At 40.4% G+C, this 72089-nt stretch overlaps 2 protein-coding genes across 2 annotated transcripts; one reads left to right on the forward strand and one right to left on the reverse strand.

Annotated features, from left to right (window-relative positions):
* Nucleotides 1-1777: 1777 nt before the first annotated feature.
* On the reverse strand, nt 1778-30775 carry ubald1a (UBA-like domain containing 1a). Its single transcript, XM_054764083.1, has 3 exons — nt 30502-30775; nt 30079-30138; nt 1778-3343 (listed from the first exon to the last, which is right to left on the reverse strand). The coding sequence occupies exons 1-3, from the start codon at nt 30607-30609 to the stop codon at nt 3029-3031; spliced, it is 483 nt and encodes a 160-aa protein (XP_054620058.1). The 5' UTR covers nt 30610-30775; the 3' UTR covers nt 1778-3028.
* Nucleotides 30776-34584: 3809 nt separating this feature from the next.
* Nucleotides 34585-40261, forward strand: foxj1b (forkhead box J1b). The gene is made up of 3 exons (XM_054767907.1): nt 34585-34836; nt 34977-35635; nt 38242-40261. Exons 2-3 carry the CDS (start codon nt 35042-35044, stop codon nt 39115-39117), a joined length of 1470 nt encoding a protein of 489 aa, XP_054623882.1. The 5' UTR covers nt 34585-34836; nt 34977-35041; the 3' UTR covers nt 39118-40261.
* Nucleotides 40262-72089: the final 31828 nt, after the last annotated feature.

The following is a 72089-nucleotide window of genomic DNA, read 5'->3' on the forward strand; positions in this document are numbered from 1 at the left end:
GTATAGTCGTTCCTCGTTTATAGAGGTTAATTGGTTCCAGACTTGACGGCGATAGGATTCAATGTTAATAAATGGAATATTTTCGTAGCTGGAGCATAGAAAACCTGTTTAGGACTGTCTAATAACTGTTTTTAAACAATATTAGAGCCCTGCAGACCTGAAATAACACGCCTATAGTCACCTTTATACTTTTGATATTCATCGTTAACCACACATTGCTCAACTCTTATCCTCTGTCGAGACTGCCGCTAGCTCGTGAGCTAAACCAGTTAACCAGTTAGCCTCAAATTTACTTCTTCCAAACCTAAGAAGCCGAAAACTTACCACTTTCATATGAAATGGAAGAACATTTTTTCCACTCTTTATCGTGTCGGACATGTCATGGCTGACCTCAGGCAGTTTTAAAGGGACGTGAAGCTGAATGACATCCCCATCAGCAGTGCACCGCCTCATCATAAGGGATTAATAGTGCTGGCTAGTTCATTAGTCATCATCATTTAGTGCAGCCAACATTTTAAAGCGCATTCAGAGGTAGCTAAAGCAGCTGGATGCTGGCCACTCACTGGTACTATAATATATGATGTGATGTGAAAAAACTGCTAATAAACACTCTACGCAGTTAAGTAAACACCCCGGACCACTGCATGAGTAAATATGAATATAAACACATTGAAATGCACTTATTAGGTTGACAAACAATATTTATTTAGGTTCACAAAAATGATAAGTTAATTATCAGGTAGTCCACAAATATTGTGGGAATGGTCTTATACAGTCATACAAAGTGGGGGTGGGGGTGGGGGAGGTGGGGGTGTGGACATACATGAACAAACCATTTATGAACAAGCCAACCCAGAAACACTCCGATTGAAACCAAATAAAGTATGAAGCATGGGGAAAATGAACTGAAGCTCAAGTTAAATCTAAATCATAAAGGAACATGATTATTTAGTCATGATTATATCCATAATTCCCCTAAATCTTTGTTTAATCTTAGAAAAACACCTGCTAGTTAAAATATTGTGTCTCGACTTTTTATCAAATGAAAAAACAACAATAACAATAATAATAATAATAATAATAATAATACAAATTAAAAACCAGGGGCGGACCCTGTATGTAATATATTGCCGGAAATCAGGGGCACCCCCTGAGCTGCCCTCCACCTTCAGCATACCATAGGACCAGCGACTGGGCAACACTACACCTCTACATCTTGGAAAAGCCCTGATGTGTATACGAGCATACGGTCTGTAGGGAGTCCAAATTACAAAGGATTATTAGGGCCACACTGACAATAAAATAAATAGTAACATCACAGCAACAAAACTAATTTAAACGAGAATAAAGTCGTAATCTTTCTAAGGGAAAAAAGTCACGATGTTAGAATTTTTTGGGGGGGATAAAAGTAATGTAATGGTACGAGAATTAACTAACTTAATGTTTAAGAAAATAGTGCTATATTTCAAGAATAAAGTCATGATACGCAAGTTGTATTATAAAAAAAATATGGTATTATTTCTGTGAAATATTATGAGAATAAAGTCATTATTGCAATTGCTATAAAATATTACATAATATTAAATATTTAGCAAAAACATTCACACAGCTATGTTTCTCAATTTGTGTAAAAATCACCACTTTATTCTCTTAATATTTTCAATTTATTCTTGTATTGCAACGTTTACGACTGGGATTATATTATTTTATACATTTACTGTTTTTTTCTTTCAGTGTGGCCCTATTATCCTTGGTACCAAAAAGTCTATAGGAAGTGTTACCCTTTTTTTTTTTTTTTTTACCTGCGCTTACCAATCAACAAGACGCTCTGTCAAATTTGCCATCAGTCTGAGATGATCTGACTTCAAGTGAGTTGATTAGCTTTGGAAACATCATGTATGTTTGCTATAAAAGATGTTACAGACACATCATGCAAAATGGTGTATTTGTGTACAAAAATGGAGTAGTCATGTTTTTTTGTTGTTGTTTTTTTTTAGCAGAACCACCTCCCTTACGTCCTCCAACGTAATAAAACTATCAGCATTTACAAACATTATATTAAACCATGAGTGATGTTTTTTTTTTCTTCTTGTACAACCCATAATCTCATAAAAGTATACAGTTGTAGACTTGCTTTCAAAATAAGCCGCAAATAGCACGAACCAAAAGCCGCTAGCGCCTTTTAAGAGAAGCACAACATTTTTAAGAACATGTCCTGTGTTGTCAGAGGAAACAGTTGGTTTAAGAAGAATCCCTGATTGGCTAAAAAGAAGTCAGGTGACCACCAGGTGAGGTAAGAAGAAGCCCCCGCCTTAACGATGGGGATGACAATATGGAGGTGTTTCCTCTAAGTGATAATGTGTGTTTTTATGTGTGTTTTTACGTATACATTTATAGATTTAATATATTGGTGTGTAAGCATTTTGATAACATCCTGCTCTCTCCAGCTTACCCACACACACACACACACGCACACACACGCACACACACGCACACACACCACACACTCACACTCTAGTGCGCGATCATTCAGTCACTCTAAAAGACTGCATTGCAAGTTCCTCTCTTGTCATGCAGCACAGACAGAAACGCAAGAAGACCAGTGGGAAAAAAACACTGGCTAGTAAAAAGAAGTGTTGGAGGTGTGGGGGTGTGGGTGTTGGGGAGACAAAAAAACTACAAATTTGCTGCCTTGAATGTCGTTGAACATCACATAGAATCCTTGGGCAAGACGTTTGTTTTTTTTGTTGTCTTTTTCCAATTTCTTCAATATTTCTCATGGAAAAAAAACCTTCACATACTCTTATTACTTACTATGTGTGTGCGTATCTTTTATGTTTTTCTACTTTTCTATTTGCATTGGTTTACTCCTCAATTGTTCACCCAAAGTTTTTCTTGCTTTGCGCAGATTCCATCTCGTCCGTCCGTTCGTTTGGGGGAAAAAGACAAATTATCAAATGGTCACCCTCCCTCCATCCAGACCATCCGGAGAGGACGGAGGGGAGGGGTTCAGTCCCGTTGTGACTCTTCATCTCTCCGCCTCCATTGCTACGCTAGCCTTTTGCTCGGCGCCGGCGTGGGGGGTGACGCCCGTGGGCCAAGCGGGGCATGGTTGTGTGGGGGGTTGCCCCTGAGTCCAGAGTCCCTGTGGGGGCGGCGGCACATTGGGTACGTTCGGTGACACCCCCCAGCCGCCGACCTGGGGGGGTGGAGGTGAGGCGGCCATGGACGCCGCCATGGGGCTGCTGCTGTTGAAGCTTTCAGACGCCTTGAGCCGGGAAAACATGGTCAGGGCGTCCGGGAAATTTGGGGGTGTCGCTGGTGTGTTGGCTGGTGTGCACATCTGGAGGAAGGAAAATAGGATGACAACTTTTAATGTTGAAAGACAAACTGCAAAATAACCAAAAACAGAGTCATTCAAATGTTGCAAGTTTCAGCCTTTTGAGAAAGGAGATGAGAAACGCTGTTGAATTAAAAAATAAAAACTCATAGTAAAACAAGAAGGTGGTGTCAGAGTGGATGACGCTGCCACATCGCAGTCTTTGTCAACAATCATGTCATAAATGAAGATAAAAGTAACCTTCAATGTTAGTGTATACCTTTCATTTGTCATTTATACGCATTTAAAAATGTTTTCTGTATGCAAAATTGTAACTGTAAAACGAAAAAATGTGTTTTGTGGCCTTCTGGAACGAATTACTTGCATTTGCATTATTTCTTGCGGGAAAAATTGATTCAGTTAGAGTCAGACCTTCTGGAACGGACAAATGATGCTAACCGAGGTTATGTTTATTAAATATTAAGTTTTATTAAGTTTTATTAATATTAAATATTAAAAGTTGAATATTTGTCCCTTTCTTTCTTTCACTTCATTTTGGGACTGTTGAAATCCTCAATGAAACCTCCTCCAAAAAGAAATGGTATTCCAACTGGCATATTAACTGACTAATAACTGATTTGCTTCAAAGATGAGGGAAAAAAGCAGAACAGCGGAAGAGAAAGCAGGAACAGAGAGAGTTTAGGCTCACCACATTCAAAGGCAAAGCCAACTGTAAGAAAATATGACAAATATGAAACATAAAAGCAGTCACGTAGAAAGGGTGTGTTGATGCAGGTCAGTTTGTATGCTAACGTCTTCACCAACCTGGGGAACCTCATTCCATTCACTTTCCATCAGTCTGGCACTTTATGGGACATTACATAGAAACACACATGCTCCAAAGTTGGGCCCAGTAGTTGACAGTAACGTGCAAATGAGCTAGTTTGCCAACCCACACTACCAACTAAGGAAGAAGAAGAAAGGAGACAAACACCAACGCGGAAGGAATGAGGGCGGTATTGGAGTTGTAATGTATATGCCACCAATGAGGCCTTCCAGAAGCTATGGGTGGATAGAGAAGACAGCTGTTGTTTATTGTTTGAGTATTTCAGTAATACAGTGAAAATGAGAGGAAATGTGAATATTTACTCTGAAAGTCGGTTTTGGTGTGCGCCCCTAAATTTTCTGCTTGCGCTCCTAAAATTTTAAGTTAGAGGCCACTGAGCTCCTAGTTGAAAAAGTTAGTCTGGAGCCCTGGATGTGCAATACAACTCATTTCATTTCAGATTCGATTCTGAGTAAAATCCAGGCTGGTATCGGCGATACCGATCCAATACCCATACTTTGTGCAAATACACCCGTGTTGGCTACGTTTTAAAAAGTAAAGTATTTCAATTCATAGCGTAGCTTATAAAATAAACAATATAAGACATCAGAGGAATTTATTAATTTCTTTTAAACTGCATTTGGACAAGATTCAATAATTTACTTTCCGCTGTGTTCCTGTTAAAGGCATAGTTTGGATTTTTTGACATGAAGTTGTATGACATCCCCATCGGCTGATATGATGGTAGAGAAAGTAACGCCGAGCGATTGTGAGGTCTGATTTTTTTTTTCGAGGAGGCATTTTTGTGCGGCAAATGTATTACTCTTTATGTAAGCGAAACTCTTTGACGGAAGTAGCGTTTCGTTGCTATGGGCTCGGTGAAATCAATGTGCATGTTTAGATGTTATCATGAACGTACCAGCTACTACATGGTCACAACATCTACAGTATATAAAGCGATAAAACTGCCTCTATAGGCGGACTAGGTAAATCCCACTACACGCATTTTTAGCTGCACGTGCTTGCAGTTTGTGTCCATTCAGAACAGAAAATAGAAAGACGTTATGTTCATGTCTCACATAAAATGGTGGCTGATGCACAAAGTTCGAAAAAAGGTGCAGTGCTCCTTCAAGTTTCTCGTTACCTTGTTACTGGCTGTTTTTATTTCTATGGCAGCCCATTTAGGCAGCAAAATAGTAAAGCAGCTCGATTTGTTGCAGCAAGTAAAATCCATTATGCCTGTCAACCACACACCACAAACTCATTGATTTAATGCATTTCCACATGACAACATTTCGATTAAAAATGTTTTTAGATCTATAAATTCATGATGCACATCAGTAGTCAGGTTTCCACTTTTTTTTCTCACCGTAAATACATACCAATATAATCCTCTTTGTACCAGCAGTCTCCCTATTATGCTGCCAGGCAACACCGCCAAAAGCACACACACACACACACACACACACACACGCCCACACACACGACTGCACCAAAAACAACACTTCACCTATTGCCTTCCAGCTTCCAGGCCCCATTCTTTGTGGCTGCTACCAAACAGTGAGCTTTCACCCTCGTCTTCCACACAGACACATACACGCACACGCACACACGCACACACAGTTTCCTCCTTGAAGTCCCTTACATTGGTGACCAGGAAAACAACAACCTGCTGTAGTCCAGCGGGAGGCAAGGGTGGAGTCACATTTTGCCATGAGGCTTGCTGAATGCCCAAAGACAAACTAACATCAAGTCACTTGGTTGCAACCATGAAAAATAATTGAAGTCTAGTTAGATTAAAACCAAGAGCTGCTATGAGGGGTATTAAGTCAAATATTACTCCATGATTGTAGTCCACACATGTCATATACTAGTGCATTTAAATTGGTCAGTTTTCGGACTACTACTACTATTCTACTGGCAAAGCAAGAACCCTTTTGATTGGAATACTTCAGACACAAGATGGCAGTCAAGTGTCATCATTCAATTACTGGTTTTGAACATTTAACTATTTAAATGAGAAACTACATACTGTTTTAAAACTCCTTTCACGTTCCTATATACAGTCGTCCCTCGTTTATCGCGATTAATTGGTTACAGATCCAACAATGATAAGTACATTTCCGCAAAGTAGGATTCAATATTAATGTAGTATATTCGTAGTTAAGAGCATAGAAAACCTGTTTGTGACTTTTTAAATATGGCTTTTACCATTATTGGTAAAGACATGAAATAACATCCCTAAGTACTTCAGGACTGCTTTGGCTGCACAAACTGGGATGTGTTTAAAACTGCAGCGGGGAGGGAAGATTGTACTGTTGATTTGGATGAATACGCGTCTGCTGTTACTGGCTACATTAGCACATGCATAGAGACTGTTACCACCACCAAGTATTACAGAAAATACCCTAATCAAAAACAGTGGATGAACTGTGATGTAAGGGCTAAGCTACGTGCTCGTTCGACTGCATTTGTCATGGGCACCGCTGAGGACTACAAAAAGGCCAGATATGACATGAGGAGGTCCATACGAGAGGCCAAAAGACAGTACAGACAGAAGCTGGAGGGCTACTATTCCACCTCATACCCTCGGCGCATGTGAGCGGGGCTCCAGCACATCACAGACTATCGACAGAGGAATAGCGTAGCCACGTCCAGCCAAACCACACTTCCAGATGAGCTGAATGAGTTCTATGCCTGCTTTGACACCCAAACTCCTGATGAGCAGAGAGGGTGGCTGGACTTGGGGAGCACACAGGACTCACCTCTCATGGTGACATCAGCTGATCTGCGCAGGTTTCTGAACAAAACAAATCCACGAAAAGCAGCAGGCCCAGACAACATCTCAGGCCGTGCACTTCGGGTTTGCTCATCAGAGCTAGCTGATGTGCTTGCTGACATATTTAACCTGTCGCTTGCACAAGCATCTGTACCGACCTGCTTTAAGTCCACCACCATAGTGCCCGTACCCAAGAAGAGCAACGTGACCTGCTTGAATGACTATCGCTCTATAGCACTCACTCCTATTGTAATGAAGTGCTTTGAAAGAATAGTCATGACCCACATCAAAAAGAGCATCCCGGCAACTGTGGACCCTCTACAGTTTGCATACCGCCGGAACCGGTCCACGGATGATGTAGTCAACACTGCCATCCACACAGCCCTTTCTCACCTACAGGGCCAGGACACATATGTCAGAATGCTATAGCTCTGCTTTTAATACAGTCAGCCCCCACAAACTCACAAATAAGCTCCTCACACTTGGCCTGTCTCCCTCCCTCTGTAACTGGGTGTTTAACTTTCTCACAGGCAGGCCCCAATCAGTCAGAGTCCACAATCGCACATCCAGCTCAAGAACTGTGAGCACTGGGACCCCACAGGGGTGTGTGCTGAGTCCGCTCCTCTACACGCTCTTCACCTACGATTGCGTGTCCTCCCAGAACAACACCAGCATCATTAAATTTGCGGATGACACTACAGTCATCGGACTGATCACTGGTGGTGTTGAAACATCATACTGAAGAGAGGTGGCGGACCTCATAGCTTGGTGTCATGATAACAATCTCCTCAATACAGATGAGACTAAAGAGATGATCATTGACCCAAGAACAAGGGAAAAGGAGCCGCATAGACCCCTGTTTATTGATGAGACTGAGGTGGAGAGGGTGAAAACCTTCAAGTTCCTTGGCACGCACATCAGCGAGGACCTCACCTGGTTTCACAACACCCAACAAATTCTGAAGAAGTCCCAAAGGAGAGTGTACTTCCTGAGGAGACTGAGGAAATTTGGCATGTCCACCACAATCCTGAGTTGCTTCTACAGATGCACTATCGAAAGTGTCCTTACCGCCTCCATCACCGTTTGGTACGGTAACTGTACAACACGTGATAGGAAGGCACTCCAGCGCGTGATCAAGACCTCACAGAACATTGTTGGGGCAGCCCTCCCCTCACTGCAAGACATTTATAAAACTAGAGTCCTACGAAGAACACACAACCTCATCAAGGACAGCACACATCCACAACACTCATTATTCACACTCCTACCGTCAGGCAGACGCTACAGGAGTTTGAAGTCCAGGACCACAAGGCTGGCAAACAGCTTTTACCCACAGGCCATCAGGCTTCTCAACGAAGCACTCACACACGCCGCACGCAACACACGCACACACTCATAGCACTTTTATTTATTTATTTGTATTAATGTCTCTTCTGTTGTTGTTGCTTAATTTATTGGTACACATGTTTATGTTTCTTATGTTCTTATTCTTTCTTGTGTTTTCTTTCTTTTCTTGGGAGAATGAACAGAATAAGAATTTCATTGCATAGTATAACTGCCTGTTTTACTATGCATATGACAATAAAACTCTTGAATCTTGAATCACTGAAGGGACACAAGAGATGGTCGCTGCTTTGAGCATAGCATGCTAGTGAGCTAACTAGTTACTGTCCACTTTATTAATTGTAAACTTAAAAAAAGGTTAAGAAAGGACTTTAAATGGCGTGGGGAAGAGGGACCAAGTAAGAAGCTACCACTTACCACACGGAATGGGAGAAATTTTCACTGTCATGTCATACATGCCATGGCTGACTCCATGCAGTGTATGTAGTTTAAGGTAATGTCTCATTCCACCCTTGAACGCACCATACTTGTGAGGTGCATAATTGAAATTTATATAGATCAGGCTGGCCTCAAACCTGCCTGTGTTCACTTGCTTGTGAACACAAGTGAAATGATTGTAAGTCAGGCAGCAAAGCAAGCAAACAGTATGGATTATGTTGACGTGGGTTAAAAAAAAGTCTTCTGAACGTCTTAAAAACAGCTAGCCGGGACAACCCAAACCCTGCAACAAATGTAAGTTCAGTTGTCCCGCTAGCATGTGTTTGATCTGCTCCATCATTCCTCATTATCATCAGTCTGTGAAGCATATTTAGTGCTAAAACCTGCATTGTGCGTTTAGCTTGTTAACGTCTGTCACTAGTGAAAAACAACTGAAGACAAAGGGTTCTGGAGGTGAATCTAATCAAACAATTCCAACAGTCACTTTTTTTGCAAATGTTGATCCACAATGAGGAGAACGTCAACATCAAGCTAGCAGAAGGGCTTGGAGCCAGTCGTGTGTTAAAAATAGACAATTGTATGGGAGTATCAATTACTTTTGGATTGTCGTCATTTGCTGGTAGGTGTGGAACCCAACTCCCACGAAAAGCGGAGCTCTACGTATTGTATGGTGCAAGGTCGTCTGCAAGAGTCTGTCCCAGCTCACATCATACACTTAACCATTAGCACATGTCAATTTGTCATACTTGTCTTACTGTGTCCGGTGCTCCATTACACACACCAGTCTATCCCACCATAACCAACCTCAATTTATAGTGCAAGAAGCCCACTAACATGCCACTATATTTTTTAAATATCCATAACATTATACCAACATTTGGCTACAGAAGTTTTAACATCCTCTGAACTGGTGTCCTGCAGAATGCTTTGCAGCTGACTATGGTCACTGGCAGTTGTGTTAAGCTCGACGTTGAGTTGGTTTGTGTTGTCGTGGTTTGTTTTGTATTCAGGTTGGACATGGTACTTGATTATTGATCTGTAAGAATTCTATTAATTGTGTGGAATTGACTGTTAATTATTCATGTGAGGGAAAATGGAGTGCAGTCCTTGTCTACAACCAGTAAAGGTGCTGCTGAATCAACTAGTTTGTGGTCTAAAAGAAGATGCCCGCTACGGGAAGCGGTGCTGCATCCAACCTTGGCTATGACTTTGGGCCGCATATACCACACTGGCGTGGAGTTCAGAACAAATAGACGAAAGGATACCATTCCTTTAAAAAGTAATGCCATATTGACCCAAACATAAGATGGTGTCACCCGCAGACGCCACTCTTTAAATGTATATTTTAGAAGCTATTTATGTCATCTGAGCTGGTAGAAATAACAAAATCTAAAAATAACCAATGTATTTGGTAAGTGTGTCAATAACAGGGCAGCCAGAAGTCAATCAGACTGAAAAATGACATCGCTACTGTGAAAGGAAACAACAGTGCGAGGCAGGATTGGAACAGCACATTAAGTGCTTTACACACACTATTAAACCTTGCAATCTAACCAACCTCAGTGTTCCCAGCATCACTCGCTGGTGACGTATGGCTGTGGCGATCGCTGCATTAGAATTTCTATCAAAACACGTAATAGTAGTTTATTTTGGAAGTTCGCTATTTCCTGGTACCGTACTGTAAGCATCATGGTAACTGTTGTTCATTTAGTATAAACAAAAAAACTAAAACTAATTTACTGCAATCTGCAATCTTATTTTACATATGTGTTTACATAACTACACATAAACATAAATGATTAGTAGTACAACAACGGACAAAAGCAGCAGGGGATCAAGCAATTATTTCCCCCACTATAGCTGAGAATTGAGTAATTTTTGTCCATTTTCGCAATGTTAGCAGAAGCAGAAAATTTTATGTCCTTGGACCGTGCTACACCCCTCCACAAAGTTATGCAAACGCATTTTATGTTTAATCCCAATAGCTTTATAACATAAATGGCAATGAAAACAATCCTTGTTGCTGACAAATATGTGGAAACTGAAAAACAGGATAGGCTGGAAAGGCTGTAAAACACTATATCCCTCAATGTGACAGACCTCAACTGAGCAACGGTATCCTGTATGTCATGCAGATTACGACACACGGAACATCAGAAAAACAAGAGGATAACATTCTTCCCTTTGGGGGGTGGGGGTGAAACTGAACCAACTTCCCCTGTAAAAATGCTGCATCTTGCAGGTTAGCCCTTGCAGCGATACACCCAAGGGGTCTCACTTGGCTGGGTTAGACGGGACCAAAGGTTGTCTGGGTGGTGCACTGTTATGTAAAGTGAGCATGTCCACTGTGCACTCTTCACAGGAAACGTCGGCTCATGTCTTTGAGGCTGTTTCCTGCGGTAAAGCGACACCCGAGAACGTTTGTGTGACCTCTAGGTGTTAGAGGCTCATATGTGGATTAAACTTCCAGATTAAATGTGTGAATGGCTTTCTGTGTGTCACTCAGGACGAGACCATCTAAACGTCCTTGAATAGAAAACGAGGGAAAAAAACCTGACACCTGTCCTCTCAGGTTGTCTGCCGAGACCTCTGACTCATCCATAAACACATGCACAGTTGGCTAGTGCGGGGTAAAACATGCAGAGACCACACACTGCAGTTTACACATCTAAGACGATGCAATGGAAGCAACTTTATCAGTTTCATTCTAAAGTTGCCTACCACCAAATTTATCTGGCAATGAGACTAAATATTGTTTTTTGTCATGCATCTTTATTTCTTACAGCATGTTCACATTTGTGGATGCCAATCTGTATTGTCCTCTATGTACTAATCTTTTTACAATGATTGCTAAATATTGTTTTACATTGTTTAGTTACATTATCTCACAGTGATTCTAAGTTATAAGGAAAACGTATTTAGGATGAAATACTTGAAATATAAATAATTTATATGGCATCTAGTACAAATGGCAGTTTTATTTGTATTTAAACAGCATGAGGTCTATAAGGGGTTCTTGGAAAAGACACTAAGAGGTAAAGAAAACACTTGTACATTGCGACACACATTAAACTACTAATCCACAGGACTCTATGGACCTTAATTGTTGCTGCATTAAAGTGAGGACAGCAAATACTGCAGGTGCTGTGGTTGGCCGAGCCTATAGCCTCAGGTTTAAATTAGCCATTGGCCAACTTTGCACAGTCAGAGGGTTAGGCTGAATCCCAATTCTACTGCTTAGCCCATCCCCTACCCTCTAAAACCTAGGGCCAAGGGGAAGAAGCCACTGAGAACTGGGACACCACTTGATTCTCATTATGGCATCACCCTTTGCTGCTTTCTGGCTGTGACATAGGCAAATAAAATAACATGCAAATAAAATAAAATACAAAAACAATTGAATAAAAAGGCACACTTTTTTTTTTTTACAAACCGACATTTATTTATATGACATCTTACAACCAGCACTGTAACAACATTTATAAAAAATAATACTCAATTATACATATGAAATAAAAATACTATAACAAACTTTATGAACACCAACAAATGTATAAACCTTATCGAATATTATTTCAAGGTTTAAAAACATCCCTCTTGGCCTCGCTCTCCTCCAGTCGTTGATGTTTTCTCTGATATTCTGTTGTAAGAAAGTCCAGAAAGGCAGTTTGTTGCATTTGACTTTTCCATACTAGGATTGCAGCTTTTGAATGAGTTCTGTGTGTTGTAGCAGAGGGCTGACTTCTGCTGGCTCAGCATCTCCTGCAGAAAAGACACATATGCATGATTGATGGGGTACAACTATTAACTCACTGCAAATACAATAATAACAGTAACGGTAGAATAGTAATAGTGTGCTGAAAACAACTACAGAGTAAAGGGGAGAAAAAATTAGATTGGAGGACGTTAGATTCCAAAAGTTGAATAAACTTCGATAATCTGGTCTGGTGTCCAGATATGGCCATGTTGTTTACATAATACAATAAACATATCTCACCATGAGAATTGTTGGTGGACTAGGGTGGCTATAATTCACAGCAAACACTTTGCTACAATTTACTGCATTGCATGAGTGATTAAATAACTAATAAAAAAAGTGAATGTCACAGTAATGTAGATTCCCCTCGCTAGTGATTTAAAATACAACGTACAATTAACAAGCAAATGTGGTCATTGTCAATCATTGTCTAATCACTTATGAAATGCAGTAGATTGCAGTGAAGTTAGATATCGGTGTTAGCCGGCTATTTATAACTAGCAACAACCAACAATTCAACACATGGTTAATATTTACGTAATAAAACATGTGTGACGTTACTGTGAAAATCAACAATTACGCTTAATTACTTACATTTATATGCTTATTTCCGTCTCTGCTCGTGGTCCTTTCAGCTGGAGTGTGGCATCCGAGTAGACTCCGCCTACCCATACGTTTCAAGTCTGGTCCCCGGGTTTCTAGGGCTGTATACATCTTAAAACTTAAGCCTTACGCCTTGATGGAAAAAGAACTGGGACACCACTTGATTCTTGTGAACGCGCGAAACCTAGGGGTAAGGGGTAAGGGGTAAGGTAAGGCGTAAGGGGTAGAATTGGGATTCAGCCTTAATACTTCATTGTAGATGGCCTTGCCGCCTGTATGTACAGTATATGTTTGACAAAGAAAACAACACAATATACTACTTCCTTTTTGTAAAACAGTTGTATTGTGACCTGCGATTGACTGGCGACCAGTCCAGTGTGTACCTACCTCTTGTTCAGAGTTAGCTGGCATAGTCTCCAGCATACCCCAGCAACCCTTGTGAGGATAAGCAGCAGATGGATGGATGGATGGTGTTGTGACTTAAATATGTTTGTGTACTTACATACTTATGATGAATGAATGATTATTTGTTTGGTGACAGACTACTGCAACAAGCTGTGCAGATACTGTATAAACAGATTTTTTTTTAAACAAAAAAGTGAAAAAGCCAATGCGTAGCTATCTACATAATGAAACAAAAACAGACTGCCTGGCCTGAATCTGCCTTAGATCATTAATCTTACTTACTGAAAAATTGGAAAGCTTCAAAACAGTCTAATGATCTAAGAAGATTCAAATGACTTGTAAACGCTAACAACATCTGACCTTAGAAAAAAAAAAGGCCTGGGGGTTGAAGTTATGAATACTCACGGCAATGTTTTGCATGTGTCAAAACAATGCTGTATTTGTACCATAAAGGTCAGTAGCAGAATGTGTACTGTCAACAGAAAAAGGAATCATTACAAAGAACAAGTCATATTTACGGCTGTACCAGGGATTTGGTGTGAGGAATGAATTCTTGATAAATTGCATATTAAAAAAAAAAATGTTCAACTGTGTAGAATGTGAGCATTGTGATTGCATATTAAAGCAATGACACAAGATATTTAGCAATGTGGCAGCAACCAGCCAGGGCTGCAAATACTGTATTATATATTGGGGGGACATTCCACCCCCCAAGAAAGTCAATTCATTCAAGCCATATTAATTTAATTGTATTTTCTACATAGCACCAGAAGGGATTTGAGGACACCCTTCATAAAGAACAGGTCCTTGTCTTTTTATTAACCTAACTAAATAGCCTTTGTTTATCTTTTTTACCAAAGGAGCAGGTAATGTCTGTCTACATGGTCCCACGTCCATATTTTCTCATCTGAACTGTGTATCACCTGCAGAGAAACAGTAACGTCAATTACATGAAAACTTTGTATTGACTTTGTGGATTATTTTGCACTCTATTATTTTCTATCATGAACACTAATGGTTAGCAAAAATAGCCATTGAGGAGCAATCACAAAAACTTTTGTATCTGTGTTGGAAATATGATTAATAAATGTGATGAATTAAATATCATCTAACTGACACTGAAAACATAAAGCATAAGCTCGTCTTAAAAAACGTTTTTCCAACAACAGGTCTTTGAGGGTTTGTCTTATATTCAGGTCAATGCAGCACGTAACAAAATTATCATAATTATCATAATTATTTTGATTGTGACTGATTCCACCATGTGTCATGTAGTTCGTCTTATGGGGTCGTTGTACATTCAGGGCAGTCTTACAGTATGTTCATGCCAATACGGCAATATACAAATTAGGCTTTATTTTTCTAAATGACAGAAGATAGTGCTTTAGATGCCCATCATTACTTGCAATGGGAAGGTTAGTGAATATGATCCAAGTTACAATGACGCAAAAACATTTATTTAAGTTTAGAGAGGTTTTACACATGGAAAAGACCAGAGGAATAAACAACGAGGGGGAGTTTGTGTTCAACACAGAGCCAACAGAGAGGCGTTACCATGGGGACGGTTGTTATGAAGAAAGAGCACAGATCGCCTGTTGACAGGATGGAGCTCTGTGGCTGCAATGGGCCGTCCCCATCCGTTCCTTCTCACGAGTGTTTGCTAAAGCCTGGCATGAAGGAACGCGTGCCTGACGGTCAGCAGCCGCCCCTAAACATGCTGGGCCCCCGAACTGCGGCGAACCTCTACACACCTAAACACGCCTCTGTTTGTGGACATGCAAGCGTGTGTGTTTGTGTGCAAACAGATGATATGTTGTTATTTCTAGTCTCACCAACCACATTCCTCAGAAAATCTAAGTGTGTATGTGCAAAGCTGAAATGGAGAAGTGGGGTTCTCTTGCTTTGGCATACTAGCGTGTAGGTTCCACTTACATAATGTTATATACTTTGATGCTACACCACATGACAATCCCATACACTGCTTTTCACCTGCTTGCACAAGGGTATACGATTATATTTTGCAATACATGAACTGCAATCAGGGCCGCACAGTGGTCTAGTGGTTAGCATGTTGGCCAACAGTCATAGCCTGGAGATCGGGAAGACCACAATTATCTTTATGTTGACATTTGAATATGAAGAGAGGTTTAGAATAAAGGTATAGGAGGTATAGAATAAAAAGATGGCATTATTGTTTTATCTCACAACTTTCTCTTGAGCCTGTGGATTGCTGTTCTTAGTTTACACATTGTATGACAGTATTTGGAACAAAACACGGGCAACAAATTGCTCTCCCTGTGCACATCCACAACACATGCACACTTTAAATGCGTAATACTGTATTACTTTCCTGTTTCTCCTTCAGCAAAGTTGATGAAATGACCTCATCACTGGGCAAGGTAAACGAGGCACACACCCATTATCCAACTTGTCCAATAAGGCTGCTAAACAGTCAACTTCCTTGCGGGAATGGGAGTAGTAGAACGGGGAGGTATGGGGAGCAAACACACAAAAACCAGCATCAGATCTGGACCGAGTTCACGTGTCAAACAAGTTATGAAAAGTTTATACATTTCTTTTCATACCATGGTTGTTTTTGCTTGGAAGTAGGATGAAACATCATTGGCTATGCATGACAATGAGAACATTTTACTTATCTTTCCCCCACTGACAACACACTCCAAATCAATTGCACGGCTATTGATCTCTGATTCTTGATAAACCAAAGCGTCTTGGCTGGATAGAAAACTGCTGCACAAACTGTACAGTATGCGATGCTGCCTGCTAAAAATGATTGTGTTCATATGGTGAACACGTGGCGTTCATGTTCTACTATAATTCAGGAGGCATACACATCATGCTGAGATTACTTCAAAAAATATTCTACTAGAGATTACAAAGTAATCTTGACAGTGCTCATATGTTTGCAGATATAATATATAAAATCTGGAAATTAGAATCATGTTGTGTTAATAAATTGTTGTTTCCCTACCATTACATTAAGCGTGCATGCCCCACACTCTTCAAAAAGGTCCATTTTCTATATACCTCCACATCACAACAGAAGTGACTTAGATACCTTTCAGAATGAAAAATACATTGTCCTTTAGTAACAAACTAGCATTATTTATGTAATTTATGCATCAACATGATATTTGTGTTATAATTTCTCATTTGCTGTCTGTATCTCACAGGCTGTAGCCATGGCAATTAGAGGGCATGTGTTTATTTTTACTTTGTGGATTATTTTGATTAGTGTTCTTTAGGTTGCTTTCTATTATGGACGATGGTGGTTAGGTTAGTGAGCGTAACTGTCCAGGAGTGATAGCAATACAGTCGTCCCTCGAAATATCGCGGTTTGATAATCGCCCCCTCGCTATATCACTGTTTTGTGGTAGATTATGGTCTATTATACATATTAACATATTGAAATGCAAGCAATATTTTGTGTTCTGGTCACTAGACGGCAGTAATGACAACACATTGAGACATTACTGTACATTACATTACCTTACCTTAACACTGCATAAAGTCATAAAGCCAGCCATGGCATATCAGACACGACAGAGTGAAAAAAGTTCATCCAACTTGTGTGGAAGTGGTAAGTTTTTGGCTTAAGTTTAGAAAAAATGCATTCGAGGCTAACTGGTAAATTTGCTAGTTGGCAAGTTGGCGGCCGTCTCGAGTCCCTGCAGCATAAGAGTTGCAATGTTGGGTAAACAATGAATAATAGGAGTGTAGAGGTGACTGTCGGGGTTTTATTTCATGTCTACAGGGCTTTCTTTTTTCTTTTTTTTTTTTTTACACTTGTATGAAAAGAATGGTGACATTTCCTTTAAAAACTTAGTAACAATCCCTGTAAAATAAACCCAGATTTAGTGGTTGAATGGTAGTCTGTCGAAGTGAACATATTTCAGTTGATTATGAAGTAGGTCAAGAATACAAAAGACTGTCATTTTGCTCCACGAGCATTGGTACACAAAGTACATAATAGACGCTTGATGTTAGTGAGTGAGGGAAAAATCCACAGTCTTTGTGTGTGGGGGGAAGGTGGCTTAGTTTTGAACAATTCCAGGATGTCAAAAATAGATATTTCTTTCTCAAAGTAAATGACAGAGGCCAACAGGTGCTACTGAATGTTTGAGTCAACTCAAGTGACAATCCCCTTCACTCCTTCCACCTCAGCCAGCTTTAGCAGCTCAAACCCCTCTCATACAAACATCACACACACACACACACACACACACACACACACACACACACACACACACACACACACACGCGCAGTTAATCATTAGCTAGTCTACCTTGTGTTTTTGTGTGCTTTTGCCAATGTACAGGGAAACACCATAAGGAAGCGAGAACAAGCAGGCAATAGGAAGAACTGACTAAATTGAGCAATTGTCGCACTCTGCAGTACACATTACAATGACTAGCATACTAACAATAGATGACGTGGCCCACTCATAGCTAGAAAAAGAGTTTGGCTTGGTAAGACTGGCAACGGTAACTGGGGTAAAGGTCATGAACGAGGGAGAGCAGCTGCAATGAAAACACTCAGGTTCAGATTGACAACGGAAGAAATATTTGTCTGTACCTGGGCAGGCTAGTCTTATTATCAATATCCGTATTATTGTATTTTGATTCCCAGAAAATGAAAGGCACATTGCGTACTATACTATGGGTTGTGAATGTGACGAAAGCAGGAAAAGGGTGAACTAAGCCTGTGAAGGTGACAGCACAGGAATAGTAGGATTAGATTTCTGCGAGCCAACGTTGAAAAGTCAAGCTGTGTGTTGCTGCAAACCTAAGAGCTTGTTCACATGGGAACGTTTTCAAGTCGAATTCTATCGTTTCAGCCTTTTACCCACACGGCAATACTGTTCTGGGTGTCCTGAAACAGTATTTTTTTAAAACGGCCTCCAGGGTGGGCAATCTGGAAAAGCGGAAGACAATGGACCTTGAGGACATGTGTTTTCTTCTTTTAGAGTTTTGGTGTGACACGTGATGTCTGTGTGTCTGTTTACAGCACCAATGTAGGTGTGCCTTATGTATTACAGTGGACCCTCGTGGCATCGCGGTTCAAAAATCACTCCCTCACTATCACTGCTTTTCAAAAATTAATCAAATTCAATTTTCTCTGTTTTGTGGTTGTCTATGGCCTGTTTAGTCAAAAATTATTGAAAGACAAGTTATTGGTCACTAGGCGTCAGTATTTATTGATGAGACATGACATTAGTTTACATTATCTTAACACTGCATGGAATGGACGCAGAGTCTGACATGACATAGTGTCTCCTTTTCCGTGTGAAAGTGACACGTTTTGGGCTTTTCAAACCTGTTTGAAACCCTTTAAGTTTAGAATAAATTGGAGGCTAACTAGTAAGCTTGGTAGCTTGTACAAACCACTATAATAATACAAACATTTAACTTGGTTTAAGTGCTTAAAGCTTGTTTATTTAACCAAATAAATTGAAATAAATTGAAAAATACCTCCAGAAGAGTGTGGATTTTCTAGACTCAGAAGCATCTCTTTAAAGTTGAATAAAAACTTAAATAGCTTCCTGAAATGTTTCCACAGTAAATAAAGTCACATTTATATGTACGTTTAGAGCAGGCAAGCTGATGTTATGCTAAAAGCTAGTCAGCCTTCATCTTAGTGTACTTCCCTGCAACAAAACAAGACTGAATTGAATTTCTTTCTCTCTCTCTCTCTCACAATCACACACACACAGGCTTCTACAATCACAGACTGTTTCCACATTGTTATTACCAACAGCATTGTTCAAGTGATTCACAGACATATCTTTCATGTCCCATTATTGTAGTAGTCATGAGCTGTAGAGCTTTTCATGTGACTTTCTCGCAAACACACTATTCTCCACATTGCATACATTCTCTCAATTGCTAATTTGTAGTCTGCTGAGCTTTTAGACCAGGAGTGTCAAACTCATTTTCACTTGGGGCCACATCGACATATTGGCTGTTCTCAAGGGGCCAGATGTAACTTACAAATAAAACTAAATGCAATGGAATGTAATGTAAAATAAACGTAACAACTCCTTAATGTTAAATAACTCTAAATGTATTACTTATTCAAGTGACAAACATTACAGTTGCATAGAAAAAAAATCTTTACTTGTTGCTGTGTTATAACATAAATCATTTGAATTTGTCATGAAACCCACACTACTCCATCAACCAATGATCAAACTATCCAAGTGAATTAAGAAAAATAACATAAAACACAAGTTATGACATTAACTTTGTTCAAAATGTTTTTGTCACAGTTAAAATGGGCTTAAATACTGTAGAATCAACAATTGTGAGCTGCTAACAACATGTATGACAGATGGGAGCATTTTACCAAAAAAAAGGCTGCACAGTCTGATGGTTTGACTACAATAATTTATCTGCATACAAACAAAAAACCTGCAAATACTAAATAATTGCAACAGCAGCTACATATAAATAATATGTAATCAACTAAAAATGACAAAATAAAAGTTGACTCAGTTTACAACTATATTGGTCAAGTTTTATGTTAGTAACCTAACCTAAATATATATTTATGATATTTTTTAAAGTCTGTAATAGGTCGGGACACACCTGCTCATAGACCTTCAGCATGCACTGCTTCAAAAAACGCTCCCTCTGAAAAACACTTGGAAGCGCGGGCAATTTCTTCAGCCACAATAAAGCTAGCTTCCATTGCCGCATTGTTTTTGGCTGTGGATTTCGTGACCACACTCTGCTGCAACCACAGTTTGCCTTTTAATTCTTGGGCAATTAGTTGCATTGCTTGAAGGCTAGCTTTGGCGTACTTAGCTCCGTGTTTAGTGTCAAAATGCCGACGCAAATTGTACTCTTTAACAACCGACATCGCATTGTAACACAAAAGACATACTGGTCTTTCTCCTTGAAGCACAAACAAGCACATGCCTTCCCATCTTTCTTGAAACGATCTTCCATATCAACTTTTCTCTCCCTGGATCATGGGATCATTATTTGTCAATTCAACTCGTTGGCATTGATGTGGAGACACTGCCGTTTAGTGGCCGTGAGCCGTCACTTCGTATTGTAGTCGTATTGTAGTTTTTGATCAAAGCAAGGTTTTGACCTATTTTATTGCTCTCGGCCACATAAAATGACATGGCGGGCCACATTTGGCCCTCGTGCCTTGAGTTTGACACCTGTGTTTTAGACAGAGCCAGACCGGCAAACTAATGTTATAGTAAGCTAGCTAACCAGCCTCCACCTTGGCGTGCTTCCCTCCAATAAAAGAAGTGAATTGTGTTTTTTACACGTGCTCTCTCACGCACATGCTTTAACTATCGCGGACTATTTTGACTGTTGAAATTATGAGCTGCCTTCTTTCAAGTAATTCACAGACATGTCGGGAGGTACTACAAGCTAGCAGAGCAGGCGCTAATGTTTACTCCACTCTTATGTTATTCTGCTGCTCACTGTAATGTTAGTAGTCGTTATGGGATGTAGAGCACTGGGATGTTTTATTGCAATTTCAAGCGTGTTTTCTGCATTTACCTTGACATGTGTGTTTGTTGACACTTCTCCACACGAGAAAACTTTCCTCTCTGCCGTGTGTGTGTGTGCGTGTGTATGTGCGCGCATGTGGACAGTGTCCACTTCAGATTAGCTCTGCCACTAATGCATGCTGTGGCTTGCTCAACCAATCAGATGGTGCCATGGGTGGAGCAATGCTGGAGACAGCAGTGGAAGGAGAGAGAGAGAGAGAGAGAGACGCAGCTGCATCTGAGCATACAAAAATATTAAATTTATTAATATTGCATCCTACTTCGCGGAAATTCACTTAATATCTGCCTGGTTTGGAACCAATTAACTGTGATAAACAAGGGACGACTGTACATTGTTTTTAGCCAGTAATACATTCCCGTGTGTATGTGACTTTGTGTGGACTTGACTTTTTTCAACCTGCCAAAAAAAAAAACCCAGGAGGGTTCCTGTGTAGATGGGCCCCAAGACAACAAGCCATACAGACACAATGTGGCAGCACACTTTTGCTGCAATCCCTTAGTTTTGAAGCCATTTGCTTGCCTCACCACAGCGTGTACTTAAGGACTCCAGGAATGAGTTTGTAACCCACAGTCGTCCCACTAACATGTGTGTGTGTGTGTGTTTAAAAGTCTTTGTGTGAGTGGTTAGGGTTCTGGGAAGCGGCCCTCCAGAAAACGTGCAGGGAAACATGCTGGAACAAGCAAAGCGCAGGCCTAACATTTTCAGATGTGGTCTGACATGGGTGTACAACACTTGTACATACTACCTCACCCTTGGTATTATCATGTGTATATAAAAATTCCCATATCAAATTGGATCACATAAAATTACAGTAAATATGAAGCGTTTTGCCTCACGCTGAGCTACGTCTGCAGCAATGTCTACCCACAAAGCACGCCTTAGCATGCTCAGGCCAAATACCTGGCATTGGCATGCCATTAGTCTAGTTAGCCAGACGTGTTGGCCCAAACAACCTCCTTTATTCTCTCTCCTTGGTGGACAACATAACACCCACCATCTCTAATCCATTCTGTCTCTCACACACAGTGACGACAGATGGAAGCTGGTTGAGACAGACAGAGAAATGAGAGCAGACAGTCGATGCGATCGAGTCATGATTTATGAATGACATATTACATCTGTAAACCTCCATTTGGGTACAGCACTAACTCCACATGTCCATGATGGAAATCTTTACTGCAATAAAAAGGTTGTGATTGGTACACTGTGACACAAGGGCAGCAATTATGGCAGCTACACAAACCATAACAACACTTGAAACATGCCTGCTTCTTCACTGTACACAGACAATAGAAACCGCACGTTGACCTTCATAAAAACGAGCTGAATTCACATAGTGCGTGATGGTAGTGATAACCAGCAATTACAGCCCAATAAAGTCAGGGTCGTTGACAACACTGTTTGTTCCTGACATTTAATCACACAAACTGGATGGGATTCTCATCAGTACATTATCTAACAAGATATCACCAATGTTTATTTTATATTGAGCAGATTTCTCCATATAAAAGAGGCTGCAGTATTATTCATTACTTTGAACGAAGGTGACACTCGTCTTAACTGGTCTGACCCATTGAAAACAGTTAACTTTTTGAACACCCAACTCCTGACTTTATTGCCAGGAAACCACATGAGCACTCACCACATTTTCTTCAATGGCCATAACTGTGATGGGAATTAAAGCAGGCTTTTGTCACCGAGTTGGTTTGTCTCTCGGGTGAGTCACATGATTGGTTGGGGTCACATGTTCCCAGACAGCTGTGGAAGTTATACAGCTGCATGACTTCCTTATTTCTGGTCACAAGAAGAGTCGTACTGGATTCATTGAGACAGTACATGGAGAGCAAGTCATCATGGAAACACTGATGACAGTGTGACGGTGCTAGGCCTGTATGATAACAAATTTAGCTGTATGATAATTGTCCTACAAATTGTCGATAATCGATATTATTGACATTTTTTGAGACCATTTTTTCATTAATTATATATCAAAATGAGAGTACATCGAATCAAAGGCAATAAACTTTAATTTGTCAAGAATATTTACCATTGCAAATTGCAATTGCACTTAAATAAAAGTCACAACAACAACTCAAAACAATAAAACAAATACACCCTGTCTCTGTTAAGAAAAAAAAAACTCCAATAAAAACCACACACACACACACACACACCGTTATGTAGTGTTAAACTAATATAGGTCATATTTGAGGTGGACCACATATCTGTGTTGGCGGAATAAAATGCATTGTTTCTGATGTCCTTCAACAGGTCTTCTTTTACTTGGTTATACAGTTTAAGAATTGCTGTTTGTGACATGTACAAGTACGTTCTCCCAGGCAATTTGTACTGTCTGTCAAACATTTCCCAAAATGTTGGCTTTTCAACCATACTGAAAGGTTGCATTGCTTTTGCAATGTAGCGAGCGACACTGTCTGTGAGCACGCACCATTTTGCGCTGTTTTATAATTACTTTGCCGATCAAACGCCTCAGTTAGCATTGCTTGTCGGGACGAAGGCTCTGCTGCAGCTCCACACTGGGGCTGTTGCATTCGGCTTGGAAACCATGTCTTTTGTGCCTTCATTCATATTAGTCTGTGTATCCACTCACTCGTAGCCCCACCTCCATGTACTGGGGACAAAGAGGCTGAGGAGGAGGGTTCAGTCTCTCCGTTCATTAATTTTCTATGCCGCTTGTCTTCACTAGGGTTGTGTCTGTTTTCCTCGTCGCCCGCCTCCAAACAGGCAGGAAGAGCGTTCACTCTGTGCATTGGTTTCAGCACTTTGGCGCGTTTGTTCCATAGAAAAATGGCATGAACGGAGCGAAAACTTTTGTCGGTCATGCAGTCTTTGTCTATGTGGGTGGAGGCGGGGCCAGTAGCATACACACAGAGTACAGAGGCGTGTCACGTACTAGAAATTAAATTAGTAGATTGCAATATATTGTCATATATTTTTTCATTGCACTTTTCTTACTAGTAATGTTAAAATCTCGTCTTGGCTCGTTCTCGTGGACCGAATCTCGTGTATCTTGTCTCGTGAACAGTGTCTTGTGAGACCCCTAGCTGTGTGGGCTTCTCAACAAGGAATAAATCTGATACTAATTCTAATAGTATCTAGTTAAGAGTCTTCTACAGCTGTAATGTGGGTTCAGTAAAGGCTTTGTGGGTGTCTTTAGCGTATTTAATATTTACAGTATGGACCGCACCATTAGTCCTTCATGGACACTGGTGCATGTGACAAAAGTCCACTCCGATGATATATGCAATAGAACTCTGATTTTCAACTGAATAGTCTGCATGTCTTAATCAGACTTTTAAAAAGCCAAACATGATGGAATTAAGGTAGCGGCATGTGTTTTAACAAGCTGGTTTTAACCAATTCAATGCAACACATTATTTCAATCCACGTAAACGTGCTGAGTAATAATGCTGCATGATTACATGTTTCACACCCTTAGAGCCATAGCTACATAATTCATTTCTACGGGTTGGTTGGTTTTTTGTGTCCATGCTGTAACAAAGGGAAGAGGAGTGTTGCGTTCTCACAGAAAAGGGCTGAAGGTGTGAGTATGTTTCATCTTGTGAGTGCATTGTGGGAGCCAAATAAACTAGGATGACAGAATGAGCCAAGTATAAAATGTCTATCAATGTACATTGATGTTAGCTTATGATCCCAAAAAAAGAGATAACAGCCCCGCATGTGGGTTTATGGAAAGTGACACACTGTGCTACAAAAAATAAACATTCTTGACAGCAAGTCTGTGCAGTGATGGCAGCTCTTTCCGCATGCCCAAACATACAGTCTCTTGGATGAGGGATTGTTAGGAAAAAGGAAATGATGGCAGGAGATTTAGTGAGCTAGATCCTACCAGCATTCACGGTGCTACTTGTGCTGGTGTGTGTGCCAGCTAACCTTAGATGACTTTTTGAAATGTAATACAAAGTGCAGGGCTCTGACAGACCAGGCACAAAGGCTGCACTAGTAAAGCAGAGTGTGAACATGACACTACCTTTTGGAACAACCCACACCAGACGTGCTCGGTTGCCTTGGTTGCCATGGTTCTAAAAATGTATTTCAAACAGCAAATCCATTGAAGCCAAACAGAGCCGAATAGATCCTCTCCAAATCCAGTCTCATTGAAAGGTAATAATTCCACGCACATCACACTGGCTAATAATAAAGAAAAACAGCAACTTATTAATTACCATGACAACCTTCAGCTATTAACTTTCACTATCCACTCTGATAAGGACTGATCACATTGCCCGATAATTAACATAAATATGCAATTGTGAAATCTGACATAGTATCCATTTTACCAATCTTTTCGCTGACTTAGCCGGTGCTTCAGGTTGCTGCCTCGACATGTTTAGTTCAGGAGGGGGCTGGTTCGTATTTGTGAGGACATGCTGCTATGAATGAGCTGTCCGCTGGGGAAATACACACAAACACAAACGCCCCTTCTCCTCACGATGATAGCATTTAATTCACACTGTCGATTTCATTGAAAAGATTTTTGATTCCGCAGATTGCATTTTTATTTGCCAATTCCACAATTCTGTCCGCAATTCCATTAAAAAGAAGATTATAGGGCCCTGAATAAACCCAATGAAACAAAAACTCAAACACCCCTAAATCGTTCACCTCTTGTTTTAAAGCTAATGTGTTCACCGACTCGGGATTTTTTCAACCAAAATATGTAAAAACACCACCAACAGCCAGCATATGTTACCAATAGCGGATTAAGACAACTGATTTAACAAGTAAATGTCTATTTATCACAATTACAAGTTAAAACTTCACAACAGACATCTTTGAGAATGAAAGAATTTAAAACGGATGCTATAGTGTTTGCTATATTCCTGTTGAACCGGTGAGTGAAATCATTCACGTTTCCAAACACTTGTTTTGGAACATTAACCTTCTGCTTTTGTTGGGTGTGTTGCGTTTATTAGTGGGGCGTAGCTTACATGGGCTGACCAGGGAGGAATAGAATGTAACTCTCCCTCTAAAACAGCTGCAATGTAGTAGCTTAAACCCTTGCACCTTAGTTTAGGGTATGGCAAGTGTATTTAAACTCTAAATGATGACTCCCGATATTGTGACTGTGTAGTCCATTATTGCTGGCCTAGAATAAACTGTTCGCACTAGCAACCATTTACACTAATGTAATTTAACAGCCACAATGTAATTTGACAAAAATGTGGCGAAAAACCCACCCAGGCACACACACTTATGCACAGGGATTCAAACCCAGAACCACTGGCTATGAGCCTGATGTGCCAAGCACATGTAGGGCCCTAAGATTTCAGATTGGCAGATGGAATCACAGAAAAAAAAAAAATCCAGAAAAACGGACTCTACTGTTAAACTTGGAATCTCACTGAAATTGACATAATGTGAATGAAATGCTGTCATCGTGAGGAGACGGAACGAATGGTGTGGGGACATGCAATGCTATAACTATTCATGTAGGCGATTTTTGGTTATCAAGAAAACCATGGAAGTTGCTAGACATCAACTCTAAATTAAACTCTTGTGAGCTATATTTGTTATCATATCATCAAACAAATGTACCTTTAGTTGTACCAGGCATTAAAATAGATCAATAAACTGAAGAAACAAGGGTGGTGTAATCATTTTTTCCATGACTGTATTCAAGTTCTTCAACCTTGCTACGAAATACCATCACGCCCTCACTTCAGCCAGAAAGTTACAGTATACCAGCACTTTATGAAAAATCTCCAAGTGATGTCGTCAACGAGCTATCACGTGTGTCCGCTATTTCACTTATGACAGATGGTTGGACTTCCTGTGCAACAGAGAGCTATTTAACTGTAACTGTCCATTACATTTTGCCACAATGTTTAAACAATCGTTTAACTACAACAGTTTATTTTCTTATTATTCTTCTATTTTAAAAAACTAAGTCTCATTTATTTGAAATATCACCCAAACAGGTCGCTTTTATTTATTTAAAATAAGTTCTGTTTGCATTTTTTTTTAAATATTTCAATATTTTTTTCAGTAATATTACGCCATAGTCAACCACAAAACAGCGACAATTTATTCATTAATTTTTTAAATGAAACTCAACAGAGAGAGGGAGAGATATTCGTGTACTTCTCTTTTTTAATCAATAATGGTGTGATCATGTGCTGTAGTGTTTTTACAAGCAATGGAAACACTGAACAGTAACATTAGCACAGATATCTTGTCCACCAGTATTACAGACCGCTAATGTCACTGTCATTCACTTTGTTATAAACCAGTTTCCATTAAAATAATTTTGAAGCTCTTCATTATAGGGGTAACTGCTAGGTAGTGTTACTTTACTATCACCTACATTGTCTTGAAATGAAGACAATTAAAATCCAGAGCACTGCAGTGATGTGGATTTAATCTGCATAGCAGTGAACACTGTGGCCCGAATAAGCGTCACAAAGGCTGGACACGCCGTCCTACTGTGCTACAGTTGTGAGTCTCTCACACTCAAACACACACACACACGCCTGTGCAAGCTCAGAATACATGAATGTACAGCACACAGGGAGAGAAGCGTGCATGCTGGCGTAAGCCAAAAAAAGGAACATGAATTTGTGATTACGCAACAACACGCCTCTAAACATAACACCGCACATATATTGTGTCGGTGTTGTGGTGTCTGCAGCAATGAATGGAAGAATACAGCACTGGGTTAAACTGGACTATGATGGTGAACGGGATCCTGTCATTGTTCATATTATAAAACAAACCAAACTGGCAATGAAAATCTTAATTAAACCCAAACACCACAATCGCCCCCTGTGATTGTGAGACACAAAGCATTTGGTCAACAATCGAGAGAGTGTGTGCATTAAACAGGGACTTCACACTGAGGTGTGAAAAACTGAGAAACCGAACTATTTCGTCAAGCCGACTAGTTTAGGGTATGGAAACTTACTCACTGCCATGTTTTTGACTTGAATGATTATTTAGGTTTTCTATTCATTTCTATGTAATAAGTCCCCCGTCAACTGTTCTTCCAGGACCTCCCATGAAGAATGGGAGAAAGACCATTGCAAGTTTCTTTAATGCAGAACAAGACAACGAGGAGTCTTAATAATAATAAAAACAATTAAGGTTTTCAATGATTACAATTTTGAATCGTGATTAATCATCCTTTGCAACTATGTCTGAAATATAGTTTCCTGTAATTTTATTAACAAAGATAAATGACAAGACATGACTATTTCGTAGCTAGAGTATAGGAAAAGGGTTATGACTTTCTAAATAATATTTTTACTATTAGAGCCCTCTAGACATGAAATAACACCCCTATTGTCACCTTTACACTCATATTACCCAATATAGTAGATATGTTTCAATAAATGTCTTCTGGACGTGTAGACAGGAAGTGACGTTGGGGATTCAGAGTTGACTTTCAGCTGGAGTACGGTCACAACAGTACCCCGTGTTACTAATATGATGACTATTAGAATTATTATTATTGTTAATATTGTGCCTGTTGTGAGAAAAATGATTGCAAAATAATAAAAGCCGACTTCCTGTTCGCTCACACCGTCCTGCATCTTGTTGTTATGCTACTGCAATGACGCAGTGAACATTCACACAGGAGCTGCTGTCAGCCACAGCTCCCGCCAGTCACCGGAACTCTCCGCTCTGCTAACCATGCTAACACTCAGCAACTCTACAATAGGTAACTGATGTTGTCACTTCCAAGGCCCCGCCTCTTAAAGGTGCACGCAAAGTCAAAGATATCACACTACATATCCATCCATCCATCCATTTTCGATGCCGCTTCTCCTCATTAGGGTCGTGGGGGCATGCTGGAGCCTAACCCAGCTGACTTCGAGTGATCGCAGGACACATTTTTCTTGTTTGTTTATTTTCACCACACATAAGCACACAATAAAAGATGCTCTTGTGATGTTCAAAGTGTCTGTGAATGCACCTCGCGGTAGTATGCTGAGAATGACAATGTTTTGTTCCGAGGATGAATGAAGAGAGGTGTTTGCGAGTTGGAGATACATATATACAGTACATATACATAGACTACTGTTGAAGTGTTAAGGTCAGAATAAAGTTCTAAAAGAGTGTCTGTGGGGACGCGACATTGTGCCTCCATCTGCCATTCTAAACAAATGTGTGGCTTGCCATGATGCGCATGTATCTTCTGTTGTTGTTGCTTAATTTATTGGTATTAATGTTTCTTCTGTTCTTATTCTTTTTCTTGTGTTTTTCTTTCTTTCTTTTTTGGGGGGGGAGAATGAACAGAACAAGAATTTCATTGCATAGCAGAACTACCTGTTTTACTGTGCATATGACAATAAAACTCTTGAAGTCTTGAAGCATGCGTTAATTACCCTAAAAATGTTACGGCATCTAATGAGATAAATTAGTTGCCACAGTTAAAGCGTTTTTTTGCGGCCCAAATACAAAACAAGGGGATTCCTTTTAAACGAACGCACATGATGCTGAACACGGTGTGTGGAAAAAATTGTCCCAGTGAATTGTGATCTCAATTCTTAGCAAGAAAATCGTGGTTGACATTTCTTTTCTCTGCAATCCCGCAGCCCTAGTTTATATAGCTGTAATACCTTCCACTTTACCCCACAATGTCTACCGCTGAAGGTTGCTGTTGTGTCATATGAGGGGGGAGCAACGGCCATATGAATACATGTGCAGTATTGCGAGAACAGTGTTCCTCTTCCAGGAAACACCATTCATGTTTTCCATTCTTCAACCAAAACTACTTTCCTCGTTGAAAATGTTATACTCAGTTGCTTCTAAAGACACACAGCCCTCTGTGACAAGTGTGTCTGGCTGTCTGTGTTATAGTATTTATGGAAGCTCACAACATGGCCGCCATGTGCTTTGTTATTGTTAGTAACACGCCACCTCTCCTCAGCCTATAAGGAATCTTACTCGTCCTTCCTACAACATATAGCAGCGCTGGATCCTTAAAAATACATAATTTTACAACAATTGTGAAAATTGTATTAAAAATTGTTTATTATTTTCACCCCTTCTTTCCCAGCACTCACCATTTGATGATGATGGCCATATGGGATATTTGTTTCTTGGAAAAAGGCACTGAGGGCAGTCTAAAATGAAACAAACACAAGTTAAACGACATTTAGAGGAGTACGCACGTTTCGCAACAGGACAGGAATATGGCGAAACATGCGTTTTACTAACATTCTATTAATTGTAACTGTGGTCATCGCCCTTGCGTAATTGTATTCGCAGGACATATAAACACTGCTGCCATGTGTCGGATTACATTTAATCTAGAGTACAGTCTAATTGGATATACTGAAACTGCTTTAGCTCACATAATGCATGCAAAGTTTAAATAGGGTGTCGCGGTGTATACAGGGGCTAGCAGGCTAAAGCTAGCTAACGGTGGACAAACATAAACAGTAGCAGCATGGCTGACGACTGCATTTTCTCCCCCTCTGTTTTACCTCGAACTGCCAGTGTGCCGCCTGCAGTAGCTGCTTCGCTTGGTCCGCCGCACAACCCGCCGTCAGGACGAACTGGTTAATCATGACTTGATGTTTAAGTTCATCCATTTTCGACGAAGCCCGTGTCCTAATCGCGGCGGCTGACCTTCAAGCAGACTTTCGACCGTTTTCCTCTTTCTTCACTCGAGTTGTATTCCGTTTTCCCTTCCCCTCACTCGTCCACCATTACAGCCGGCTGGGCAAACACAAATATTTACTGTAGGAGCGGTGGAGGGAGGAACCCTGTATGATTGACAGGAGGTTGTAGCCAATCAAATAAAACCACTGCTGGTAGGGAATTGTAGGCCTAAACTGGAGCGTCTCGGATTAAGTAGTCTAACACCGGCTGGTTTTGACTCCAACAACAAAAGATAGACAGCAAAAGTACTCCACGAATGAACTTTATTTAACATGCCTCACAATATGTGATCAAATACCCAAAGTGGATCTAAATTCTCACGCCCCGGCGCTCAGTGGGGGTTTGTTTTGGACTACGAATCCCATGAGCACCCGCTTTGTTTGGAAGGTTTACGAAGGCTGACTTTTTTTGTGAATGACGGCAGCTCTCGACCAATCCCAGTGCTCGCTATTGCACTCGCTTGCCAAATATGGTAAACAAATCTGCCATCGCCAATTGCCTTCGCTCGGAGTTAATTTAGGGAAATGCGTGCGCAAAACTGCGTTTTATGGTGTCCTTGACAAATTAACTTTTGTGTATGCCTCTCTTAAGTGCACAATGCACCACCTCCCCGCACCTCCATTGTCTCAGCATGTCAAAACTATTACTGTTACTTGAAATTGTCATTAAGTGAGACAAGCAAATAATATATTTTTTAAAACATCTATATTAGATTACAAGTTTTTTTTTTTTTTTACTGTAATACGGTATAAATCAAACAAATGGAACAGCAGGACGGGGTAACATAACGATGCATTGGGATTACGTAATTCCTGCAATACTACTTCCTTTGTTCAACGGCAGATGTGCAAAATGTGTGTACTCAACAAAGATTGCAGACTGCGATGAATGAGTAAAAACGTTTGTGCACAAATTGTAGAAAAAACAATCCAAGCTATCAGTACAACGCAACGGATTATAGGTTGCCTGAAAATGTAAACATTATTTCATCAATGGCACGTTTCAGAAGACAAGAGTGAAACGACGACCCTTGGCGGTCAAATAAAGAATTAGAAATTACATTATTCAAATAACCTAATATCACTATATACTGTACTACACACTCCTGCATACAAAATTGGCGCGAGTATTTAAATAGTCATAATTAGTTGCATTTATGTTTAACATGATCGAAAATGACATGTCAGCCATTGCTTCCTACCAAAATGAGTTAATAAGTTGTGTCACTATGTGATTACTGGGAAGAATGAAGAATATTACATTGCTTTAGGCCAATATATAATTGGATAATGTAACAAGATGCCATCTTTAGTTAGTCAGCATGTTGGTATTCACCCAGAAATGAAGCAGCGGCCTTCACCCATAGGTAGTGTTGACATCCAATATGCTTCTTCTTCTGAGGATTTTTGCTCTAAATGAAGGCCATTTGCAAGAGGAGTTTTGTCAAGGGCCCCTCTTCAGCACCTTCATCCAACCCATTGCATGTAGATGCGGTGTGGCCTGTACTGTATGCACAGTTCCCGGTAAAAGACAGTGGGAAGCCGAGCAACAATAAGAGCAGCTGTTCAAACATTTGCAAGTCCTTTGTTATATGGGGACCTGAACAAACCCAGAAACACTGCTAAAATCAAGCTTCCTTGACGGGATGCGACAGCTGGGTTGACATATATGCACATTCTTTGAGTGTCAATGCGTGGACATCTACCATGCAGCTATTCAATGCAAGTCAGCATTGACACTCCAAATAATCACCAGATGTGACCTTAAAAGCGGCAGAAGATTCCATATAAAATCGTATTTTTGAATCGACGTCCTCTACAGACTTAAAAAAAATCACCTTCAGCCTGAATAAAAAAACTGAACTAGATAAGTGCTTCTGATCGGTAAAGGCACGGCTTTCATACTGCATGATCTGATTGGACCATACAATACGTGGTGTTTGGAATGTAATGAGGCACACGTTCACTAGGAGGCAGTGTATCCTCGGTTTTCATAAAAACACACGGCTCAACCAGGCTAGAATAGAAAACTATACAGTAGATGTTACACAGACATGCTAAACTGTAGGGTTTGCACCAGGAAACAGAAAAAAATGCATCCAACAGTTAATTAATATATAGAAACACATATCAAAATACATATTACAATAAATTCAGGCATAAAATGGTGCAGTATGGATATTATGATGACATAGACCGTAACTGATGTGTTATATGATGTAAATAGAATATATCGGTGTCCAAAGTATTGTTTAAAAAGAAATCTACAATGTGCTGCGAGCCAAAAATGGCATCCAGGTCATACATTGTACACCCCTGATCAACAGTGGCCCGAATTAAAGACAAAACGTAACACATTTGTACAGTACCCCACAAAAGTGCATGAGTAGACCCCTCACATTTCTGCAAATATTCTTTTTTTTCATGGGACAACACTGAAGAAATGACACTTTGATACAATGTAAAGTAGTCAGCGCACAACTTGTATGACAGTGTAAACTGAGTGTCCCCTCAAAATAACTCTACACACCCATTAATGTCTAAACTGCAGGCAACAAAAGTGAGTACACCACTAAGTGAAAATGTTTTTCGACAGCAGGGCTGTGCAAAATGTTTCCAACGAGGGCCACACAGTGAAAAATGAAAGGATGCAATGGCCACCTCGATATTTTGTAACGCGACACATGTAGATAGGCTAAGATATTTCAAGAAAAAAACCTGCATCTCAGCTTTGTGATATACTGTAGGTGAAAAAGCGCATATGACTATGAACTACTGTAAGACCTTGCGCTTTTGGCCCATTTTTACTGTTTTCACTGTCCAGATATTCCAACATTCTTCTCGTAAATGTTGTTCTCATAATAGTATGACTTTATTCTGATAATATTTTGACTTTATTCCAGTATTATAATTTTTTCCCAACCTAATTTTCCAGAAATTGCAGCTTTATTTTGTTTCTCATTATACTTAATAAAGATAACATATTTTTAACATTTAAACTAAAATGACATTTTTCCTCGTGTGAATTTATTCTTATAAAATTTCAACTTTTTTCTCTTAATATGTTAAAATTACAGCTCTTTTTTTTTCCATTTCTGCTGTTATTTTTTATTTATTTATTGTCCAACTATTACCTGTGACCCTAGTGAGGATAAGCGGCATAGAAGATGGATGGATGTCCAACTATTGCAACTTTCTTCATGTAAATTTTCTTCTTGTAATCTTATTCCCATAACATTATAACTTTCTCTAACCTAATTTCCTTTATTTTCTTTGTGTTTGATTCTCAAATTGCGACTTTAATACATTTTTTCTTTAATATTCCAACTTTATGCTATTAAAATGACGTAATTTTTCCTCCTAATATTATTTTATCTGATAAAATTACGACTTTTTCTTTTTATACTACAACTTTTTTGTCTTAAGATTTTGACTTTATTCTTGTCAAATTACTGCTGATTGTTGTTGAGGTTTTTTTGTGTGTGATTATTTTTTTATGTGCTGCGGGCTCATAAAAACTTCGGACATCCCTGTCCGATAGTATCTGCCACTTTTGTCAAAAAGACAAACAAGAAACACTAAAAAAACACTATTAGGTGTGAAGAAAAAGGTCGCCTGCAATGCACTCAACTAACTAAAAACTCTAAAATCCACCTGGTATTTGCCAGTTAGGAATTGTTGTGTTGTTTTGCAGGTGTCAAAGTATCTTATAGCGGGACGTGTGGCGCGCAGCAGGCTGAGGGCGCACCTCAGAGGTCAAATTTCAGTGGGTCTAAAAGCAGGGAGGTGAATTAGAAATCGAGTGATTTGGAGAGAAAGAGAGAAAGGCCTAGCAGCCAATCAGAGCTCCTTCCAGTCATTGAAAGGGATGGGGGGCAGCCCTACTGGCTCTGCTCGTCTTATTGAACTTCCTCGTCACCATCTCACGTCTTGACTGCACAGAAGCTACGCAACATCAACTAAAACCTCACCTGAGCCGATATGGATGTGATCTAAGATTTTTCTTTATATTCTGCTTTCTATATGATCAACTGGAGAGTCCAAATCAAACCAAACCACTTGTTGCGTGCAGACCTGATGCGCCATTGGAGTCCTTGAAGAAGCAGGACGCGCTTCAACAGGTGCACTGCATCCTTTGCACAAAAAAAAACCCTAAAGGTAACATATTACACGTTACTTCGTCTGTTTTAACACGACTCTATATGCAAATGCGTGGTTTAAAACACGTTTTACGCACCACTTTTGTTGTTGGGTGTAAGGTTTGCAAATTAATTGTGCTTTATTTCACTTTTCCCAAGATAAGACACAACTTTAAATGACAATCTGCTGATTATTCGGCCCAGACCGAGCGCACACAACCAGGATGCCGGTTCTGACAAGCCCGGAGATTGCTAATAAGTTCAAGGAGAAGTGGCTGACGGCGTACCCGGACGATCAGGTCATCTCATCTGACTCTGCCCCTCTCGACGACAGCCTCACAAGCCTCCACTGGCTTCAGAATTTCTCCATCGTGAGCGCGCAGCCCGAGCCACCCAACGGGGCCGCAGCGCAGGGCTACCTCTCCTCATCCTCCCATCAGCACCTCTGTCTCAAACGCTTCCCCACCAGAGGTGGTACGGAGTCCCCCTCCAGTCCCCCAGCAGGAGACACCGCCTCCACCGGGATGCCTCTTTACCTCGGCAGCCCGGTCACCTCCGGGAGCGACTCCACTTTGACGCCACGCTTCTCCAATTATGCGCATCTCGGAAGCAGCTACCCTCCTATTCCGATCCAAGCCAGTCCCCCTGTGGAGGTCGACTACAAGACCAACCCGAAAGTGAAACCACCGTATTCCTACGCCTCTCTCATCTGCATGGCCATGCAGGCCAGCAAGCAGCCCAAAGTGACTTTATCCACCATTTACAACTGGATCACCGACAATTTCTGCTACTACAGACATGCGGAGCCCAGCTGGCAGGTAACTCAGACCAGATAACCTTCCTTCTATATTATTGATGAGTCAGATAAATGACTGTGTCAGCGAGGGAAGAGTAATTGACTCGTGCGTCACCAACAGACACCCCATCCCCGTAGAAGGGTGTGAGGGAAAAAAAGTATTATCGAAGACCAAGAGCACATATTTTTCTTTCTTCCACATTTTCCTCCCTCCATATGGGTTTAGCGTCAGGGGTGGAGAAAGCACTTGTGTGCTAATGAGGGCTCCTGAGAGAGATATCAGCAAAGCACAGCTGACTGTGCTTGAAACGCTTCCTTGTAAGCCTCATTAAGTGCATTTGCTTCCCTACACAAACACACAACTGAATATTTGTCGTATTACCTTTCCGCTGATTTTTGGATGATACATTTCAAGATACACTGACCATTACATTTCAAAATACTGTACACCGGTAAAGTCATTTTGACAGTTTTATTTTAATTTTACTGTTAAGTACAGTACATGTGTCTTGTGTAATCTATACTGCAGTGAAAATGAGTCCCCAATTGATGAATTAATTTTTGTTTTTATTGTTAACGAATGGGAGAATCTTGATTGTGAACAGAACACAACATATACGTGATGTACAGCAGCTCACCTAATAGTCGGTCTTGTTCTTCTTACAACACTGACTCAACAGCACCTCTGCTGGTTGCAGCCAAGTACTGCACTTCATTCTGCCCTTGAATTTATTTCGGAGTTTGACCAAAATTTTCAGCAACAACCCACCCATAAAAGTCACACAAAACATTTGAAGTGTAAAGAGATGAACGCTATAAAGTGAAGATGTTTACTATAAGCCGGAGAAAGTCCTTAGACATTTCCATTAACAAAGAAAACAATTTATTTTAATGACATGGGAGAAAGTCTCTCTGAATGTTCTGAACTCCTGTTTGAAAGCCAGCGCTGTATTGTGCAGCATGTTTCCAAAATTGCCTGTGCTGACGTCATGTTGTTGCTCTTTAGCGCCTCTGGTGGCTGCTGCACTCCATTTTGCCTGAATTGCTTCCCCTAATTTTGAGTGGAATTTTCCAACTTCACTTTAGTTGGCTCAACAGCGCCTCTGCTGGTTGCAGCCAAGCAGTGCACTTTTTTTTTTGCCTCTACGACTAGCACTACTACAATATACGTACTATTATGAGTTACGCCTCCTTTCTTTTTAAACTTGTGCGACAGTTGAGAACGTTAAAAATGAGTTGCCTTACACCTTGTTAAAGTTGTGTTGTTTTTCTTTTACTGTTGACTGAATAAATTAGTTTTAGGGGTCTACTCACACAAGGCCACTCAAGCTTGGGCGCCATCGCTTTCGTGCTGCAATTTTCCTGACTTTGTGGATTACTATTCCCTTAATTCGAGGCATTCAGATTGTTATTGTGCAAGGTGGCGGCCGTGATTAACAGCAATTGCATAAATAAAATTAAGAATTTGCTAGGAGCAAGTTCACAGTATTAGTCGTCCCTCGCTACATTGCGGTTAGAACATCACGCCCTCACTCTACTGCGTTTTTTTTTTTTTTAATAATTAATGATCACTCTTTCATGGTTAAATATGGTCTATTATTAGTGAAAAAAATGCCTACTTAATCAAATTGTATGCATTCATGGCCTAAATTAAGTATTTTCAAGCTATCAATCAAAATGGCTAAACGAATGAAAATACAAATATAAGGTATTAAAAAGACGTGATATGAAGTGTAACACAGTATCTGGGACTTAATGTGCGTGCCTTTAACAAGCGGGGCCTGGGAAGTGTTGTGTGTGACGTCAGCTTGTAGTGTTGTTAGCTGAGTGCTAGCGGCACTGCAGGTTCCAGTGTAGAGAGTGACCGACAGCAGCTCCTGTGTGAATGTTCACTGCATGTGTTCTCAGCTTGTTAATAAAGCGATTGCAGCGCATACGGAGTTTCTTCTTAACCGCAAACAGCGGCAAAAGATAAGTATTCTACACTGGTATCTCGGTGTCAGTAATGTTACATTGACGAGACAATAACCACCAGGAAGTACGCTGTTAATGCTAACATGTGAGTCATCTTATTTATGTCTAAAATGGCTTAATTTCTACTCTTATGTCTACTATATTGGATAATACAAGTGTAAAGGTGACTATAGGGGTGTTATTTCATGTCTACAGGGCTCTTATAATGTTAAAAAAAACATATTTTAAAAGTTATAAACAGGTTTTCTATGCTTTAACAACTGTGATGGAAAATTTCCGTTAGCACCGGTGGAGAGAAGTAAACTCCTCAATGACAAATGCAAAAAAAAAATGAATTAATTTGAATCATACTTTGTGGAAATTCACTTATCGTGGTAGGGTCTGGAACCAATTAACAGCGATAGACGAGGGGTGACTGTGCAGTCATTCTGATATGTGCCCACCAATAGCAATCAAAGGAGGGGGAGTGTGCCAAACTTGAGCATGGAGTACTTAGACGTGCTGGACTTTAGGTGTGAAGTGGGCCCAAGCATGGTACTCCTACACTTCATACCTTTACCTGTACAGCAAAGTTTTTGACCTTTGAACAGTTATTTCTCCAAAAAAATGTCCCAAAAGGTATTGTTGCTGAAATATTTCTTCTCGTCCTCACAGAACTCAATTCGCCACAACCTGTCACTCAACAAGTGTTTCAAGAAGGTCCCCAGACAAAAAGATGAGCCGGGCAAAGGAGGCTTCTGGCAGATTGATCCCCAGTATGCTGACATGTTTGTCAATGGCATCTTTAAACGGAGGAGAATGTCGGCAAACAGCTACAACAGCAACAGCGGCGCTCAAAGACAGAACAAATTGGTTCCAAGTTACCACAGCACCCACAATGGCTGCCCGTACCAGCGTGGCAAGGATGTAGGCGGGAAAAGGAAGCAGCTGGGCACAAAGAACAACAGCAAGACAACAAGGGTGACCGAGTCCCCTCTTCTGGCAACGGACGCCAATAAAGCAGACATCCTGAGAGGAGATTTTGACCTGACATCCATTTTTGATGACGTCCTGAGTGGGAATTGTAGCACCTTCGAGGATTTGGACATCAACACGGCACTGAGCTCACTAGGCTGCGAGATGGAGGTTACCATGCAAGGGAGGCAGCACTCAGCCGGGCTGGGGAGCTGGTGCGGAGGAGGGGAACTCACGGGACAGAGTCAGCACCTGAACCATCCCCAGTCCTCCTACGGCTACCTGGACGTGAGTGCCACCTCAGCCGTCAATGTGGTGGACCTGCACGTGCAGGCGCAGCACCCTCGACAGCTGGAAGGACAAGATCAGCTCCTGCAGGGTGAAAATCACCTGCATAATTTCGAAGAGGCTTCCTCGCTGTTCCAGGAGCAGCCAGAGGAGGTGGTGCTGCAGCCCTGGGAAGAGATCAAGGAGGCAGTGCAGTCCATTCCGCTGACTCTGGATCAGAGCTTTGGCCTCTGTGAGAGCTTCTTTATGGAGATGCAGCCATGGGAACGGGTCGAGGCCTATCTGTGATCTTTGACACCGAACCTCTTGACTCCTAATTGCATCTGCATCCAATGAAAGTCTGATTTCCAGCCCACCTTGAAGGGATCACCCGCCAACACCCCCTTTTCTCATTTGTCTTTTGATTCAAATACCCGAATGCCAGACGTGATGACTTTACTCAGCAATTACACATGCCCTAAATATAGACTATAAAAACACGTTTAACACTTTCTCCTGGTCTTTCCGAGGGTGTTCTTGAGGACACGGACATCTAACTTGTTTAAAAATACTGAAAAATCAGGCTGAAAAGTCTGGATGTTTTCTGAGGCCTTCAGGTGCCCCAACCTGGAATGGAATGAACTGCAGTTTTTTTTTTTTTTGTGGACTATGTGACCAACCTGGCAGATAAACCGAAACACCCTGGACTCTAAAAGCATTCTCTACGACCGAGCACTGTCATGGTGGACCTTAAAGTGAGAAGAGACACTGGATTCTATTTTGCTACATTAGCATTCAAGTTTTTTTTGTTCTTTTTTACTAACAGTGCAGTCAAACATCTTAAATGTCATCTCAAATGTCTATGCTGTGTGTGATGATGAAAGATGCAAATAACTTCAAATAACATTTATAGTCCTAAATTAGCAATCGAGTCATTGACGGCTTTGCTATGACATAACCTATTTACTACAGTATGTAACGTAAAGCAGGAACAGATGCCATTCTTCAATAACCGGAGGCGCAGACTTGAAATGGATCGCAAACATTATGCACTTTGATAGACTTGACAGATAATATTCCTTTTTTTAAAAAAATTTTCACGGTATTTAGGTTTATTGATCATAACGCAGTTCTAATTTCTTTTCTCTTGTAATAATTTATCTGGCTAAAAAAAATGTTTTCTTTGGTTGGATATCTTTTTGTGGATTTATACTTACATATGGGAATTTCTGTGATTATATTTTGCCAAATTCTATAAATATGCAGGTCATTGGTCTTTCTATGTTGATTAATTGCATTTACGACTTGACGAAATCTTAAATTACACCATTTTTAAAATATGTATGAGCTGGAAAGGGGCACATCCTCAACTCAGAAAGGCCACATTAAACTAATGTATCATACGGATTGATTCTATTACTCTTTAATCTTGCATTGTTATTTCCTTTGTACTTTTTTAAAGAGCTGTTTAAACATGCAACCATGCTTTGATGCAATACATGGTGTCGATTAAACAATGAATGATAACGCAACTGTGTGTCTTTCACTTGCCGTAAGTATGACAGTTAAAGATAACGCGCAACATGCTGTGCTGCACGGGTCAGTCGTACAATTCAGGGCCATTTCAGCATTGTATCTTTGCAAGAATTGGATCTGAATGAGGGTTTAGTGAACAAGAAAAATATTTTGGTCGAGCTCAGGAGATTGATTTTGAATAATTTTGACCAAATGTGTGGCATGCAACGTATGTCCAGCCTGTTGCGGGCCATTTTCATCTTAAGTGGTCCTAATGCATAGTGTGCACGCCTTTACATTTGTGAAGACCTAAAAATGTCCCTTAGTCTCAAGTCAAGAAAAGACTAGCGAAACCACTGATTTCGTTTTCAATCCAATACAAAAATTCGATTTTTTTAAATTCATGTGAACATTTTTATTCTCACATTCTTTCCCATCAGTATACCTCTCATATTACAATTCCAAATGTCCAAAAAGAGCAGGAAAAAGCAGAGCTTATTCAATCCTAAAAAGTCAGGCTGGTATCGGAGATACTGATCCGATACTGATACGTCGTGCCTCGTGTGGTAAATTTTAAAAAGTTGTGTATTTGATATCATAGCATAAAGAATAAACATTTAATTAATAACGGAATATGAATTCAAATAAAATGTTTAAACAAATTAATTTAAATAATCCAATTCATATTTAAGTTATTTTAAACCCTGACGTTTCTTGAGGTAGCAGTGTGATTTACAATATAGCAAGGCTAATACAACAGAAAAAATCGGAAAAAATCCTAAAATATGTGAAAATGGTATTTTAGACAAGTAAAACAATAAAAGCGCTGCAATTATTAACTCAATCAATGCCAGCCATTTTTCAAAACGGAACATTTTACACGATTCTGACTGATCTTTCAAGGCACACAGAATATTGTGTTTGAAGGCTATGTAAACATGGAACCTACCAAAAGAAAGATTAGACTCCCGTCTTTCACCAAAAAAAAAAGTTTCTACCTTTTTTGGTTCTTTAGTAATCAGCAGTAGAACATAGCTAAGTTTCAGGAAAACATCAGTTGCCGACAAGAAAAGGGAGAAAACAAGCTTTGTGAAAAGATGCATTTTAAGCATAACCTTCACTGACACAAATATTTTTTGCTTTTGTGACAGCTCAACTACAGTTTGTGTGCATGTGTTTGTGCGTGCATTACAATTGCCCTACAATGCTCATGTGGTAGGCAATTTAACAGCCGCCTTCATGCAAGGGCTTCCTCTTCCTGTCATGCGTTTCTCCTTCCTCTCATGATGCACTTCTGCCACCAAGTGGTCGTTTTTATGGCATTAAAATTGCTCTCAAGCCTAATGCATTGGTGAGGAGTTGCATCAGCACCTCCTTTAGCCTCTCAAGCAAAATACAAAAAAATTATAACTACGTTTTGGTATTGAATGAATTAAAAACTACTGTAAGAATGAAAACTTTATTCACAATTCACACATGGCTCCGTTTACGATCAGTCATCGTTTTACAGAAGAGCATGAACAGCTGGTATCGGGAGTATTACAGTATTTATCCGTACATCACTAGAAAAGACGTGCAAGTCCTAGTCAGACCTCAAGTCAAGACAATAGATTGAGTCAAGTGTTTACCAAATAAAAAACTCTCCTCTGTAGTACGTTGACAAATCCCGGTGTTAAACACTGCCACTCTCCAGAAGTCTGGCGCTCCCAGAAGTGTACGTCACACCCTCTTTTGTTCTAAACCTGATTGGACATGAATAGATGCGTCCAATGAAGCAGATTCTGTGGGAAACTTTTGTGTTTCGCTCGAAATGACATAATAACAGTCACGACATTTTACACAACGCACTCACTGAAAATCTCAAGTGTTTTCAAGTCGTCAGTTCAAAAGTCAGAGTCAATTCCAAAGTCATTGTTGTCAAGTCCAAGTCGAGTCCGAAGTCATCGAAATTGTTGCGTGACTTGAGACCACACCTCTGTTAAGAGCGACAAAGACAATCAAAATGATGTAATTAATGTAAAAAATACAAGATTGTCAGGGTGGAAACATGTAAGTGTGAACATATTAAATTGTATAAACATACACTAATGAAAAGGCCAATCGTTTGCTTTATCATCTAATTTTACTCTAAAAATAATGCACACCCAACATACACATCAATGACAGTTTCTAGTATTAGATTTTTTATGTAATAAACCCATTTGTTTTTCTGTTGACTTTCACACCCTTTCGTCACACTGGACGGATCTTTGTTTGCAGGTGCTCTCAGGAGGCACACAACCTGCTCATCCCTTTACCAGCCAATGGCCCTAATAAATAATACTAATAAAAGTAAAAACACAGGCTACTGTTACCCACGCAAAGCTGAAAGTCGGAACCCAAGAACTTCCTGTCTGTCTCTCTTTCTGGTCCCATAGGGAAGACAATTATAGTAACACACATTACGAGTGTAAAAATGACTATAGGGGTGTTATTTCATGTGGAGGGCTCTAATAATGTTAAAAAAACGTATTCATGAGGTTGTAAACTGGTTTTCAATGTTCTAACTATAGAAAAATTCAGTTTATGAATAAGGAATCCTACTTGATGGAAATTTGCTTATCGCTGTCGGGTATGGAATCAATTAACCGCGATAAACGAGGGATTACTGTATATACCATCTTCAGCTTTTTCTATCTAGTCACCTGACATATTGAAGCAGATGGCTGCCTCACACTGAGTTTGAGTTTTGGCCCATGTCCAAGTGTTCTTCTGGTTAAAGGTGAGTTTTTCCTTCACCAAGTTCACATTCGCAAACTTTATGTTTTGAGACAATGTTATTTTGGTGTGCAGAAGTAATGAGACATAAGTTTGTACACCCAACTGAACAGTAACAACATGAGCAGGTTCCGCGGTGGTCCTCAAATACAATATCGATCATTAATGTGGGTGATCCAGGGTTACTATGGCAATGAGAGACATAATATACTTATTGTGAGATAACTTGATTTTAAAACTGTTATTATAAGGTGCAGTCATTACATATCGTTTCTTTAAGTCGATTCAAACTTATTAAAATGTGCTTCAGGGTCATCAAAGAGGCTGATCCCGCTAATAAACACTGCAAATGATGGTCACTGATGATGGCAATGATGCCATTTGCAATTTGCTGAGAATAAGGGAGAACGTCTCAGTTGATTGCTTTATTATGCTAACTAAAAGGTGCCGTGATATGTCTCGTTCCTGTTTCAGAAACTCCTCAAAACCGAGCCTATTTTCCATGCCGTGTTATATGAAAATGCGCTTTTCCACCCCAAATCTCTTTTTAATTGGAATTGCTGGCTGGCTCACAGCTCCCGGTGGCGGCAGGTCATGTGTGGAGATCTCTAGGAATGGGCGGAATAACTCGGATTCCTAAAAACAGCAGGGACTACAGTCAGAGTCAAGTCTTCACTGCGAAGAGTGTGCAAAGACCAGCTCACGGGTAGACTGATAGTGTGACAGCTGTGCCAAAGAACTCAAGAGGCTAGCAAAAAAGTCAAATGTCACTGTCTTGTGTCACGTGGAACCATAATATTTGTGTTGCGCCACAGGTTTCATTGTCCCCTCCCCCTGCTGATGTGTGCGCTACCCGCTGAGTGTGTGTGTACTCGGTGGTTGTGGGAGCCCCGTGGCGGCCCAGATAACGCTATCTCTGTGGAGCCAGAGCCCCGTGGTTCTATTCACAAGGTAGCTGGATGAGAGGCTGGGACTGCCCAGCACGCGGACTTTGCTCAAAGAAGGAGAAACAGGCTGAACCATCACTGCTTGCTTTTAATGCCTTATAACCTCCTCCCTGGTGCCCCTATGGGAGACCAGTCCACATGTGTGTGCGTGTGTGCTGGTCCGAGAGGAGGGAAAGGGGCAGAAAGAAGATGGGATATGTGGTCGTTTATTACCATCATGGCAGCCTCTGGGCTGCGACTGATTAGACTCAGACATAAACAGGGTCAGCCAGCTTTGCTGAAGAAGTGTCCCTCTCAGTGTGACATGTTGACAGACGCTTCAATTCCCTATTTATTGGGGATAGCCACAAAGCTATTCAAGGGGAGGAGCAGATAAGACACATGATGGGGGTCCCTCACTAATTAGACCTCTCATTGTGGCACAAAGCAAAACCAGTGGCGGCGAGAAAATGTCCAAAAGTCTTTTCTTTTATTTGAAAGCTGCAGAGGAACCCCTCAGCGGGAGAGATCACAGGCACAGATAAATGTTAGATCCGAGATAAATGATATTTCCTGCAATAGCATAAACTCATAAAAACCCTTGTCTTTTTTTATTCATCACAAAAAGACCTTGAGGGTAACCTTAACCTCTTTGAACCAGTGGGAAATTGTCATCCAGCTCTGGTTTCCAAGTTCTCATCACATATTGATAAAGGAAAAGACTGGATGACATTCAACAGTCTGGCCATCCATTAATACCCTCTCCACACTATAGGCTTTGCACAACATTTGGAAATACAATTTCACTGCCTTGTTTATGTATGGGATGCTAACAAGGAGTCCTTTTCGTGTCCATTTTTTCTTACTGTTCTAGCCAACAGGCTTTGTCAGTCATTTATTTCGTGACCTCTGCTATAAACATCATTTTGGTATTCTTTAATACTGTTATCAATGTTTTACAGTACAATTACAACTAGAGAGGCACTCAGTAGAGCATAATCCTCCACTAAGGTCGAAAGATGACAAAACAAAGAACAACAAAACAATTAAAGATTTTGGCAGTACTTTTAAGGAAAGTACAATTAAAACAATATAACACTGGATAGATAGACTTTTTATTTAACTGACTCACAAAACAATGCAGGTGCATTTTGAAATGTGTATTGCCTCACAACAGCATGTTGGCCACGCAGTCAGGAGATCGGGAAGATCTGGGTCGAATCTCCGTTGGGCATCTCTGTGTGGAGTTTGCATGCTCTCCCCTTGCGTGTGTGCGTTTTCTGCTGGTACTCCCACACTACTGATTTCCTCACACATTCGAAAAACATGCATCTTAGCTTAACTGGCGACTCTATATTGTCCATAGGTAAGAATGTGAGTGTGAATGGTTGTTTGTCTATATGTGCCCTGCGATTGGCTGGCGACCAGTCCAGGGTGTACCCCGCCTCTCGCCCGAAGTCAGCCGAGATATGCTCCAGCACACCCATGACCCCAGTGAGGAGAAGCAGCATAGTAAATGGATGGATAGATGGATGGATGGTATTGCCCCACAAATTATTGACGATAAACAATATTATAGTCAATTATTTGGAGACCAAATTAACCACTTATGTTATGATAATATATCATAATAAATAAAAATAATATATCATAATAATGCCGTCCGATTGGCTGGTGACGCCGCGTCTCGCCCAAAGTCAGCTGGGTTAGGCTCCAGCATATCCCCGCGACCCTAATTAGGATAAGCGGCATAGAAAATGAATGGATGGATATCATAATAATGCAATATTTCCTTTAACATGTCAATGTTTCACTGTTTTTCTGTGAGCGCATACCATTTTGCGCTGTTCCGTTGTCAACCTAACACCTCAGTGAGTGCTGACTGTCGGGCCAAGGGCTCTGCATCTCGATGTGCACTCTGGGTCTGTGGCATTTGGCTTTGCAATCATTTTTTTCCTCCTAATTTAAATCTCTACAATGTTACCTTGCATTGCTCCTCACAAGGCTACACTCTTGTACTCTGTGTGTAGACTAGCGACCTCGCCTCCCCCCACAGAGACGAAGAGACTCTAGGACTGACAAGAGGGCTCACTCCATTCATGCCATTGTTTTATGGAACAACCGCACCCAGGGACTCAATCCAATGCACAGAGTGAATCCTTCTCCTGCTTGTTTGGAGGCAAGAGACAAGGTAAACAGAAATGAAAATGATTGAGTTCATTTTTATATTGTCCTGGGTCTGGTGCCCCCAAGAGTTTGTTATGAATGAGAAATCTTGTCAGTTTTAATCTCATGACACCCCAACTAAACACTGAAGCTCTCTGTGCTAGAAGACATTGGACCCACAAAAACAAGTTAAGTTGGCTGCAGGTCGGTAAAAACATTAACAAGTCACAAAAGTAGGGGGGTTCTGTACTGTGGATTGACAAAAACAAAACTAGAACTTTTTGGGAAAAAAGATTTGAAGCCTATGTTGAAAAGAACCGCCTACATCAGGGGTGGGCAAACTTTTTGACTCGCGGACCATTTTGGGTTAAACAATTGGCGGAGGGGCCGTCTATGTATAGGTGGCATCACACAGAACGACATTCTTGCTCACGGTGCAACGGAACAAAAACACAACACATCCACAGCAAGTTAACGCATCACATAAATCAACAACTAAGCGCTAAACATAGCACATCACTTAAAACAGTCATTTCCAAATGCCCGCAAGGCATTCCGGGTAACAACAATATGAACTATGTGCAATTAAAACATTGGATATCAAGAGTATGTTGACTCCGCCTTGCTTACTTCTCTGACAACCTAAACATATTTTGCAATCAAGCAAAAATGCAAAATGTTGGGAGAAAGAGCACCACAAGCTACCCAGCACGCCTTGCGGCAGGAATACATAAATGTTTTTTTGCCATGGGTATTGTGCGTAGGTATTTGCTTGTATGCCCACACAGTGCAGTAGGTGGGTGACTTTGTGCGTCATGTGTTGTGACGTGTTGTGTTGTTTGGATGGCTTTTTTGTACAAGCAACAGATTACATCGGACTATTTGGGCGACAATAGCACTGAAAGTCATGTTGCTGGCTACACTTTCCATGTTAAAGGTTTCAAAAAAGGAATTTGAAAATGGACACTTTGTGGGCCTGATGCGGCCCGCGGCCCACCCCTGGCCTACATGGTGATGTAGCCATGGTGATGACTCAGTGATGCTCTTTGCTTCCTCCAGCACTAGAAACCTGCAGCACGTTGAAGGCCAAAATGGATTCAATTAAGTATCCTGAAATCTTAAAAGAAAATGTCATGCCGTCTGTGAAGATCCAAATACGGATATGAATCCAATAGGATGGTGCTTCACAGTGCAGGTGGGTAATGACTCAACGTTTTGTGGGAGCAAATCAAGACTTTCTGAACGCAATGAGATGAAAAAAAAAACGTGACATTTATGCTTTAATAGGGAGCAAATGAAGCGCAAGAGTTTGTATTGCCGTTATGCGTCAGCGCAATGGTGCGTTCTTGAGCTGTATGTATTAGCCCCAAAATTAAATTATGGTGAAAATACTTTTATCCGTTTGGCATAAAAGTAGATAGAGAGAGAATCCAATATTGAGTTCTAATTAAATGGAGTTGTCTTAAGATTGCTTGCACCATTTGCAATTGTAGCGCGCTAACGACATGGAGAGGTGAATGGCAGATGATGAGTCACGGAGGCTTTTATCACCATTGGACAAAATGTGCACGTGCTTGTGTTTACATACAACAATACGCAGCTAATTAGAGTGAAGAGCAGCTCTCGACAATGGGTAATATAGACAGAGCCTGAGCGCGGGGGAGGGTTACGTTCTCTGAACGGCTAATGAAGTCTGGATTTCTAGTTTGTCTATGAACCCAAACAACCACCCCCCAGCCCTCATCCCGATTTAGTTTGAGTTTTGATGTGCTAATTTTATTCATTCGCTGCGTACAAATGCACGTGTGCAAATGAGTGCAGACAAAACTGCACACACGCAGATGGCAATTAACAACAAGTGCGGGGGTTCTTAAAGGCCACATGGGCTCAATTCATCTTTAGCCTTTTTTGGGGGCTCTGGATGTTTTCCCCTCTAGTTTAAATGAGTTGATGGTATCTTTGGATTCAGAACTAGATGTTTAATGTGGAGCAGTAACATCTTTTATGCACCATACGGAAGAAAGCATTGAAACAGACTTCTTGTTATCTATTTGGGGTTGGGCTAGATGCCGTTGTGCTCCCTGAATCTTAGTTTGTTTGACATTTCTGAAAATGCTGAAAATGTGTGCTTGGTCCTTAAATGCATGCTTGCATGAGCATTGTGTGGGAAGAGCTTTTGAGAGACTGGACTTCAAACACCTTTGGGATGAAGTAAAGCAGAAATTCTAGGCCAGCCATGGAAAAACCATGGCTCGGGGGCCGTATACTTGAGCTTTTTCATCTGAATGTTTGGAAATTATTGTTTGGAGGTTTTGCAATGCTATTTATAAATTACTGTTAGTGTGACATGCTGTATAGGCCTAGACCCCGGATGCAGAGACGTGAGGTCGAAAATCAGTAACAGTCTCTTTAATGATAGTCACACAAAGTATAACAAAGCCAACAAAGGAGGGAGCAGCAGACACCGGCTGAGATGTGTGTTGAGCTGGCAAAAGCCATCATGAAAACTTCCTGTTAGAAAATAAAGACAAGCAGAGGTGGGGAAACAACTGGGCTTATTAGAAGACACGACACCAATTAAATGTCCAAAAAGTAGAAGAAATCCAAGCGCGCACGTCCTCCGAGCATAGGGGAAAAAAGTATCTCCCAGCTACAAACAATCCCATAGGGCATTGAATTGATTAACTGCACTGTTCAGGTTGTCTTAGAAGACATTTCTGCTCTCATCCGAGCAGGCTTCGCCAGTTCATGCTCAATGACAAGGTGGGACAAGCACCAGTCAGACAAGACAGTAAGGGAGACGCTACACAAGCTTTTTAGCGTTTGTTTTCGTGTTTCGGGGTGTTGTCTGTCACATTTCTCCTATGTTTTTGCTTGATTGTAAAATATGTTGAGGGACGTTACTTTGCTGTTGATAGTAAATGTTTTCTACCCGGGTATAACACTTTTAGCATGAGGTAATGCAAAGATGTACGACTAAATTAAAGGGACCAAGCACATACAGCAGATTGTATACTTTTACAGCTAACATAAGACAAACAGTTCCAAGTGGACTGTTACAATTATAGGTATTAAATTGTATACTCTATATACATTTATGCACCCCTGTTCTAGGCTAACATAAGTGATTTCAGACATCACAAATGTTCCCGGGGAAGGATGGAATTTCAACAGACACACCCCAACATTTTGCAGAAAGTCTTCCCAGAAGAGAACAAGCTGCAAAGGACAAACCAACTCCACATTTTCCTCCATTTCCTGTAATGCCAGAGCCAGGCAGTCTTGTGGAAAACATTCTGTTCAGACAATACAAATCATGCATGATGTGGAATTAGGCTTCACAGGATACTGTGAACAGCACCTACACCTTTGTTCAGGGAGTTATTCTGAGCTGCATATGAGCTGGTTTGTGTGTCACATTGTCTCCTATAGTCAATGGCGTACGACGTTATATACTTTTACCATGGCGCATATTACATTGTGTTTTGCATGAAATCAAATAAGTATATGTCATTGCAATGTCCTTAATATGCATCGTGGGTTTTTTTGCCTGAAAAACAATATCGCATGTGTCATATCTTATATTGAGGTGACCTATTGTTTTATTGTTTTATGGTGCACTGATTTGATATGTATCATTTTAAGGCTTCTATTAAGCATGAAATGACTGTGATCTCGTTTGTGCAAACATAACATATACAGTTAAACCTTGGAAAGTTAAACTAAATCAGTTCTGGGATCCTGGTCAAGCTCTGATTTGTTGGGGTTTCAAAGCCATTTTTCCCTTAGGCCATGATGAAAAAAAAAAAAAAAAATTCAGGCGTGGGCCTGGGAGGTGAGTCTCTTAATACAATACGACTAAATGCATCTGCATTTGCAGAGTATACACAGTTCTGCGGTTATTGTCACTACTGAGCAGTCAGGACAGATTTCCTCTGGCCCCCCCGTCTGTGGTGCCATCAGAAAAAAAGCTCCGAAAAAAGCAAAACACACTCAAGGGTGTCCAAACTTTTTCTACCGAGTCACATATATAAAATCGAAGGATGTGGGGGGGCACTTTCATACATTTTGTACAATATTCTACAAAACATCCAATGTAGGTTAAAATATGCAAATTTATATGAACAAAACATCCGCATCATAGCTTTGGGTTAAAGGCAACAAAGCAAATTAGTTTTTGTATCGAATAATATACAGTTGAACCTTGGTTTGCATCATTAATTCGCTCCAGAAGGTCTGAGTCTAAACAAACCAAATACATTTTTTCCATTAGAAATAATGTAAATACAGATACAGTTCCAGAAAGCCCAAAATGTTAACACAAGCGCGTTTTTATAGTTTTACAATTATAGTTTGCTATGCAGAAAACAATTCAAAATGCATATAAATACATACAAATGATGAATGAAAGGGATAAATGAACATACATTTACCTTCACTGAAGACGTGATTCTTGATGACTGTCCCCAAAGACACAATGTGACAGCGAGACCAACCACCACCACCTTCCTGTTTTGACATGAGTTGTTTCTTGAATTCAGTATTGATTGTCACCTCACTAACCCAAAATCGAGGCGAGGAAAGTTGCAAGTGCCAGCATTGTGATAAAGAATTCAAGATATAACTACTGTTACAAGACATAATGTGTCTTGCTGCCACATTATGTCTTTGTGAACAGTCGTCTTCAATGAAGGTAAAAGTAACCTTAAATGTTAATAATTTAGCCCTTCAGTCATCATTTATGTGCATTTAGAATTGTTTTATGCATGCAAAACGATAATTCTAATAATATATATATAATATATAATATATTTATACATATATGAAGAATACAGATGAAGTCACGCAGTGTATTAATCACATGACAAGACGCGTGCCATATTGTACTCTAACTGCGCAATGCACGCAAACCAAGGCAAAACAGTGGTGTCAATTTTCAACGTGATCCAAAAAAGCAATAATTAATTACTTTTAACATGCCGAGGGCCAATTAAAAACAAATTGCGGGCTGAAAATGACCCCCAGGCCACACTGTGGGCTCCCCGGCTTTTGATGCTTACAGATCATGCATGACTGTGGTTCACCCTGTTTTGTGTGACTTTGGAGGCATATTTTTCTGGTGCATTTTGGTAGCAATTTGTATTTAAGTTTAGAGGTCGATTTAATTTGGGAAACACCCTGAAAAATCCTGCAAAAAAACATACTAGACAGTCTCAATAGCTCTAAGAGTGTCTTCATTTATTTACTGGCATTTACACTCAATAGATGTAGTAAAAGGTACTCCCTGAATAACCTTTACTTAGGGAGATTCACTCAAGCATACAATGTACAATTATTTCCCACATGAGGTATAAAAGTAATCACCTCAAGCATTGTGTATGTTTTGGAATATATGTGTCATTTTGGCCTTGTGCACGGTTTGGCATCCACCAATCGGCGACTGAAAGACATTCCTGTCCTGTGGCTTCGGTCACTGTGGTCGCAAGGAGCAGCAGACAGGAGGAGGGCGCACAGCTGCCACAAATACACACACAGATACAATTGCATGCACCCTTTCAAGGTAGAAAACCCACACACGCTCATGCCTGCACCAAGAGGATTAAGCTACAGGGCAGTGTGTCAGGAGGGTGTGTGTAGAGAAAGCCAGCCAGGCCAACTCTGGAGATCTGCCATTCACTCAGCGTCAATATTGGTGCCAGGCAGCAGAGGAAAAACTTTGTTTAGGGCATCAATAAAGTTCCAGGTGTGGGTACTATGAGTTCTTAGCTGCGTAGCCTTGGCAAGTTGTAAAGTGAAGTGGTTCCATGGTTTGCATGCCGAGTTTCGCACCACAGTGGAACCTCTAAGATTGAATACACTCACAATAGACTGATTGAATCAGTTTTCTCGCAGAAAATTATGAAAAAAAGAATGCATTGACTCCAGAATCACGCTGTTGCCATCATAAAACGTTCATTAACTTTATTAACTGCACAGGTTGTGTTTTAAGTAGCTCTCATTCATGTGTAAATCATAATTAGTAAAACATAAAAACTTGACAAGTGAAGGACACGGTGATGAACGCGCAGAAGGAGAGGGGCCATAATGTACTGCACTGCAAAAACAGCCATACTTGAAACAGCCCAAATTACTGTAATTTCCAGTGTATAGCCAGCTACTTTGCATTCACTCTTTGAACCCAACGGTTTATACAATGATGCGGCTCATTGACTATGACTATGACTAAAGGAACTACAGTTCCCATGATGCTTAGAGTGCAGCTTTAGGAAGTAGTGAATTGGATGAATGGTGTGGACTCTAATATCATGTTTTTCTCATGTTGTCTTATACAGTGATCGTGTTTTGATCTGACAAATCTTAAGTAAGTTTGATCAAATGTAGAATTACTGCAGCTTCTGTTTGGACTGCTTGAACTCCAATGAATAAAAGCATCTCAAGTTTCATCATCAGAGCTAACAAATTACGCTGGGAACATCGAGTGGAGGTAGGCTTGCAGGGTTTGTAGCGTGTCTTTCTTTTTAGTGTCCACTATCACCAACGGGTTTCGAAAGGCTGCGTGATGAAGAGGACAGCTCAAGCTTAAGGGCTAATTTGCCTGGAGATGAAAATGACACCGAGAGCGACAACGAAAGAGAGGGAGAGAGTGAGACTGACAAAGTGTGTGACAAAGGAATTATGAGGCTGTTCAAGTTTTACACTGAAGAAGACGACTTTAGTGGTTTTAGTTCCCAGGAAAAGGATGAAGACGACAATGACTGACTTTTCTGGTATGCTACTAGTCATTTTACATGCACTGTTGTGTTCATTCAATCAAAAGTTCACAAAATCTTTCTGTGGACTAAATATCACATGTTACAACGTGGACACCTGCGGCTTATAGACAGGTGCGGCCTATATATGTACAAATCTTTTTTGCTCTTTAAATTTAGTGGGTGCGGCTTATATATCGGTGTGCTCGCTCTATAGTCCGGAACTTTTTCGGTTTCATTTTTTCTTTCTACTCTTAATAAGAAAATCAAATATATGTATAAGCAAGTTGTTCTTATCACATAGCTAGATTTAAGTGAAATATTTTTATTAGAAGGTAAGATTTACGCCAAATTTGTAAATTGAGATCAAATTTACTTTTACGAGGTTAGATTTAAGCAAAATGTTATATATTCTAGATTGAGTAATATTGGGCCTCGTTCACGAACATCTTCTTAAAAGTCTTCTTAAGAAGTGTACTTAAGAAGGCGTGGGTTGGAAACTGCGCCACATTCACGACACGTTCTTAAGTAGGGATAATCGTTCGCACCGGTGTTCTTAGGTTGATGAATGCCAACGGGGATGCATGTGCATTTGAGGCCTAATTTGCATAGGTCACCGCCTATTATTTCCTATATAAGGTCAAAAATGTGCCGTGCGCAACAGGCGGCTGGAGGCGGAGATGGCAACGCGCAAGGGCAAGACTGAGGAGCAGCTGGACAGCAAACGAAAGAAAAACTTCAATTCTACTGAAATAGAGGTGCTTTTACAAGGAGTGAGCGAACACAAGACCACCTTATTTTCACGTGTATCCACCGGTCATCAGGCCATCCAAAAAGAGTCGGCATGGAGCACCATTGCAGGAAACATAAATGCCGTTTCCACGGAGAAACGCACCACCGCAGAGGTTAAGTGGTTTGACTTAAAATCAGGGTAAAAAAAAAAAGATTGCACTGCACCAGAGGGATCTGGAGGAAACGGGAGGTGTGCCATCAATCAGAAACCAAACCATTTCGGAAACTCTATTTACACGATTATGATGGAAAAATAAAGTCAAAATAATAGATTAGACGCTGCCTAATTAATACAGCAGCCCCGTGCTCTGGCTCAAGACGTGGCTGGGGGCACATGTCGTTATCTGGGGGTGCTCGTGCGCAACAGGCACACCACGTTTCATTGCGATGTTATGCAAGACGCAGCAGGCCATTATGATCCTGCACACCTGCAACAACAGAGAATCAATTATTTATCCAGTTGACCAAATAAAACATATTTGCAATGGAGAATTCCTGGATTAATGAGAGCCTTCACAAAGAATCAGAATGTTTGCCTCTTATTTTTTTGCCATTCCAAAGCATAAATAAACTAAAACCTAATATTAAATACTACAAAACCTACTGTACCTTTTCTGGTTTGTAGAGCAGCCTTCCACCTGCAGTGTCCAAACACATCCGGCGTCCCTTGAGTATACCGATGGTGCGCTCCACGCAGGAACGTGTACGTGTGTGCTTTTGGTTGTACATTTGTTCTTGTGGGGTCTGCGGGTTATTCAATGGTGTCATGAGCCAAGGTGCCAGGGCATAGCCTCGATCACCTGTAAAATAAGTTAATGGCCACATAACAACATGCGAAAGGCAAGAAATTAACATTTAACGCACCGATTAACCATCCATCACATGCTGCGCCATGACTCGGAGTCGTGTGTACCTCCAGGGAAACTTGCAACAACATTCAGAATCTTGTTGCGAATGTGAGATTATTTGGATATTAATTAGGTGATACCGTTTGCGATTGAGGTAGGGAAATGAATGAATGAATGAATTGGGATTTGAATATATATTTATCGATGGAGTAGCCTATATTTTTGTTGTTTTGATGATAAATAATTGTTGGGATATTTTATTTGCACTAAATTTTTTGGGATCAGGTTGCAAAATCCATCATGAGGGCGATTGCGCATTAAGTGCAAGCTGTATTTGTGCGTAAGAGTCGTGGAATTTGTTCTTAGATCTAAGAACTGTGAGTTAAGAACACGTTTCGTGAATGCCAAAAATCTTCCTAAGAAGGCTTTACGAACACATTTGTGCATAAGAACGTTTCATGAATGAGGCCCATTGTTCTTTATTGGTCTTCAACAGAGGTTTCCCCATAGACAAACAACCACTCACACCTATGGACAGTTCTTAGAGTCTCTAGTTAAACCAGTGCTTCTCAAATAGTGGGGCGGGCCCCCCTTTTTTGGGGGTGGGCGTTGAACTCTCGGGGGGGGGGCGTGAGAAGCAAGGAGGACTTTCAATATTAGTGCAGACCTGCCAGCATGGATGAATTTGTCATACTCAGCATGCAATTTGACTCTTGAATACACTTGTATGCTTTACCGCTCTCCATTTTTGTTGCATTTTGCTGGTTTCAGTTTCGAGTTCACTCTGTACAGTATTACAGAAAAAAGTAATTTTTAAAAAATTTTGAAAAAACAACCAATTTCTGTCAGAAAATACTTTATAAGAATTGGCTAGATCCATCCATCCATCTTCTATGCCACTTATTCTCACGAGGGGATACTTCCTTACTTCCTCATATTTTTTTATGTGAGACAAAAAATGTTTTTCTGATCAGGAAAAAAAAGAGGAGACCTTAAATTCTATAACAGAAGAATTATATTCTTCTCCAATGGGGCCATTAATGAAAGAACTGCAAAGTCAAGGATGAAGAAACATTGGTAAGGCAGACAAATGACATGAACTAGTCTCATTGACAACTGCAGCTTGTGTATGTGTGAGTGTGTGAGACACGTCCACCCAACCATGCTTGTGCGTCTGACATCTGCAAGGTTGTGCAGGTGTGTATCCTTCCACCCCCGCATATTATCCAAGACCTCTTAAAGTCGCTGGATTGCGTCCGCCAACCCCCTCCTCCACATATCCAGACGCACTGTTCTTCCATTCTTCTTCCAATGTCTGCACACTGCTGAGGGCTCTTATTTGATTAGCTGTGATTTGCTTTGTGAAGCACTGAAGCATTTGGCTCACCGGGGGAGCTATACACAGGACACACACACTTTGACAGACATGTGGGTGTTTTTTAATGCGTGTAGTCGATACACACATAAAAAAAACACTGACAAAAGCAGGATATATGCAGATATGCATTCAAATTGTATTCCTTTCTGAAGCTCCCCCTAATAGTATCTCATACTTGTGCACACAATTATGCACTGGCTGGTCAATCTACCAGTAAGTGGTTTCTCGAACAGTGACTCACAACATCTGTTTGATGGCCATGACATGACATGACCTCATCCCGGCCCTATCAGGAAGTCACCTCTAATTACGTAAGCAAGACAGTGGTCCGACACTCTATCTGGCAAGTCTTGATCACTCCAAACACGCACCTTTCAATAATGAATACATGTGTGGGTGTGTGTCTGCATGTGTGAAAATGACACCCAAAAACACACAGACTGCAGCAGAGTAGATGTGTCGATAAATGGATAGATGGATAGATCCCTATAGTATGTCCTCTTGCTGCCAGAGCTGCAGACAACGACACTGCTACTACGTTCATTATTTTTACTAGTAGGAGCAAATAGTCAACAATAGAGAGTACACCTCAAATGCTTATAATAATATCACAGTACCTGCTGGAGCAGAAGTGTCCAAAGTGCGGCCCGGGGGCCATTTGGAGCCCACGGCTGTTTATTCTGAAAATACAATTAAACAGGAAAACTGAAAACAACAGCAAAAATGGAAGAAAAAGCAGTAATTTTATGAGAATAGTCAAAATATTAGAAGAATAAAGTTGTATATTAAGAAAAAAAGAGGCTATCTTTCTAATACAAAGCCATCATTTTATAACAATAAAGTATAAACAATTATGAAGAAAAACTATTTTCATAAATTTTTGTCAATTTTGAAAAATTCACGACTGTAGTCCCTTAAAATTGGGAATTTAAAGGGACATGTGCCAACATTCGAACATACTGCAAGCATTATATCCCATCTTCCTGCTTTGACTACATAAGCTACGCCCGACATAACACATGCACGCACACTAGCTATGTTAGTTGTGAGCTAACGATAGCAATTTGACAAAGTTTCGCTACTCACATTAGCTATAATTGAATGTACAGACTACCTGTAAGGAAAATATGGTATGTTATTGCACTTTATTGCAGTTTTGTGTCCATTTTTTCATTAGATTTTTACTAACATGAACATACATTTTCATTTCTGCTAAGATACACATTAATGTCACACTGACTTGCTATGATTATCTACTATTATCTCCAAAACAAGCCTCTCCATTGGTTTTCCATGTCAATGCCTCTGTTTAAACAAGGATATGTTCTTCCATCCATCTATGTTCTATGCCGCTCATCCTCACTAGCGTTCGGGCGAGTTCAGGAGTTTCGGGCGAGTTCAGGTCTTCCAGATCTCCTGACTGTGCGGCCAACATGCTCTCAGCCACCGTGCGGCCACATCAACAGTATGGCTGCAAATTGTCGATCGCCTCTGAGACTGCTTTTGTGTATGTGGACATGCTACGGAAATCTACGTGAATATCAGAAAGTGGTGTGTGACCAATCATGTTATTCAGGCTGAACGACAATTTCCGCCAATTTTTATGCAGCTTAAGTCGTAGTTGTGAAAAATATTGACATTTATTTCTTCAATCTTTTGGGGTTTTTTGCGAACATATGCTCAGCTGCTGGTGGTTTTCTTGAAAATGTCATCTTGAGACAGCTGCATACAGTCGCTTTAATGTTTTTTCCTGTGTGAATTCCCATTTCTCACCCACGCCTCCTCCTGATGACAACCTAAAATTTCCCCTTGCTTGGTGTTCCCGTTCTCTCCCACACAGCCTTCCCCCATCCACCCTCCACCACAAGGGGTTAATTAAAACTGATTGGGTCTTGGGAGACCACACCTGCCTCTGACAGGTAAGGCATCAGGCTCATGTGCGCCCTGTGTATTTGTGTGTGTGCGTGTGACCGAATGCTGTATGTGCTTAGTACATCACCTCGTAATAGCACATAATGTCCTCTGCTGCTCTGTGTTCAAAGCAGTCCCGATAGAACACAATGATAGCTATCAGTGTTTACGTGTCTGCCGCTTTATACGTATCACGCTTCCATTTGCATGTGATTTGTGGCTGTGGATACATATGCATTACATGGTGAGTGTGCCGTGTCTCTTCTTGTCAGAGCCACTTCAGGATCTCATGCTTGATGGCTGATTAGATGCTGCCTGCTGGAACCAATCGCTGCTTAGCCTTAACTTCACGCCTGTCCGCCTGTCTGTCAGGTGGAGAGCCACTAGAGGACGAGACAAGCACACACCCGGTGACCTTACCTCGTCACCATCTTTACCAGGAAATCACATACAGCATAAAACACTGGTTATCGTTATAGGCCATGGGGGTGCTGATAATAAAAATGTGAGCCCAACTAAATACATGAATGAAACACTAACAACAACAACAAAAAACAGATCGTGACCCACATCAGTGTGTGTTTGTGCGCATAATTGCTGGCAAGTGAGGCGTTTGTGTGTAGAAGCAAGGGCTTGTGTTGTGTAACAGCAGCTAACAGGGGGAAAATGCAGCACACACACTCACACACTCACACACACACTTATAGGGCTCCCAATGCTAGGTTGGCAAGTGGAGCAGTCAAATTAGCCACTGGAGAACAAAGCGATCCAATGCGCCCGCCGGGAAAAGGTGAAGGAAAAACGCAATAGAAGGGTAAGAGCGAGAAAATGAGCGGATGACCGTAAACATCAAAACATTTCATGAAATATGATTAACTCGCACTGTTGCTACTGTAGATAAGAACACAAAACTTTTTTTTTTAAATGAATAGGAAAATGTAATTATGCAAATATATTCCAGTAATCTCGTATTAATGGCTTTGCAAAATGAGCATCTACAATTACGGCTGTAATAGTAGAACACCTGATGAAAAAAGCCATAAAAAGAGTAAACACGCTGCTCCGAGGAACATGACGGACGATTAGCTGTAAAAGAAAATGCAGTGTAACCTTCACTTAAACAGATAGTTGGGACTTTTTGACATGAATTTGCATGACATCACCATCAGCGTTGTAGTACATCAACAATGACTTGCTGCAGTTTGTGGTTTAGGAGAGACTCACAATACACTTCAATCGCTGTATTAACAAGCACAGAACACATACTGTTTACTGTTTATTTGATGTGGACATCACAATTACATTGGACAGACCAGATGCAATGTTTGAGTGTTTTAGCACATGTGCATGTTTTAACACAGGAGGCTTTTGAAATTATAAACACATGAAAAGTAACAAGAGAAAAGATAATAGAAAAGGAAAATCCAGTGTCCAATAACATCACAACAATAAAAGAGAGCTTGTTTTTCAAACTGAATACATTTGTAAGTTAAAATGCAGTGAACATTCTCACAGGAGTTGCTGTCAGCCACTCTCGACACCGCTAACCTGCAGCACTCAGCTTACAGTCAACTCTAGCCAGCTGACGTGTCACACACATCACTTCTTAAAGGCGCATACAACAAGCTAAAGATACTGTTTTACTTCATATCACGTCTTTTGAATGCCTTATATTTGCATTTAGCCATTTTTATGCTTGAAAATGCTTAATTCAGGCCATGAATATGTACAATTTGCTTAAATGTGCAAATATTTTTTTTACTAATAATAGACCATATTCAACCACGAAACAGCTATGATTACTTAATTAATTATTAATTTTTAAACATGATAGAGTGAGGGAGTGATGTTCGAACCGCGATGTAGCGAGGGACGAATGTAGAAGCCTTTTCTTGCAGCGATCAAGACTGGTGCTTGTGTGTCTCAATGCATATTAGAGTAACATTACTGACATCTAGCGACCAGTGTAGAATACTGCGTATTATCAATGTATTTAAATGCGTTTTTTGAATGCCTTGTATTTGTACTGTGTTTTGGTAATGGTAATGGCAATGGTTTAATTTATTTTGAACATTCATACAAGTTACATCAGAATACATCACATAGTACAATTCACAGTTCTACGTGTCCAAAAAGGAGTAGGAAGAAGCAAATCTTATTTTACTCGATAAGGCTATTTTAATGCTTGAAAATGATTAATCTGGGCAAAAAAATTTACATTCACTTAAATATGCATATTTTTTGACTAAACATTTAAAACAAATTTAAACACAGGAAGCGAACAAACTATAAGTAACTGCTGAGACATGAAGAAGGGGTAGGATTAAATAAGTTCCAATTAAATAAACTCCTTTTCAGACCTGTTGAATTGTGCAAGTGTAAACATGTGATGTTTCTTAATGTAACTTTGTACCGTTACCATTACCACTACAAAGTCGGCATGCATTCTTCCGCTGCCCTGCTGCTTGTAAGCTCCACCTTATTGCACAGTTTGATTCAACCATCAATGACTGGCAGATTGCAAGTCATTTATGTATTAAAGTTAAAGGTGTTTATTAATCACCCATGGACCGACCCATCCCGCACATGAGGCGTGATTTGGCCTATTAGTGTTTGGTCGGTTAGTGTTGGTGAGCATAAAAGACCACAATGAGCTTTGTCTATGTCTGCAGAGGGCTTTCAGCTTGTTTACTGTTCTGCTGAAGAAGACAGCTGGACCACCTCCAACAGCAAGGAAGGACAGCATCTTGAGGCAATGAGAATTCTTGTAAGACTCTGCACTGTATACTGTAGTTTGGACCAGTGTTTTCCAGCAAGTTTTATAGAATTTTGAACGATAAATAAAAGATAATGATGCATGATAGCTACTGTAAATTAGAACATTGTGTGTTATTTTTACTTTTCGAATAACAGCTTGCTTCATACTTGAAAAGGGTACTACCTATTTTGGTGGTCTTTAATATTGGCGGATCTGCCTACAGTTTGGTGGCCAATCGACCAGAGCACCCCTAGTTTGTTTGTGTTAATCATAATTAGTAGCGTGGTCACCAGACACACAGAGATGATGCAAGAGATTGGGTTCAAGGTGACGAGACAAGATTTTAACATTAAATTTAAGAAAAGTACAATGCAAAAATATGACTGGACACACAAAGTTTTTAACCGAGTCACAAAGCTATGCAGCTTTTGAAGTGTTTACTGCCCCACCACCAAACAAGTCACTGTTATGATAATAATATAATATGTTATGTTTCACTCTGTAAATTTTAGAATTGGTGTTTGTGACGTGTATTTTCTCACAGGCAATTTTTTTTCTTCAGTTTTTTCAATAGGAGTGTCAGCATCAGTAGTTCCAGCTTGTAGTTGAACAATACCAGCTCACTGTTTTTGTCTTATCTACTTATCTACTATCTTTGTCTATTTACGTGAGGCAAATATTTGTGTTTTTATTAGTTATTCGTATCAACATTTTAGCTTTTTCTAATTACACTATGCTTTTTTGCTGTATTTGGCCACAGGAGTGTGTCGAAGCGCTGCCTCCTTAGCTCTGTCGCTGGTCAGGGATTGGGTTACATCGTGGAGAGGTTTATGTCGCTTTCATGCTCGCATTGCATCGCCTGCGCGGCGGATACTTCACCTTTGTTAACGCTTGTATTTAATTACCGCATAAATGCATGATGCAAGAAACCCTTCCTGTCTTCACTACATGGTCGTCATATTTAATGCGCATTACATATGGCGACCATGTTGCTAAATTGTCAACACAGGTCTCTTCTATGTATGAGGTGTGTTATGAAGTAACGAGTAACGAGCATAAATAGAACCGCTCAGTGATTAAGGGCACAGACAAGTCCGAACATGTTCGCATTTTGATCTGACAAATCTTAAGTAACTTTGATCAAATGTAGAATTCGTACAGCTTCTGCTTGGACATTAAGACGGCGGCAGCTGTTCAACCCAGCTACACGTCACTGACGTTGACGCTGGGAGCACTGAGGTAGGTTGGATTGCATGGTGTGCCTCAAGCACTTCATGCGCACTTCCAATAATGCCTTTCACACTGCCACTTCCATATTACTGTGTTATCGCTATTCATTTGGTAGTAACGATGTCCTAGTTCAGAGTTTGATTGGCTTCTCGCTGCCCTGTTCTGCCGAGACATCTTATCTTGTCACGTTTTAATCTCGTAAAAGCTTGTGACACAAGATCTCCTTTGGTGGAAAAAAATACATGTGTATTTGTTTCCATTTGTAGCACAATGGCTGAAATATATTTATATTCATATGTATAATAACTAAATCAAATAACTAAATAAAAAATATTGCATGCTTAAATAACCAAACAATGTGTAAGGATAAAAATGAAAGTTGTGACGAGGTTGCAAACCGTGCATTTTGCTCTCGCTTTTACCTTTTTTGTTAGGCGATCTTGAAATGCAGCGATTGCTCGCTGCAGCAGTAAAATGCAAATCAGTGTCACTAGTTGGCTTAAGTGTCAGAAATCGGTTTCGGTTCCAGCATTTTCTCTTTCAGATTTAAGAGTCACAATAAAAGTGAAGAAGAGAAGAGGCATTTTACTATTTCACTCCTGCGGTGCCAGTTTACGCGTTCCTGGCCAATCTCTATTGAGGGCCGGCTGATGTGGGCAGACGTACGCTTTTGCACCGTCCACCCCAACATTCCTCTGTTTGTCTGCACCTCCATTAAGGACATGTAGTCTGGCCATTGTGCGTTTGTGTGCCTAGCTGGCTGGCTGGCATGGTCTGGGCAAAAGGACCATGTGGGCAGAATGCTAACTCATTTTGATTGTTAAGCGTTTGCCCTGCATGTGCAGCTATATGTATGCGTTGGACTGTCATGCCTGAGGATCACAAATGGTTATAAATGTATGCAAAACGGACTTGCTTTGTGTTTCTATCCTTGTCTCTTTTGGAAGCCAGTCATTTACGTTTAACTGTTGAAAGAAGTGGACATAAAAGAAGGAATGACAAATAAACCCTCAGAAGATTTGCGGGAAGACTGACATCACAACGCTTTATGAGGGGAACTACTTGGCAGTAGCTGTGAGTACCAGTGTGAGGGTATATATTGCGTGTGAATTCTGAAAAATACTGCTGCCTAGCCAAAATGCCAAAGGAAAAAATAAATGCGGAGGGTAACACTGATTAATACAGTATGCCACAGCATATTGTGGCAAAACCACTCAGTATCTCAGCCTCAAATACCGTATACGCCGATCCAGACAAGCCCAAACATGCTCAGTGGGATGTTTTCAGCTTCCAGGAACTGTATACAGATCCTTCCAACATGGGGCCGTGCATTATCATATGAGGTGATGCTTGTGGATGAATGACACAACAGTGAGCCTCAGCCTCCGGTCGCGGTGTCTCTGTGCATTCATCAATAAAAAGCATCTGTGTTGTGGATCCAGTGGCCCATGGTGGCAATGGGGTTATGGTATAGTGCAGGGGTGGGCAAACTACGGTGCGAGGGCCACTTCCAGCCCGCCATGCGTTTGAATCCGGCCCACCAGTTGCTTCCAATGCATTTAATGTAAACTTTTAACATACAAGCTGGCCATGACTTGCAAGTAGTCAGAGTCGGTCAATCTGAGACCATTTTGTGCAAAGCAAATGTAGAAAGGAAGCACATCGCCGCTGTGAGGCATAGACCACCAAGTCAGCCTGAGACAGGCAAGAAAAAGAATGGAGTAATCTGACGCTGCGCTCGTTGCCACTAATAAAATGGGAGTATTCATCTGCTCGTCTGTCAATTCCCGGTGGTGTAAAGGTACAGCTGCTGCTGTTTAAGGCAGAGGGCGTGCGTTTGAGTTTTTAAAAATTCTGTTCATTTGATTATTTGCACTAAAATCAATGTACTGAACAAATTGTTTCCCGTGTATTCATATCAAGCGTGTTACCTCGCGACATCGCGGTTCACCTTTCGCAGCCTCGCTGTTTCGTGGATTTTTAACGTTTTATTACAGCGTATGAACGCGCATTGTGTTTTGCGTCCTGACTCGCTAAGGAAGAACCCGTGCATTGTGTTCTGCGTCCTTATTTGCTAGGAGAGAAGCCGCCCATTATGTTCTGTGTCCAGATTGGCTGTAGACCATTGTGAATCAATCTCCTTCGTGCCGTTTTTCTTGTTGTAGTCAAGTTTGTAGGTTGATCATTAAAATTCAAAGGAAGTTGAACTTTGAGAGTGTTTAAACAAGAGAGAAATTTGAGAAAATGTTAATGCCTGTCTGAGAAAAGTGTATAAAGTGTATTTTCAGGGGTGTTACAGCCTTAAAGCATGTATAATAAATCTAAAAATATAAAGCTGACTACTTTGCGGATTTTACCTTATTGCGAGCTATTTTGGGAACCTAACCCCCTCGATAAACGAGGGTCACGGATTTAGTGCTCCCTCCCTTTAGTGCTCCCTCGTTGAGCACAATACAGATTAGCATGTCACTTTTGCCTCGCCCCATAGATAAGGTCCCCCTTGTCATAGGTGTCTCAGGCAGTGCCTGTTACGACTGAGTATTAAAATAATCTGAGATTTCGACAATAAACTGTAGAATAAAAACATTACGACAATAAATTTGTCAATTTATTAGACAAAACCCGTAACTTTATGTTACAGGCATTGCCTGAGACAGCTATGAAAAGGGGGCTTTATGTGACCTTTGGCCTTGGTCAACGGTAATATTACGACTTTTCCTCATAAATTTAGGACTTTTTCTTGTAACATTTTTTCCTCGTGAATTTACGGCAAAAAAGTCGTAAACTTTATTCTTGAGTCGACTTTATTCTCGTAATCTCAGATTTTTTTTTCTATGAGTCACACTGCTAGCCATCAAACATTTATGTAAATTTGGCAAACGAATGCATTCTGTAGTGCACAGGACGGCACGGAGGAGATTGATTGACAATGGTCTACAGTCCTTTGGCCCAGTGGTCACCAACCCTGGGCCGTGGGTCATTTGGTACCGGGCCGCACAGAAAGACAAAATAATTTCCATTATTTCATTTTTTTTTATGTTATATTTTGAAAAGTGGCCGAAAGTCTCTCTGTTACATCCGTCTCACTTGACGCATGTCCATTGTGCGTGTGCTAACTTTTTTCTCATGCCGCACAGATAGACTACTACTGTATTTTTACAATTTTTCTTTCTCCTCATATTTGGTCTCAAATGCTGATACTATGTGGGAATGCATAAAGGTAAGTTTTGATGACTTATTGAGTGCTAATGTGCACATTTGTCTCAAGTTAATTCATGCTAGCACACTGCCTTTACCACACACGTCAAACAGGATGTAATAATCTTTCTGGAAAAACTTGGCTGGAACTTGAACTGCTGGATGGTAGGTCGGCATTCATTTTGTGCTTTTAATTTGATGTTATTCATGTCTTAGTTTTAGGGTCTACATCAAGCTAAATGGAGGACCAACAGAAGCAAGAGTGCCTGTTGTCAAAGATACCAACATGTATGTACAATACAGGACTTGTACATGTTCTCCCTTTCCTGTCAACAAACAAAGGGGGAACCTCTTTTGTCTGAGCTCCAATTCCTCTGCTGCACCCTTTGTGTGCTTGCCTGTGATTAGGATCAGAGCTCATGGTGGGGGTGAGGGGTGTGAAATCATTTGTGGTTGTAATTATGGGCTCCCCTCTCCAGAGTAATCATGATCTATTAAACACCACCACTCGGCTCAGCTCCCCAACAATGCCAGTTAACATCTCTGCTCCTCCGAGAGACTGCCAGGAAGAGGGCAACTTCCCGCAAACTACTGTGGGCATTAAGGTGTGTGTGTGTGTGTGTGTTTCTTCTTTTGTATGGAAAGAAGGAACTCAATAGCTGCAACTTTTTTTTGCATTTACATTAGAAAATAAGGGAACATTTCTGGAAAATAATTGTCATTCGTGTCTTTCCAACACAATTCATTTTACTTTATTTATTTTTGTGACATTTATTTATTATTAATTTGACGGCTGTGCTTTTATTTTAAAAGTCTGACTGGTTACAGGTTGTGTTACAATCGTTGCCAAGTGGACCGGATGCTGCGCAGTACTCCAGCAGTACCGGAGGTTTTTTTTCCCCATAAAAGTTAAAATAAAGGAGACTGTACTTCCTGAGAAGACTGAGGAAATTTGGCATGCCCACCACAATCCTGAGTTGCTTCTACAGATGCACTATGGAAAGTGTCCTTACCGCCTCCATCACTGTTTGGTACGGTAACTGTACAACACGTGATAGGAAGGCACTCCAGCGGGTGATCAAGACCTCACAGAACATTGTTGGGGTAGCCCTCCCCTCACTGCAAGACATTTATAAAACTAGAGTCCTACGCAGAACACACAACCTCATCAAGGACAGCACACATCCACAACACTCATTATTCACACTCCTACCGTCAGGCAGACGCTACAGGAGTTTGAAGTCCAGGACCACAAGACTGGCAAACAGCTTTTACCCACAGGCCATCAGGCTTCTCAACGAAGCACTCGCACACGCCGCACGCAACACACGCACACACTCATAGCACTTTATTATTTATTTATTTATTTATTTATTTGTATTATTTACTTGTATTAATGTCTCTTCTGTTGTTGTTGCTTAATTTATTGGTATATATGTTTATGTGTTTATGTTTCTTATGTTCTTATTCTTTCATTTGTTTTCTTTCTTTTCTTGGGAGAATGAACAGAATAAGATTTTCATTGCATAGTATAACTGCTGTTTTACTATGCACATGACAATAAAACTCTCTTGAATCTCTTGAATCTTGAATCTTGAATGTATGCTGCAAATCACCCAAAATGTTCCAAAATGGAAAAGACTTCACGGGCACAGTTTACCATATTTATGAACTGAATGTGTTGCATTTGAACATTCTGCTATAATATAAAAATGTGACCACAACATTAGTTACACATGTACAGTGGAACCTTGGTTAGCATCCACCATGGTTAGCATGTTTTTTGGTTAAATTCAAAAATTTTCGCCACAATTTTACCTCAGTTTGCGTGCAATATGACGCGCGTCTTGTCATGTTATTAATATACTGTGTGAGTCCAACTGCGTTCTTAATGTTTGGTTGTTTTTTTTTTTATCACAAATCATTCTTCCTTGTTAGCATCCTATTAGCTAGCTTACAAAATGGCAACCGGGTCAAAGGTTGACTCTCAAAGATGTTACCACAAAATAGTCTTACAATTATTTTACATGGATAAAGTGATTCTAAACGCATATAAATGACAAATGAAAGAGATAAATAAACATTTAAGGTTACTTTTACCTTCATTGAAGACATGGCTGTTCCCAGACACATAACGTGGCAACGAGATCAACCACCTCCACCTTCCTGTTTTCAGTCACATCAAGAATCATGTCTTCAATGAAAGTAAAAGTAACTTTAAATCATTCATATATATGAATTTCCAATTGTTTTCTGCATGTAACACTATAATTGCAAAACTATGAAATGTGTTTTGTGTTAACATTTTTGGCTTTCTGGATTTCTTATGGGAAAAAATGATTCAGTTAGCGTCCGTTACGAATGAATGACGAATGAATGACGAATGAATGACGCTAACCAAGGTTCCACTGTATGCACCAACAAAGATGACACTGTATACTGTATATTTACAGTAGAGAATAATACATATGTGATGGGTATTATACTTACTATACTTAATAATTACTAATATTTGGGGGAAAGTCCTAAAAGGAAATGGAGGATTTCAACATATTTGCCATGTTTTGATACAGCGATACACGCTTGGATGAGACAGAAAGCTGCAAGAACCACTGTTACGCTGCACTGAGGCAGCAGAAAGTCAGCGAGCGAGAAGGAAGAGAAAGAGACGACGGTTGTACAAGGAGAAAAGACTGAGAGGAGGAGTGTTTATTCTCGTCTTCCCTCCTCAACTCTGTCTTTTCCCTCCCTTTTTGTCCATTCAGTGGTGTGTACATGTGTGTTTGTGTGTGTACACACTCTCCCCGGCACACTTGAATCTTTTACTGATTACCTCACAAACGTCACGTCTTTCTGAGGGGCTTTTAACGGTGGAGGATTATCAGGCTGGCAAGCTTTTAACCCTTTTTCGCTGCCCTCCCTGATCGACACAGCCGGACGACAAATGCATTGTGTCGCCATAAATATCACACCCTTTTGTTTATGATGAATGTATACATGACATATGCGGTTTTAGTGGCAAGCAGGGTCTCACAGCCATTCCATCCGCTGTTTCAAAGTTTAAAAGCTTGCCGCCGCTAACAAAATAACGATACATCTATGTCAAAATGGATTTATGTGATTAAAAAGACAATAATAAGACAAGATTTACATCACTCTCACTTGTAAAAACTACCTCCTGGGCTGAGCTTACGACAAAGACAAGATGGGAGAGGGTAGAGATGAGTGGATCGATCCAATTGTCAATACCAGGTAAAAAAAACTGTTGTTTTTCAAACCCATTTTAAATGGTTTAAACTTAGCAAATTATGCAATTGCGGCAGAATGCTGTAAAATGAGTTGTGTGAGATGCATCTGTGACGTGCTGCACGTTCACATTCAACCATCTTTCTGTCTATATAATATAATTAGGAGACATCCTCCGAAACTGCTGACGAAACATAACACAAGGGAGTCCATATTTAAAATTGAGGTGCACTCAAAACGTGCTTATTTTTTGCAGCTTTCAATCACTGCAACATAACAAAAAACAAAAAAAGTGGCAAATAAAACCTTGCTCTCACAAAACATTCATGTCAGTGATAACAATCATGATGATTGGACACCATGTGATTTTCATTCATGACGAGTCATTTGGACCCATAACCTATAGCCTAGCTTCATGCTCTGCACCTGGTGTGTGTTAAAAGCAAAGCAGAAGGCGTTCAAGGCACTTCCCACGCTAATTAACGCGCATGATGGCGGTGGACACGAAAGGTAATGATTATTGCTTATTATTGATTATTTCCAAAGTTGTGTCTAATATTTTGCCCATCTCATGACTCATGTCACCAAAATACAGCAAAGAACAGTCGTCCCTCGTTACGTCACGGTTTAAAATAGCACCCTCACTTCATTGCAGTTGGATTTAAGCACGGCAGGCTCTATATGGATGTGTGTATTTTAGCACTTTTAATGATAAAGACGTTAAACATTACTCGATTTAGTCTGCCTGTCTGTGACATCATGTGTCATCGCCACGTACCGGCAGTCAACAAAACCTAGCATGGCAGATGGCAGAGGACAAGCCGACGAGCGAGAAATAATTAAGCCACCATTGCGGTCCAGTGTGTGGAAACACATTGGGTTTTGCAAAGAGGGAGATGTTCTAAATAAGTCGCTCTCTGTTTCCTGTTCTCCAAGCACCTACTTAGGTACCATGGGATTTCACACAACACTGCCTGTCCAGGCATCTCTTGCAGTAGCAAGTAGCAGTTAAACCTCCTGTTAATTCAACCTGAAGTGTTGATTGCTCTTTAGTCAAATAAAATTTGTATGCATTTGCCATTAACTGTTGTTTACTTGTTTATTTATATTTATAATTCCTTTATACCTGATTCCCTTACAGAAAACAACGGGAATCTAGGAAACTTCACCCTGCACTGTCCGGTATCCAGGTATTTATTTCATAGGCACACTGGTTGTATTTTTGGCTAAAAAGTTGATGAACCGATTTAAAATTACTGAATTGTTTCGGATCGTATCGTTCTCAATGAACCATCATCGTCCTTGAATCGTATTGACAACCATGAATCATGATACGAATCAAATCGCTTTTAAAAGGAATCGTTACACCACTAATACTGGGTGATACAAGTGTAAAGGTAACCATAGAGGTGTTATTTCATGTCTACAGGGCTCCAATAATGATAAAACATGTTTTTAGAAGGTCATAAACAGGTTTTCTATGCTCTACCTATGAAAATATTATCATAAATCACTTATCACAGTCCGGTCTTGAAGCAATTAACCATGATAAACAAGAGACAACGGTACACCACTTGATAAAAATGTTCAATTTTGTTAGATTTTTTTATAAAATGATTTTCTTTGTAGAAACAGCGTTGGATATAACTGTTCTACTGCATCACACAGATTTTGCAGGTGTATTGAATGTTGTGGGGAGACAGACAAAGAGCCTTGCAATTGCAGCATCAAATGCATGTTGCGTGATGTCTAATGCACCGTCAGGCAAATATGTAACGCTTCACCTTGTCATTTTAACGATGTTGTCGAATGCGTTGCACTTGTTAGCTCCAACTCACGATAGCCAACTGGGTCTGCATTTTTGTCAACAGGCTTTTGCCGAGGTATAGAAATATTTAACATGAATGCTGCAATCACGAGCTGGTAACGAGGTTATTTTTATGAAGGGTGTGTTTGGCTCGAACGGAAGTCAATTTTAGGTATGTAGCGATAAAAATGGGGTGAGGCGTAGTAAACCACTGAATTGAGGTCCCTCATAAAGGTGCTCGCTTACATACGTGCCATCTCTGAGGTGGTCGGGTGCTGCCCTCCATCCCCTCCTCATGTTTTCCTCTGTTTTATGTGTGTGTCCTGCCCATCCTCTTCCATTCAAACCAAGGCTTAGCATGACAATAGCTGCCTGCCGAGATACTCTCCCATGTATACAACTATGACCACCGACTACTGGAAGGGGCCCATTCACTGCAGTAACCCACCCCGGGTCATAAATGGCCAGGCAGGCCTGCTGGTTGAGCCAGCTGTAAACGTACATCGAGCTCCACGGTTGTTGCCTTGTGTCGACTCCGTTTATGTACTGGGTTGCAAAAGGAGGGGTTTTATGTACCTAAAAGGTTGGGTTTTCGGTCTGAAAGGACAGGAAATCTGTTAAAGACAAATTGGTCCGAGCGTGATTTGAAAGGAGGAATAAAGGAAATGATGGGTGACCATATTGTTTCAAGAAAATACATGATACTACGAACCTCCCTGCTCAAACCTACACAATTCTAATATGATCCAGTTACACAGTTTGGTTTTAGCCTTTATGCAGTGAGTGACCGATATCGTTAAACTCTTATGGCAACTTTAAAATTAAACCAAAAAAACAGCAAAAAGGCAAAATGTAAAGAGAAGCTGAATGTTGATACTGATAACTAATAATAAAGCAAAGCTTTGTCTTTGTCTTCTTAGTCTTTTTAGCTTTTTACCAAATTCAAAAATGCAGAGGAACCTTGGTTAGTGTCATGAAATTCGCTCTAGAAGTTCCGACTCTAACCAAAACGAATGTTAACCGAATCAAATTTTCCCAATAATAAATAATTCAATAAATTCAATTAATCTGTTCCAGAAAGCCAAAACAGATTTTTATAGTTTTATTTTATTTACATTTTTATTTACATTTTTAGAGAGTCAACTGCTGATGACATCATAGACGGGCGACGTAACTTTTGTTTAACTAGCTAATAGGATGCTAACAAGGAAGGACGTTTTGTGATTAAAAGATACATTAAGAATAGGAACACAGTTGGACTCTTAACAACATGACAAGATGTGCACCATATTGTACCCTAACCGGAGAATGCACGCAAACTGAGGCCAAATTGTGGTGTAAATTTTCGACATTAACTGGAAAACACCGGGGCAGACGCTAACCGAGTTTCCAAAGTCAAAGTGGCCCCCTGCTTCCTTTGATTTTCAGTGTGCGGCCCTCGGTGGAAAAGGTTTGAACACCCCAGGTTTAGACTATAGTTATGCTATGTCCACGCTAACAGGGACTTAAAGAAATCTCCATCCATGCGAGTGGCGTTTTAGAATAACGTGTCTACATAAAAACACATTGACTGAAAAAACAACCACAGCTGACTCGGTCATGTACATTAAACATTACATTACATGCGTACATTATCTTTCAAATGGGCACTCGCTTACATGAAGCCCAGGAAACATTAATGCTTTTTTTTAATGCTTGTTAAATAAGGTTTAGAGACATACACACACACACAGTTTTGGCTATAGTTTTCCAAAAGCTCATTTTTTACGGACAAAAACCTACATTTGCATGTGGACGAGAGTTTTTATAGAGACGTTTTAAAAATATCCGTATTCGTGTGGACATACCGTCGTGCGTTGAGGCGATGGTACCATGACATCACTGCCGCACACTTGCTTTCCTACATGGGGAACAGCATTTAAAAAAACATTTAAAAACTGTCAAACGTTCCCTGTTCATACGGGCCTGCAAAAAGAGAGCTGTAATATGCATGCCAAGCC

This window comes from Dunckerocampus dactyliophorus, chromosome 2 (genome assembly GCF_027744805.1).
Source record: "Dunckerocampus dactyliophorus isolate RoL2022-P2 chromosome 2, RoL_Ddac_1.1, whole genome shotgun sequence".
NCBI lineage: Eukaryota > Metazoa > Chordata > Actinopteri > Syngnathiformes > Syngnathidae > Dunckerocampus > Dunckerocampus dactyliophorus.

Bases quoted from the DNA above. Each gene is read 5' to 3' on its own strand.
- ubald1a (XM_054764083.1), bottom strand. From the start codon at position 30,609: ATGGATGAACTTAAACATCAAGTCATGATTAACCAGTTCGTCCTGACG. The intron at 30,139-30,501 runs GTAAAACAGAGG...GTTTCATTTTAG, and splicing joins CGGCACACTGGCAGTTCGAG to ACTGCCCTCAGTGCCTTTTT. The intron at 3,344-30,078 runs GTGAGTGCTGGG...TCCTTCCTCCAG, and splicing joins ATGGCCATCATCATCAAATG to ATGTGCACACCAGCCAACAC.
- foxj1b (XM_054767907.1), top strand. From the start codon at position 35,042: ATGCCGGTTCTGACAAGCCCGGAGATTGCTAATAAGTTCAAGGAGAAG. The intron at 35,636-38,241 runs GTAACTCAGACC...TCGTCCTCACAG, and splicing joins ATGCGGAGCCCAGCTGGCAG to AACTCAATTCGCCACAACCT.